The sequence below is a fragment of the Platalea leucorodia genome (genome assembly GCF_965183815.1).
Source record: "Platalea leucorodia genome assembly, chromosome: 24".
Lineage (NCBI taxonomy): Eukaryota > Metazoa > Chordata > Aves > Pelecaniformes > Threskiornithidae > Platalea > Platalea leucorodia.
Window position 1 is genome coordinate 952169 of NC_138846.1, and position 64537 is coordinate 1016705.

A 64537-nucleotide genomic window follows, 5' to 3' on the forward strand; every position below is an offset into this window, starting at 1 on the left:
GGGGGATAAAATCCGGCCCTTTGGGAAAGCTCGCGCCCGCGGTTCCCCGCGGCGGGGCCGATGCCGGGGCCGATGCGGGTGGAGGGTGCCGCGGCCGGAGCTCTGCTACGCCGGGACGGAGCCGGTGGTTGGAGGCGGCCGTCCCAGCCCAGATCTGCGAAAGCAAACAGGAAGGCGAGGAGGGAGCAGCCCACCCTATTTACTTGGGTGTTGGGGATGTTATTTATTGTGGTTCCTCTGAGGTTGGTACCGGGGTTTTTTAACACCTTCCTGCTCGGTGCTGTTTCCTTTCAGCCAGGGCTGGGTGCCCGGCACAGTGGGAGTTTGTGGCTCGCGCAGGGAGCTGAGCCGGGTACCGCGCACCTCTCCACGCCGCATCCAGCGACGGCAGGAGCATCGCGCCGGGGCTCTCCCTCCTGTTCCTTCTCCTCCCTTAACTATTTCATAAATTTTCGGTTTGCTCTGGAGACCAGCCCGGCCGGTCCCGCATGAGGGACGGCTGCGGTGGGGCTGGGACCGGCACTGGGCTTGGCTCATCCCAGCAAAAGCTTTTTCCATCTTGATTTGGTTTTTTTGGGGTTTTTTTTTGCGCTGTTACTTCTTTGGGGCCGGGACTGCCCAGATCCTGCCTGGGGTTAGAATTAATAATGCTGATAAACTTAATATCCACTTCAGTGAAAATTAAGGTGGAAAACCCATAGGAAGGAGGACGGCATCCTTCAGAAGTGCTTTTAGTGTTTCCCTCCCGAGGCACCGCTCGCGTGCGCTGCCCTGGCTCCGATGCTCGTAGACGGCTTGAACGCAACCGGGGCTGGAAGATAAACGTCACTCTTTGGGTTAAACCCAAGCCTTGAACCATCGCTGGGGGTGGGCGAAGCGGGTTCTCCGCTCTGCTCGACTCAGGGGACCCCGTCGCAGCGGCGTCGGCCCCCTCCGGGGACAGGGTTTGGGGCCGCGGGTCTCATCCCCGCTGCACGGTCCCGGGTTTCTGCTTTCAAAACCGAACGGCTGCCCGCGGTACTGCCCTGGGCAACAACGGCTGCAAAGCCCTTCTCCTCCTCCTCCTCCTCCTCCTCCTCCTCCTCCTCCTCCTCCTCCTCCTCCTCCTCCTCCTCCACCTCTTTTGGGCAAACAATCAATTTGGGCAGCTATTTATTTATATTTATTTATTCTTACATCCCCACCCTGCAGCCAAAAATTATGACTGAAATATTTTCATTTCTACCTGCAAACTCGTGCCTTCTGAAAGCCACGCTTTCTCTCTCGTCCCCTTTGCAAGTCTGCAGAAAAAAGTGCCTTATTTGGTTTTTTTCCCAATATTTTCCCTTTTCCAAGAGGAATCGTGACTGGTGTTTATATGTGACACACCTGATGGCTCCCGAGCTCTCGCCTGCCCTCAGGGTCCATCTCCTCTGTGCCGCACGAGCATCCCAGCGGCTTCCCTGCCATCTCTTCGGAAACCCGGGCTGGGACCCACAACCGAGCCCTTGGCTTCAACCGCACCGGCGTGCTGGCGGTGCTCCGGCACGGGAGCTTGGAGGGTGCCGGACCCGGGGTGTAGCGGCACCTCTGGAAAGTGCCACATTTTGGCAGTTCCCGCAGCAGCTGGGCACCCCCGTCGCTCTCCTGAGCATCGCCCCTGCGGTCTGCTGGGATGCCCGAGGTGGGCACGTGGGCAGCATCCGCACCCCCAAAACCCCGGCTGGCTGAAATCGCCGCCCCTCCGGCACGGGGCTTTCGGCACAGCCGTGGAGAAGGGCTCGGCCGGTTGGGGACCGTGGCAGGGGACTCCCCCCGCCCCACCTAACTCCTCCCTGCTAAAACACAAGCTTTGGGTGGGTTAAAAAAAACCCCTTTTAAACCAGAATAATTTTCCCCGCTATTCCTGGAGGATGCATCCCCGAACAGGCTCTGGATGAGGCCGCCTCTCCCTGCTGATGGGAACCATCACCCAGCGGGTCCAGCCGGAGCTGCCAGCGAAGGCCATCGGTGCGGGCAGACCGTGGCTTGGCTTCGGTGGCCCAGCCGGGCCGGTGCTGGGGAGCGGTGAGGACAGGATTTGTGCGCCTGTGTCTAGAATGTGCGTCTTGTGAGTGAGCGGCAACAGCTGAGAACCAGCTGTCTCGCTGTATTTCGGCCGCCTGACGAGCCGGGGCCGGATCCTCACCCACCCGCCTTGCTGGCTCGCGGCTTGGGAACGCGGGGTGAGGATCCGGCCCCGTCCTCCGTCAGCCTTTTGCCTACAGATGCATGTGCGTGCAAGCTGCTGATGAGCCGGGGGAGCGGGGCCGTATCTCATCCCGGCAGACGGCAAAGCCTTTGTGGCGCGGCAGGCACCCTCCTGTCCCAGCAGCCATGAGTCACGCCGGGGACGAGGGACCTTGAGCTGGTTTGTCCCCCCACTGCCCTGGATTTGGCTGCAGCACGGTGCGCCGCGGTCCCTGGGCTGCTCCAGCGGCGCCGTGCCCGGGCTCCGGATCGGCGGGTCCCCGGAGCGCCGGTGCCAGCGGCAGATGCGGCGGCTGATGCAATGTTATTTGGGTGCTGGGTTGGAGCCGCCGTGTTTTCAAGGCAGTGTAGGGGAAGAGGAAGTTAAACCCGTTTTTGCTGCGTGGCATCTTGTCCTGGTTCCTCCCGTTCGCTTAGAGCGAGTTCGGTTTGGGTTTGGTATCGGCCAGACCCCGGTCCGTGCCTCTCGGTGGGCTTCGGTGGCTCCTTCTCCTCTCACGGCACTCGGGCCGTAGCTCTCGGGGCCAAGGGATGGCTCTTTCTGCTCGGTTCCTTGGGGCCTTGGGCTCTGCTTGCAAATTGTGCTGCTGCTCTAGTCCCAAATAATTAATGCTGCTTGTGGACTTCGTTTGCTTTATTAGAAACAATAGCAGTGTCCAGTGGTAAGCTTCCAGCTGTTAGATGGCAGCAGGCTCCGAGCGTGAGCCTGTGGCTACAGAACAAAGTCGTGTTTTGGGGTGGAAATGGTGGGGACGTGTACAGATGGATGGGCAGGTCCACCTCCGAGAAAAGCAGCTGGCCAGGACGCCAGTTTTTGTGGTTTTGTTTCCAGGTTGGGAGTGCCAGGGGCTGGTCAGAGCTGCAATGGTTGAGTCTGAGCGCTGGGATGGAGGCAGGAGCCTGGTCCTGCCCGGTCCTGGTGGCGTTGGCCGGATCTTTCCCATCCATCTCTCCCAGGGACTCTCTGGCGAGCTCTGCTCTGGTGTCACCCTCCCAGTATTCCGCATCGCCGTATCAGTGGCAAATTAAGCTCATTTGCTTCTTATCCTTCTTCTCATGGTCAAGTGGAGCTGGTGACCACCATCCACTTCCCAACGATGGGAAGCTCCCAGCTTCACCAGCTTCACCAGCTCCTCCACACCCCAGATACGTGCAGGACCCTGCAGCCCCTAGGGAGCCCGGTGCTCCCCGCCTGGGAGCTTAGGACGTGTAAACCCTGACCGAGAGTGTGGGATGAGGCAATGCAGGAGCAACATCTGCGTCTACATTGCCTTCGTGTCTTTGGACCTGACGGGTGTGATGGCTGCTTTGGGTCTGGATGCTGTTAGCAGTTGGTAGATGCAAATAAAACCAGCAGCCCCGTGACTTTTGGCATTGCTGCTATTACTCACCAGTGCTTGGGGGTGAGAAAAAAAAAAGAAGTGGTTTTGGGAGGCCGGTTTGAAAGATCTTGGTGGCCCTTGGGGAAGGGCTGAGCCTTTGGGAATGGCGCTGCTGGGGTTGTGCGCTGGGAGGGCGGATCGTGCTCCAGGGCTGAGCTCCGGGATGGCACTGGGGATCTCCGGACAGCCCCAGCTCCCAGGCGGAGCCCGCGCTGTGCTTTGGGTACTGGAGGGCCTGCAAAGCTGCTCTTGGGTGTCCCTTCTTGGGTGTCCCTTGGGTGTGGGGTCCCCGGCCGTGTTGCTGAGGTGGGGATGGAGATTTGTGCCACGCTGCCCTTGGGCGAAGGGAAGGTGACTGCAGGGTGCCCTGGGCTGGCTGCGGAGGATGCATCCCCAATCCCATCCCGGTGACGCCGGGGGGAAGAGGAGTGTTTTCCCCGGCGCGGTTTCGCTCTCCACCATGTCCCACGGGGCTGCCGTGGGTTTCCATCGCTCTCACGGATGGCTCGGAGCAGCAGTCGGGTCTCATGGAGTTTCCCCTGGGTAAAACCCACCGCGGGGAGAGAGTTGTCCCCTCTGCTGCTGGGGGAAATCCCGTCCCCTTGCATGGAGAGCCCCTAAATTCCCTGCAGAGGGGGTTTCGCCCTCCTCACGCTGCTGAGCCGCCCCTGGGGACCCCGTTCCCGTGTCCCGGTGGTGGGATCCTGCCCCCCATGCGGGAGCTGAAGGCAGCGGTTGTCCCCCTTTGGCGTGTTGTGTTTTGGGACTTGCAAGTCATTGACACCCTTGCGATGACCGTAGCGAGGTCGTCGGCAGCGGGGACCTTGCTGGGCTGCACGGGGCACAGGAGCACCCTGGGGTGCACCCTTGGGATGGGGGGTGATGTTGGGGCTGGTGCTGGTGATGCAGGGAGCCTCGGTTTCCCCCACCCCAGGTTTGCATCTTGCCGTACAGATTCCCATTCGAGAAGAAGAAAAAAAACCCTCAAAGTGAAGCATCGCTGCCGTCGGGCGCCGAGGCTTTGAGGCTTTTCCTGGGCTCGAATCCCCCCGCCCCGGGGGTGGGCGGCAGCTCGGTGGGGAGCAGGGCTGGGCGGCCCCAAAACTGCAGCCGCGTCTTCCCCCTCCATCCCCTCTTTTTCCTCCCTGTGGCCTCAGCACCGGCGAAAGTCCTCACCGTGGGTCTGGTTTGGGGTCGAGAGCTGCTTCTGCTCCCCACCGGCATGGGGACGACTTTGACAGCCTCCTGATTTACGAGTGCAGGATCCGACCCCGAATTCAGCTCTCTCTCCTTCTCGCTCTTATTTTTTTTTTTTAATGAGTCAACCTCTCATCTGTCATATTAAACCTCCTCATTACCAGGTATCTAAATTTTGCTCTGACAATAGTGACAGGGGAAGCTGCGATATCATTGCCACGGCGCGAGGCTACGGGGAGCTGGCAGGTGGTTATTTCATGCCCTGCAGGGAGCCGTGGGGGTGGGCGACGGAGCCGGATAATGGGCTCTCGCTTCCCTTCTTTTAGAAAACCCTACTTAGTGCAGAGGGGAAAATTACCCCCGGTCTCCAGCTCTGGAGCTGGTGATGGATAGAGGACAGGAGGGAAGGGGAACGGCTTTGCGTGGTCCAGCTGCTCCTCCGTGGGGATGGAGGGCGGATGGGGATGGAGGTGGCGTAGGGCTGCCTGGTGCAGGCGGTTGGTCCCGGCTGGGAAAGGGGATGCTGTGCCCATAGCGGGGTGCTGGGTCCCCAGCCTCAGCGTGCGCGCCCGGGGAAGCCGCTGAGCCGCCCAGGGGACCGCAGCCTGGCGCGGGGTGATGGGTGACCCCCGCTGCGAGGATGCCACCGCCAAGGTCGTTGCTCAAGGTCGCGGGGCTTTTCCAGCGCCTGCATCAGCCTTTGCGCGTCGCCGTTCCCGGGAGCGCTTTAAAGGTCGCTTAAGCAAGGGGCCATCCGACCCCTCCGGTTTAATGCCGTGCCGTGCGGTGGCTCGTCCCTGCCCGTCCCTCCCTGCGGCATCTCCCTCCAGGAGAGAGGACCGGCTGCCGCCCTGGGATGCCGCTTACCCTGGTCCCGCGGGTTTTTCCTCCCGGAGGCTGTGTCCTCGCCTTGGCATGGGGTGATGACGGTTCCCTGGTTGGCTTTTGGCCACCGCTGAGCGAGGCCATGGGCTTGCTGGTGACCTTGCCCGGGGCTCCTGCCCAGCCTCCCTTCTCCTGCCAGCTGCCCCGTGTCCCCTCCAGCCTCTGCTGGCTCTGGCCACGCTGGCGACGTGGGGAAGGTCACCGGCTGTGCCCGCCGTCACCCAGCCTCTGCAGCACCCATCCCCAGCCCGGGACACGCTCCCGGGGTGCTGGGTGTGATGGCATCCCTGACTAGCCGCAGCGTGGGATGAAACGGTGCGATTTGGGGTGCAGGGGACCTGGGGGTCTGGTTTGGGTGCTGCCACGGTGTGGCAGTCCTTGTGCCAATGTCGGGGCTGTCACCCTTGTTTGGTGGGTGTTGTCTGGGTCCACACTGGTGCAAACGGGTGCACGAGTTGCAGGGGAAGAGAAAATCAACCCCGGTTTAATAATGTCCCCCAAATCCTTTCTTTCACCCCCCTCCTTGCACAGGCAAATGCCAGTTCTCCAGCATCATTTAAGGGCTGTGCTTTTCTTCCCCCCCCGACTCTGCCGGTCTTGGCACGGCGCGTGGTTTTGTTACAGCTCAGCAGAGCTGGCTGCGCGGTTGGCATCTGCTTTTCTCCAGAGAGCGCCTGAATCTGGGTCAGGAATATGTGTGTCTTTTTCAAATTCCTCGGGGGCCGGATTGAATCCAGCCTCGCTTCTGCTCTCCTGAGCCTCCCGAGGTTTGTACCTGCAGCCGGCGGGACGGATCCTGCGCAGGCAGGAGGACCCGAGCCGCTGGTTTTGCTCCCGATCCTGGGGAAATCGGGGCCTCTCCCGGTCCCGCCGGCATCAGGTGCGCGGGAGGGATTGCAGCTCGACGCTGGATTTGCACCTGCTGGGCGAGCAGGATTCGGCCCCGGGGATGGCTTGGCCGAGCAGGGCCCTGCAGCTGCATTTCCGAGCGGGAGGTTTGCTCCGGAGCCGCGTTTCGGCCGCCTTCCTCTCCCCTCCCCCTGCCTGCATCTGGAGGCTCGACACAGGAACCCAGATAGCATCATCCTGAAACCAGAATAGAAGCTTTGGAGGGGACTTTAGCATGTTTGTGTGGTTTTGATCTCGGTTTGTAGATAAAGAGGTGCTAAACAATGCTAAGCGGGCGAGTTGGAGTCCTTCACGCGTACGTGCAGCGGGGCTGGGGAAGCGCGGGCACCTGCCCTCGCTGCCCGCTGCGATGCCAGGGACGTCCCTGCGGGGACGCGGCTCCCCTTTGCTGCATCGCCCCGGGGAGCCGGCGCTGCTCCTGCCGGCGCTGCCCCCCATCCTGCGGCAAAGCCGGCTCGCTCCAGCGGCGGTCACTCGCTGGTGGGATGACGGCAAGCAGCACGCCGGTGGCTTTGCAGGATAGGAAGAGCACCGTTAACACGAATACAGGTGGTGGATTTTAGGGAAGGGGGCTTTTCCCCCCTCTGCAGAGGAGAAGGAAGCCGGTCCTGCAGATCCAGAAACCACCAAGAAGGAAACTAAAAGTCCTTGGTGTCAGCATGGAGGATATGTTAAAAAAAACAACAATTAAGTCACAAAAGGCAGGCCCGGCCGTCAGCGAGAAAGGAAACAGGAAGGCAAGAACTGCAGTTAAACAGTCGGGTTCAAGAGGTGACTTTGAGCTAAATCCATATCCTTAAGGGATGGAAGTCCAGCCCGTCCGCGGGCGGGGAAGCGGCTCTTTCGGATTGTGCCGGGAGCCCCAGGCCGAGGCTTGGACACCTCGGCTGCGGGTTTGCTCTTTGATTTGCAATTGCTTTTAAGGCTCTTTTGCAGCGGGTGGAGAGTCCGAGCGTTGCGTGGGTGCTGCCGGACTGCTTCTCGCGGCAGCGCGGCCGCGTCGCGCCTTGACTCAATTGCTTTTCTCGGTAAAAGCTGCAAGTTTGCAGCAGGGAGCGGTGCAGCAGGGCGTGGGGCTGCTCTCGCCACCTCCAAAGCATCATCGCCGCCTCCGGAGCATCATCGCTCCTTCTCTCCGCTCAGCCCGTTCCCCCCACACCCCTACCCCAGCACGAGGAAGGGCTCGGCAAGCGGCTCGGTGCACCGTCGGCGCGGCGGGTGTAAACCACTTCCCATGGCAGGCTGAGCTCGCAGGCTGGTTTGCAGCACAGCAGCATTTCCCCGGTACGGGCGCTCTCCTGCCGTGGGCAGACAGACAGGACAAAAACCCTGCACCTTGTAACCCACGTACCCATCGGTTGTGGGCTGAAGCTCTCTTGCAATGGCCTGCCTCGCCCGCAGATGCTCCGAGACACGGGAAGGTGTTGTTGCGGTCGTTTCTGTATGCAGATGAACCCTGAGCCCCCCCCAAATGTTGGTCCTGCTGGGCCAATTTGGTGAATTCGGTCCCGTCGGGTGCGCTGTTCCCCGGGGGAGGATGCCCGGCGGGGAGGACCCCTCATCCCGCTGCGTTCGGACCCGTTACGCCGAGCCGGCCCCTTGGCTTGATGAAGCCAAGTAAGGATAAACCCATCTTTGGGAGAATTCCCGCAAATCCTGGGTAGAGGATGGGGTTGTCCTGCGGAGAGAGCGTTCGGGGCCTGGGCAGAGCGGGCTGCTGGGCCGGGCTGTGCTCCTCCGTAGCCGTCACCTGCTTTTCTCCCTTCAATTTGGGACTTTCTATGCCGTTATCAGACATCCTCCCATTCGTCTCCTCCGTAAGACGAGCCGCGTCGGTCCTTTCGGCATTTTCACAGGAGAGCGTTTTTCTTCTTGTCCCTTTTCCCAGCCTCCAACTGTCCTTCGAAGCTGCTTTTGCAGGTTTCCCCGCAGCCAAGGACGTCCCCGTGGTGCTGGCCCCGGTTTGGGGGATGGAGATGGGGTCCCTTGAACCGGTGCCGCGATGAACCCATCCGAATTTTGCCGTCGCTCGTAACGCTGGCTCTACCGCGTGTTTCTGCCCGAGTGGATTGGGGAGCGCGGTGCCGCACATGAGCGGGAAAAGCGAGGCCATGCAGAGCTCGAAAGGAAAATACATTTTTGGAAAGGATGCGTTTATTTGCCTTTATTTATCTTCCAAAGGCTTTTGGATTCATCTTTTTGATCTTTCCTTCGCAGCCGCGCAGCCAACGTTTGGTTTATTTAAGCTGACATCGTGCTGAGAGCACAAGGCTTTACAAGGTGGGGTTTTAAGGAAGGACGGCTTAATATCATCGCCTTTGAGAGGAGCGGCCGTGTCACGGCTAACTTTAGTAAGGAGGCAACTAAAAAGGGATGCAATAAAAGTATATTGGAAATAGCAAATGGCCATAGAAAGTGGATGTGAGCCTCTAAGTGCTCCTGCTCGCACAGAGAGAAATATGGGGCTATTTAGCAGAAATGGAAAAGGGACAAATTACAGAGTGGTGCAAAGAACCCTGCTGCTCGTGCAATGCCAAGGTGAAACCATTTAGAAAGAGGTAAAAGAGATGGGAAATATGTGTAGTCGGTAAAAAATCCAGAAATAAAGACTTGGAAGAGATAGCGGCTCTCCTGCCTCCCCAGCTCTCGGAGCCGTTGGATTCAGCACCCCCAAATTCCTTGTTTTGTAAAAACATCTCCCAGCTGAGATTCCTCTTTGCTTTTTCTTTCTTCCCCCATTTGCAAAATGCCAACTCTGCTCCCTCACCCGTCTCTCCAATTTAAAGCAATTTACTTGGAGCCGGGTATGAATTACTCAGCACAGAGTTAACCAGCACCTGCTTGTAGCTAATTGGCATGTGTGTTAATTGCCGTGATAGTCATACTCGTGCGAGCGCGCGAGGGGGTGTAGGGCAGGAGGGAGGGATGCGGGCGCTAACGGGCTGCCTCCGTCCCCGCGCTTCTCCCCGCTTCCCCGGGGCGATGCCGAATTTCCCTTTTCCTGATCCTTGCCGAGGTTTCCGGGTGCTGAACAGGGATGAGATGACTTTTTGCCGGCGCCGTTCGCTCGCCGCGACGCCCGTGGTTTGCTTTACAGCAGGTTTGTAGGTCCCTTTCGATGCCCTCGGACCCCCGCGCCGCGGCGGTTCCTCCTGGCGGGGTGTAGCGGCTGAGATGCTCGGTGGTTGCGTGGAGATGGTCACCATGGAGACGGGTACCACCGGGGATGGCGGCATCGTGGCTGCGGGTGCCCGGGGTGGCCCCGAGCCCAGCCCCGCTCCGGCCCGGCCGCACCTCGTGATGTTTGAGCTGGCCCAAACCCGGTTTAGAACGGCGCTGGGTCACATTTTGGGCAAGCCGGTCTGCCTGCCAGGGCTGCCGAGATTCTCCAGTGTCTCGTAAGGGCTGGGCTTAACCCATCTGCCAGCGTTCGTGCGACTCGCTGGGGTGTCGCGGCTTGGGGATGCTGGTGCCTCATCCCAAATGGGATGGAAAGGTCCCGTGGGCTCGGACGCTGGGCGGGGTGGGTGCCTTCTCATCCCGCATGCACCACGGGATGGCGTGAGCCTCCTTTCCTGGGAAAACCAGGCTCAGGAGAAAGAAGCTGCTGTCTCAGAAGGAAGAAAAGCTGATTTAATGACCGGGGATATTATATTGGATAAAACCATCCAAGACCCCAAATGTTATTTAGGAGTTTAACTCCTTTTAAAAGCCCTGCGCTCTGGATGCTTGGCTATATATATGTTTATGTGCTTAAATTCCACCTGATGACGGAGGAGGGTCACGGGTGATCCCGATGCCTCGGGGTGGGCAATTAGGGAGCCGGAGCAATTTGCTGGTGGAGGAAAGGGAGCTCCAGAGGCGCCCGGCTCGGTGCGCGGTGCAGAGCGGGTGCTTCGGGCTCGGGTCCGAGCAGGCAGCGGCAGCGCCGGCGCGGTGGGCCGGAGGCAGGGAGTCTCTCCAGGTTTCTTACGCTTGCAGATGCTGATCAGAAACTCGAGCCTGTGGTCGGACTTTCTGAAACGGCCACCTGGGCAGGAAACGTGAAAATACCTGGGTTTAAAAATATGTTGGGAAAAAACCCCAACCTAACACCAAATAAACCCACCCCAAAACCCCAGCTCCAACACCGGGAACATGAAGAGAAAAGGGAGGAGTTTTCAGTCCTCTCCGTCGGATGAGTTTGGAGGGCAGCACGCAGTGCCGTGCTTTTCTCCATCCCTCCTCTTGATCCCATCCGAGGACCGCACTCACCGTGGGGTGTTTTCCTTCCCGTGCAGGGGGGAAGGATCAAGAGCATCACAGCTCCTTTTCTCCCCATGGTGACAAGCAAAAAAAGTGTCGTTAAGTCACCTTTTTCCTTCGGGGGACTTTATCAAGCGGCATGAGCGAGCCCGGAGGCTGGGACGATGGTCCCCATCCAGCTGGGGTGCCGAGGACCCAGGAGCTGGGATTTGAGAGCAGCGGGAGGAACGTGGTCTGGTAGTTGAAAAAGGTGATTTGTATCAAAACACCTGGGTTTTATTTGGGGCACAGGGAGGGGAACGTGATTTGAACGCCGCCGCTCCCATGCAAGAAGCACCGGCGTGTGCGAAGCTCGGGGCAGGGATGAGCAGCGCCGGGGTTTTCTTCTCGTCCCTACAAACATCGCATCTCTTTTTCAAACGCCGCAGAGCTTTTGGCCACGATAGCATCCTGTGAAGAAGTCCCACAGCCGAATTGTGTTAAAATATGTTTCCTTTCACTCAGTTTAAATTTACTGCCCGTTGTTCTCCAGTGTTTATTGTTGCTTCTGGAGAGTTCCTCTCTGGTTTGGACAGTAAATCCGCCGTCTTTTCAGAGGGTTTCTCTGTCCAAGAGCTGCAGCACAAGGAAAGAATTAGCATCTTGCCCTGGGTCCGGATGCGGAGCTGTTGCTACTTCACGCTGCTGCTGGTGGTTTTGAAGATGGTGAAGGTGAATATTTTTCAGCCAGTTTAAAGAAATGGCAACTCCGAAGGGAAAAGCTGCAAAGCAAACTCGGTGGAAAGTTCCTCCTCTGCCAAATTTTCTCTGCGCGTGTGAAATCCTCGCCTCGGCCCCCGGCCTCGGGGCTGTGGACTTTCTCCTGCGTGGGCTTGCGGTGGTGGAAATGCTGAGCGGACAGCCCCGGTGGATGAAATGAAAATCCTTGTTTTTCTTTTGGCTCTTCCCGTACCACCGGCCTTTGAGGGATGCTCTCGTGGCAGCCTGGCGCCTGCATCCCCTGCTCACCGGTGCCAGCCTGACCGGCGATGCTCTGGGACCGGCGATGCTCTGGGATGCGGGCGGTCCATCGCTCTGGGACCGGCGATGCTCTGGGATGCGGGCGGTCCATCGCTCTGGGACCGGCGATGCTCTGGGATGCGGGCGGTCCATCGCTCTGGGACCGGCGATGCTCTGGGATGCGGACGGTCCATCGCTCTGGGACTGGCAATGCTCTGGGACTGGTGATGCCCTGGGACTGCCCGCAGAGGGATGTGGAGCAGCAGCCGAAGGGCGTCCCCCCGGCACCGGCTCGGCATCCTCACGGCGTCGGTGCTGCTCGCAGCCGGACGATCCCTCCCGTTTGCTGCTGGGAAGGGAAACAGGCACCAATGTGGGGAAATAATGATTCAAGCAGCAAATGCCATCCCTGTATGGTTTGTCCTTGCAAGGAGTCTTCCTGGTGGGATTTATGAGAAAAAAAAGGGATTTTTGCTGCCCTTCGTCTCTCCAGTCTCCTGCCAACGGCCTTTCCTGGGCTCCCCACTGCTTGTCTTCCCTGGAGAGCAAATTGTGGATGTCGGGGGGGGAAATTCTCCCCATTCCCCTCTCGGCTGCTCAAACCAGCACTGAAACCACAGCACGATGCGCGATGAATAATTTTACTCAAAAAAAAAAAAAAAAAAGGCAGCAAAAAAGCTTAAGTGACTCACATGACTCAATGAACCCCAAAAAACAAGTGTGGGAGTGAGACCGTCAGGGCTTGTTTGTTGTTGGAGCGTGGTCTGAGGAGGAGGCGAAGGACGGGGCCAAGGTCGCTGGGGGGCTTCGGCGGGGCCCGGGGGGGCTCTGGGGTGGGAGAGGGGCAGGAGGAGCGCTCGGGGCTGGCTGCGGACGCTGCGGGGGAATTTGGGATGATGGGAAGGGAGAAAAAGCTGCTTTTTTTTTTTTTTCCGTGCTTTTTGTAACAAGACCGAGGGCTGGGGGCTGCCAAGTCGAGGCAGATAGGAAGCTATTTTGGGACTGGCTTTTCCCTCTGCCCGGATCTTGGCATGGGGCACCCTCGCCTTAAATGCAGTGTTATTGCTGCTCTTATCTGGCCGCTCGGGGAGAGAACCAGGAGAAAAACATACCTGCGGGCAAGCGAACTGGCCTGCTTTCCCTCTTTATCCTCGCTGAAAAAAAGGGGTGACCTGGGGCTGGGGGGGCTGTGTCGGTTTGTGCCCTGGTGCATCCAGACGCAGCCTCCGGCATCGGGGACGCGGGTGCCCGGAGGGGGCCGAGTCCCTGCCCCGTTATCCGGAGCGGGGTGACGGAGCGAGGCCGGGAAAGGAGCCGTGCGGGTCCCCGGGACCCGCAGCGCTCGTCCCTTTGGGGAGAGAGGTGTAGAGCAGAAGATACCCCCCGAGTCGATGCGCACACCCCCCAGATGGATGGAAACAACCGGCGTCCGACTGTTGTTGAGCCCGCTTGAACCCCGGGCTGCCTCGGCTTCCTTCGGAGGCCTTCTTCCCCTCGCCCATAAGAATTAGGTTTCTGTGCCTGATTATAGGGTTTTTTAAGTAATCAAATAAAGACATTTTAAAATTCCAAATTGAAGATTAATGCAGAAATTGGAGATGGATTTAAATTGCCCAAGCTAATCACCAGCCACTCGACTGCTTATGACTTTATTAAGAGAAAAAAAAAAAAGTCTGGAGTGTCACGGAGGAATAATGATTCACAGGCTCGTTGCTGCCGTCTCCTCCTCCTCGACGAGCATCGCCGTGCCCGGCCCACACGTGTCCTGCGGCGCGGGCGTTTTTGGGCTCCATCCTTGGGGTTTTTTGAGCCCAGGTTGGATAAATCCCTCTGCAACCCTCCTGGCCCCGGCGCTGAGCGGGAGGATGGAGCAGAGACCTCCCGTGGGCTGGGGGGGCAGGAGCCGTGCCGGCGGTGGGAAGGGTGCCGGGAGGGTGCCGGATTCGGGATGGGGTTTGGGAAGAGCCGGTCTCACTCCTGTCTCCCTCCTTACGCAGGTTTCTGAGCAGCCGCTGACGGCTCAGCCCCGCTGGATCCGGCCACGCAGGAGGATACCATGAACTGAGCAAGGAGCGCCGCTAAACTCTTTTTTTTTTTTTTTTTTTTTTTTTTTGGGTTTGGCTTTTTTTGGTTTGTTTTTCATCCGGGGGGGGGAAAAAAAAAAAGCCCCCCAAGCTCTTTAATGAAAGCGTTTTAAAAGGGGGTTACTTTTCCCCACCCCTGAACCGAAGTCGTCCCCGGTGCGGCGAGGATTTCCGGAGAAGATGGGGAGAAAAAAGATCCAGATCCAGCGGATCACGGACGAGCGCAATCGGCAGGTCGGTGCTTTCCCTTCGGCTCTCCGCTCCCTCCTCGCCCGCCTTCCTCCCGTCGGGTATTTTAAGGGTTCTGCTTCAAAATGACCCATTTCCATCCCATTTTGGGCCAACTGGTCCTTTTTTTTTTTTTTCCCAACCCATAAAATAAGCAGATGGGCGAAACCCGGCACCGGGGCCGGATTCAGGCGGATGCCCAGAACCAGGCAAACGGCCCCGTTTTGCCGTGGCGAGGAGCCGCGGCCCCCACCCGGGCGTTGCTCCTCGTCTTGGAGCTCCTCGCGCCGTTTCCATCTAAACGCTTTTCCAGAAGAACCTATCTTCTCCAGTTAGTTCCCTTTTTTTTTTTTTTTGGTCTTGCAGAAAATATATTTCAGTTGACATTTTCCGTGAGGTTTTTCCAATAAAAAACAGCCACAACAAGTATCCATTTTTCTGAACGCAAACAACCCAAATTATTCTCTTTTTTTTTCAATTGAAAACTTATATGGGGCCAGGGTTTTTTCCCTTGTGCTCTGTTGAAGCCAAGCCCTAGACACGCACGCACGTGCACGTGTGTAGGAATACACGCGCCTATCTCAGAGGGAAGCAAAAACCACTGGATTTTTCCCGAATTTACGTGTTCTTTGAGTCGGACCGGGTGAGCGGCAGCGCTTTGCCGGACCAGCTTTGCTCTGTGATGACTCCATCGATGCGTTTCTCCGGAATCACAAGGCTTTCGGGCAGGTCCCTTCGCTCCGTGCCTTCCCGCGATCCTTGAGTTTGGCTCAAGCAGATCCAAGGCTCTGCCTTTAGTCCGGCCACCGCTGCGGATGCCGCAGCGGGGCCTGCCACGCTTCTTTTCTACCGCTTTTATTCCAGAAAAAAAGGAAAAAAAAAAAAAAAAGCATGTGTCTATATTCCTAATGCTTAAAAAGTGGCAAATAACTGAATTGGATGTACTGGTTTATTGCTTCACAGCAAAACAATAGAAAATTGCAGGTTTTCTTCATTACAGCTTTATTTGGTGGCTGGGGGATGGGCATAAAATGTTTTTTGATAATGTCCCAGTTGCTCATGGCACTGTTTATTTCCATAATTAGCAGGAAACGGGGCGTTAGGGGTTATTAAAGGAGCTGGAGTGTATTTTATGGGGCAGCGCTGCTGAACGTTGCATAGGGGAGAGAGGGATTTGCAGCTATTGGAGCCCCATTCGGAGTTCAAATGAACGGAAAATATTTGGTAATGCTGGCGGTTGATGGCACAGCCAGCCCTGTTGTATAAGCCTTCAGGAAAGGAAAGAGGTGTTTCTCTGCCAAAGGCAGAAGCCAAGGTGGTGGGAGGCGTTTTTGGGGGTGCTGAGCTGCTCCTTGGTGCTGGGCTTGGCCGAGGGGATGCAGACCCTTGCCGAGGTCTCCCCGGCTAAGCCAAGCCCAGGTGGGTTTTAGCAGCGGGAGTCGCTCAGCGCGGCCGGGTGCCCTGGTTTTAGCACGTCTCAGGTGTCAGGTTGTGTCCCCAAAGCCCAGCTCCGGGGGCCCGGGGCCGCTGGTTTTCCCTTCACAGCAGCTGCGTCCCCGGACGGGCCGGTTTTTCCAAACCCAGCATTGCTCCCCACGCGAGCGCGGCACGTAGCGCTTTGCTTTTCCGAAAACCCAGCCCTGTTTAAGTCGGGTGTCAGCAAAGCGGCAGCTGTTTAATTGGTCATCAGCACAGGCTTTGCAATCAATTATTTTCGCTGCTCCCTTTCTTTGGGAAACAAGGACGCACCAAGAAGAGAGGACATTTCGTGACGAACGCCTGCTCCAGGCAGCGGGTTGCTGATCCGCTCCATCCACTGCAGTGGGAGCTGCGTGGGGCTGGGGCATCTTTCACCTCTGCAAAGGGGGTGATAACGTATGTGTGCAATGCCGGGATCCGGTCTCTGGGCTCAGAAATGTCCCATCTTGCTTCATCTCATTCCCCTTCCCTTCCTCCCCTGCTGTTGTTGCAGACCAGAGGTGAGAAGCGTCCGTGCACGTGCGGCCGCCGTGGCTGCGGGCTCAGCTGGCTTAAACCCGGGGGCTGGGAGCACCCTCAGCCCATCGCTGCCTCCACGGCAGCCCCGCCGTGGGGCTCGGTGCGGGGGGCACGGCTCGGCTCTCCCGTGCGGCACCCCGGGAGCTGAGCAGCCCGGCACTGCTGAATTATGCATGGGGTTTCATGCCGCGGCGCTGCTGCTGGCAATGTAGGTCTTGCAGCTCCAACCGCGGCGGGCAAGCGTGCACCGTCCTCGGCGTGTGCCGGCGCCCGGATGGCTCCCGCGGCACCTGTGGGTGTCGGGAGAGAGCGGGATGGGGAATGGGAATAGCGCGTGGATGTGCTGGAGAAGGAAGGATTCACTGGTGGTCGGGCAAGGAGGTGGAGGCAGAGCCGCTCTCGATGCCTGCGTTTCCGCTTGCTCTGCACGTGAAGTCCATCGATAGTGGTGGTTCGGGGCCGCCGAGGCATCGTGAAGCTCGGGAAGAGCTAGGGTTGGACGGGGGCTCTCCAAAGCCCTCGCTGCACGGTGAAGCTCTTCCCATGCGTCTCGCACCCAACCTACAGCATCAGTGAGTGCCACCCTGCTCGCGCCCCGGGTCTGGCCTCCCATGGGTGCACGGACCACGAGCCTGCGCGGAGGAGGCCAGAATTACAGCAGAAGCCAAAACCCGGGGAGGAGAGCAAGTAAGAGTCACTAATGTCATTAGAGGAATTACTGGAGAGGATTTGCCATAACAGATCAGACCATCAGTCCTTCAGGGCCAGCCTGCTGGCTCTGGCAACGGCCAATATGGTCTGCATCAGGGGAAGGGCAAAAATCCCCCGCTAGTGTGGGGCAATAATTCCTTCCTGACCCCTTCGGTGATCGGCTTATGCCCTGAAGCATGAGATTTGATTACCCTCTTAGACTTATAAGGTTAATTCTTCTAGCTGAGGCTCGTGCACGGCGGTAGGGGAAGGTTTGGGGTTTCTGTCCCGGGTCCCGGGTAGATGCACAGGGCGGTGTTAGCCGATGCTTTTGTGCGACGGGGCTGGCTGAACGGAAAATCTTTGCTTTTCTCTGCAAGAAGCAGGGGTGCCAAGACAGAGGGATGCTCCTCCACCCTGTCTGCAGAGCGAATATCCGTAGCGAGGTGATTTGGTGCTTTGGGTTCTGCTCGGCTCTGCTCAGGTTGTTGGTTGATTTTGGGCAGGTAACCGCATGCTCTCCTCCGTTGCTCAAGGGCAATACCCAAACCGTGCTTGTTTCTACTCTTCACAGCCAAGAGCTGCCCCCTTGCTCGCGTGCCTTGGCCTCACCCCGTTGCCTCCGATCTCGGTGGCCAAGTGGGCTCGTAGCGCCCAGCAAGGTGGTTTTTGGTGAGGTGTCTCCAGCGCCGGTGGCTGCAGAAACAACCGCCCTCGGCTGTTCCCTCTGTCGTGGCGGAGAGGCCATGTGTTTTCCTCTTGAGGGTTCCTCGGGCTGCTTCGACCGTGAGTCAGAGCAGCGGGGCCGTCCCGGCGGGGGACAGCGAGGGACGCCGTACCGGGCCGCGGCTGCTGCCGGAGCTGCGGTGGAGCAGCCAGTCTCTAGTGGGGACGTGAGACCAGAAACGCTGCTGGCGTGGCGCCGGGGAGGCCGGGTTGGTTTTAGTGCCTGTCCTGCTGCAGGAGCAAAGCCGCAGCTGGGTCCCACCTGAAGCCATACGGTGCGGCAGCGGCTGCGGTGTGGTGCTGCCGGCTCCGTCTCTGGGAGCCGCCAGGGCGAGCGCTTGGCAGCAGTGATTTTGGGTGGCCGAGAGGTCTGGGATGCCACCGGGGAGGGGGAATTGCCAATGACACCGGCGTTGGCCCTCAAGTAATTTAATTTGTGTCACGGCGCGCCGGAGCTGGGGCGGACGCTGGCAACGTGAGCGCTGGTGCTCGCAGCTTGACCGCGGTGGGAGCGGGCACACGTGGCGGGGAGCAGCGGCGCGGGGTGCCAGCCCTGCACTTTCCAGGGGATGAGGCGATTAGAGCCGAATCTCGTTACTGCTTAATCATCTCTGGGAGATGGCGGGGAGGGACGGGCAGCTGCCTGTGCCGTGCGTGCCGAGGGCTGCCCCTGCTCTGCCGTCCCGCTGCACGGAGGGATGTGGCTGCATCTCAAGGGGTGCTCGGCGCTGGCTGCAGGACCCCAGTGGGTGCGTGCTGGGTGCTGCTGGTGGCGTCGCGGCGGCAATGCTCATCACCACCAGCGTGGACGGGGAAGCTCCAGCTTAAGCTCTTTGAACCGCGACTGTAACGCCACTAACTCGAGTTGAGCGAAGGCAACGGCCTCGTTCACTCTCCTCCCTCAGCACTGCAAATTAAAGCCGTTCAGCTGCAAAATCGATGCCGTGGTGGAGGCCCTAAGTGGGGTCAAGCCCTCCCGTGCACACGCGCGGCGAGGGGGCAGCTCTCGGCACCCAAGGGCATCTCGGCTCATCTCCAGCCCTTCCCCGGGCTGCTGCTTCGCCCCTGAGAGCAAAGCTTAAAGCAAAGCAGTGACCTCCCTGCTTTTTACTTTCCTTTTTTTTCTTCTTTTTTTATTTGCTGAGAGGGCATTGGCCAAGCATCGCGCCTTTCCCCGGCAGCGTGCCGCTGGTTGCAGGGGGGGTGAGGGGCCGTCAGCGGCTGTCTGCGCTGCAGCCGGGACGGAGAGCCCCAAACCAGCTCCCTCCCCACCAGCTGGGTCCTGTTAGCAGCGTCGCGGCGAGAGCCGAGCGTGGGCTGGGAAATGCAGCCCAACGTCTGCCCGGCATCTGGAACGGGTTTTGGAGCCCAGCTCCGTCCCCCAGCCAGCTCGCAAGGATCAGTCCTGCGAAAGATGCCTCGATAGCTGACAGCTCTAACGACAGCTTCTTTCAAGGCAGGGCAGGTTGGGAGGACAGGGGACGCAGTCATGAGCGCGGTGACCCGGGGTGGGCAGGCGATGCGGAAAAATGCCCCCAAAAGGTTATGGGGGCAGCAAGAGGGAGGCAGCAGCCGGCCGGGCACCCGGTGCGGGGGGCTCGGGGTGCCTTTGGGGACGTGGAGCCTCCCAGGAGAAGTGGGTGCTGGGAAGCAGGAGAGCGGGTCAGGGATGGGGTGGGCGAGCGGTGTGGAGCGGCACCCCGACCTGCGTCGGGGCGGCCGAGCCCCCCGGCTCGGCGGCTTCCAGGGTCGGGTGCTCGCAGCGCTGCTGCAGCGAGCGAGGATCAGATCTCCACTGCTTGAATATTCAACTTTAAAAAAAACCCAAACCCAACAACCCGCAGCCCCCGGACAGATGGTAGCTCTGCTGGGGATTTTGCTGAAATGTATTTTCTCTTGATTTGGCAATATGTGATTTCCAACGCTGATAATCATCTTTGTGCTTGTGAAGTGTCTGCCTTTGGAGGATCCCAAAATAGGCAGCGATATGAACCGGTTGGAAGAGGGAGGTGAGAGAGGAGAGCTTGGGGTGGTTGTCCAGTTGGGGAAACTGAGGACAGAAGATTCCCTCTGCCCTCCCCTTCCTTTTGCTCTTCCTCCAGTGGTCATCCCAGTTTTCTCTGGGAGGTGTCGGGTACGTGGCAGCGCGGGCACGGCTTCTGACCGCGGCTCTCCTTGCTTCCAGGTGACCTTCACCAAGCGCAAGTTCGGCTTGATGAAGAAGGCCTACGAGCTCAGCGTCCTGTGCGACTGCGAGATTGCCCTGATCATCTTCAACCACTCCAACAAGCTGTTCCAGTACGCCAGCACCGACATGGACAAGGTGCTGCTCAAGTACACCGAGTACAACGAGCCCCACGAGAGCCGGACCAACGCGGACATCATCGAGGTGAGGCCGCCCGTCCTCTCCCCGGCTTTGCCGTTGTGGTGGAGCCAGGGCCGGGTCTGGCACCGCAGCCGGATGCGGGAGCTCCGTGCAGGGTGGGGATGGGAGCGAGCAGATCTCCGGCACTCGGTGCCAGCCTGATTTTGCATCTTTTTGGTCCAGCCTATGAAAATACTCAGTTCTGGGTGGTAGAGTTTGAAGCTGTCTCGAGTTATGTGTTGATCTACTGCTGTAAAATTGAGGTACAGGTTTGCTTTGTGGGACTTTCCTGTGGTCCAGGGAAACCAGGGGATGGTTTTGGAGGCATCTCCCGGGGCTGCGGCACTGGGGTGCCTTGGTGCAACTGGTGACGTTGCCTGTCCGTTGTTTCAGACAGGCATGGTGGGGTTGTAGGAGGGCACCGGCGGCTGAATCGCAGAGTAATTCAGGTTGGGAGGAACCTTTGGGTGCCTCTGGTCCAGCCCCTGCTCAAAGCATGGCCAACCTCACGGGTAGGTGGGGTTGCTCCAGGCTTGTCCGGCTGCCTTTTGTGGGTCTCCAAGGACGACGAGTCCAGTCCAACCCCAGCACTGCCAAGGGCACCACGTCCAAACCTCACTGACGCCAAGGCCGCACTCCTCCTCCAGCTGCCAGCGTCGCAGGAGATGCTTGGCCACCATTTGCTGGTGGTGACCCTGCGCTGGCCCTCCCCACCGCTTTGTCCTCGTCCTTGGCGCTGGCAGAGCATCGTCGGCCTCGAGCACGGGGCGTTTGGCTCGCAGGAGGGTGCCAGCGGCGTCTCGGCCATCGGTTGCATCCTCTTCCCTCCGCCCGCGAAGATGGGAGCTGCTCGGCTGTCGCTTTTCAGCGTGTGGGCAGCTGCCTTTACGCCTGGGCAAACGAAAGGCTTGGCTGGGTAATTACTGACGTTACAGGAGGGCGTAAATGAACACCCGCAGAGCCGTCGGTGACTGAGCGGAGCGGCACGGCCCCGCGGAGGGCCCTGGGTGGATCGGAGGCAGCGGCTCCGCTCGGACCTCGCGCGGCACGAGGCTTCGCCTCTTCAAAGCGCCGCTGGAGGAATCGGCTTCTCCTGCCGCTCGGGCTGCGCCGCTTTTGCCTTTGAACCCCTTTGGTGCATCTTGGGCAGCGCGCTGGGGCTTTGATTTCATGAAGGAGAAGGAAAAAACCCAACCTACCTCCTAAATCTTGCCTTTTTATGCTTTTTTTTTCTCCGTGAAACGTGTCTTTTTGAGAGGTTTGGATTGAGGTTTTCACTTCGGTGTCCACCCAGTTCCCCCTGACGTCCCGCCGCAGCAGAAGTGGGTTGAGCCACGGCCAAGCAACCGGCAGCACCTGCCTGCCCTGGCCGGGCTTTGGAGACTGTTCTGCCAGCTCACGGTTGTGTACAGCCTTAGAAATGGTTCAAAAACGTCCTTTTTGGCCCGTTTGAGCCAAGTAGTGTCCGTCCACCGTGAAAACGCCGGGGTTTTGCAGGCGCGGTTCCCCGCCGTGCGAGTCAGCGCAGCCTCACCCAGCCTCTCCGGGATGCTCAGACTGCGGCGCTCGCAGCGTCGAACAGATTTGTCTTGGCCTAAAAATACCGTAAACATTTTGGGCAGCGTTCTCTGTTCCCTTATGGTCCAAGATGCAAACACTCCCAAGCCGACAAGTTACACACAGTCCTTGGCACCCAAAGAAATACTGTGTTTGCACCACATGAAAAGCTGGATCTGCATCCAAAGCCAAGGAGAGGAACATCGGGAGCGGAAGGATATTGGTAGATGGCAAGAAAAAGAGCCGGAACGTGCCGGGCTCGGCACGTTTTGCCGGCAGAGCTGCCTCGGAGCGAAAGCCGCTGGGGTGCAGGCAGGTTTTGAGGTTCTTGAGCATCCCTTCCCATCCTTGTCTCATCTTGGAGCAGGGTTAGGGCTGCTTTAAGTTTTTTACTGTTTTCTCTCCCAAATCCCCACCCCCGGGAGACCATTCCTGCTCCTGGTGCAGATTTCCGTCTCCCTGCTTGCCATCTCCCCTCGCCCAGGACAGGTCCCACCGGCCCGGCTTCGTCCCCACCGGACACAGACCCAGTTTATCTCACATTTCTTGGTGGCTCCCAGTTGAACTTGACTCCTCCAAGAGCATCTTCGCATCCTCGAAGCTCCCCCAGCATCAAGCATTTATAGAACCGTGAAGGCACAGGCTGTGAATTTGCTACCAAATAGGATTTTAAGTGGATTTTAAGGCATCGCTGCATGCGTCTGCCTTCCCTGTAACGCCTGTGGCCCCTTTCTACCAGAGGGCTGCAACCCTGAACGAGTCTGGCAGCATCTCAGAAAGGCCGAGGAGCAATGGGGACCTGGGTGGATCGAGGCAGAAGCCTCTTGATTTCATTTTCCTGGCAGAGGGGGAGCAAGCGGTGGCTCCGGAGGCTTGGCCCAGCCAGGGTCTCCTCTCCCGGCCGGGCTGGGGGGCTCCTGGGGCCAAAGGCGCTGGTACCACCAACTCCGGGCGGTACAAGTTGGTCTGTTCAAATTATGTTTTAAAACAACGCTAAACATGAGATTCCCCTTTTTTTTTTTGGCTTGGGGAGGTGCAGTCCGCGGCGGGCACTGGGGCTACCCCATCACATGCTGCACGGGGATGCCCTTGAGGGGTTTATCCCCTTGGATATTTAGCGAGAGGCAGAGCTGCTCCGGGATGAGTGTACCCAGTGCTCAAGAGGGGTTCAGCACCCCGGCTGCCCTTCGGGGAGCATCCCCTGTGGGGGCACCTCCGTCTTTCAGCCGTGCCAGGGATCGACAGCGGCTGCCGGGAGTGCGATTCAGCCACGCAGCCCCTGCGGCGCTCTCTGTGCCCGGCAAAGTCCTGGCCATCGCAAGCTTTTAAGTCTGAGAAAATCTCTCTTAATGCAGGGAGGGGGGTTTCCTTAATCAGGCGGGGGACAGCTGAGGCCCCCAGACAGGCACGCTGGGTGCCACGTGCGCGCCCGGGCTGGGATCACGCCGGCTTTGCTCCTCGCTGTCGCTTCTCGTTTCCGCGCAGCCCGCCTGACGTGCCAGTTTCTGATAAGGGACTTGGACGAGAGCGGGGCACGGGGATGCTCCGGAGCCAAAGTCGCGCAGCGATTGCTTTCCTTTCCTTGCCTGAATATCCCGGGGAGGGGCTGATTTTTCCCTAATTCCCCTTGGGGTTGTTTTTCCCCGGGGTGCGTAAAACCAGGCATTTTGCAGGATGCTGGGGAGGCGGCGAAGTGCAGAGGCAGCTGCCGGTGCCGCGTCTTCATCCTCATTCCCATCCTTGCCCTCAGCCTCAGCCAGACTTCCCCCCAGCCGGGGCGGTTGAGTCTCCCTCCCCTAAGGGAAGTCGACCACATCCTGGTCGAGCATCGTTTCCTCTCACATGTTCTGCCTTTCCTGCTGCTCTCTTACCCTTTTCGGGTTGGAAATCTGCTCCCGTATGAGCTAGGATCGTTTTCTTTCCAGCATCGCCTGGAAGAGCGGGACCTGCAGCGGGTCCCGCCATGGGGGGACTCCCGATGACTGGGGGGGACCCGGGGGCGGCAGGGAGATGGGCTGATGATGAGCGTTTCTTTTGTTTGGTGTTATTTTTTCCATGTGAAGTTCTCACCCTGCTTTTCTCCTTTGAAAATTTTCTGCTGTGAAGGAATTGAATTTAAATCTACTTTAGGTGAAAAACAGTCGTGCTCCACTGGATGCAACCCAGTGACAAAAAAGTTTCGTGCCTCTCTGCATCTTCTGGTTTTCCCCCGGAGAAGGAGGAACGAGAAGGAAAACTCATTTCTAAAAGACCTTGCAGAGATCCTGAAAACGGGAATCTTTGGGTTTCATTCTCGCTCCAGCAGGATTGTTTTCCTTTTACAGCATCTTGTCAAAAAGCAGAAATTTTGTCAAAAAAAAAAGGCAAAACCCAGCAGCCGACGCTCGTGTGGCTGGAAATGGCATTTTGTTGTCCCAGCTCTCTTTTTGAGCAGCAGATTGCTGCGAGCCGCGCTGCTTTGGCTCGTGTCCCGCTGCGACTCGGGCCCCGGTCACCCACCGCCGCCGGTGCTTCCCGTCCCGCTGCGCCGCAGATCGTCCCCGTCCTCCGCCGTGCCAGCTCTGGAGCCCGTCCCCGTCCCCTTCCTCCCCTCCCTGCCCGCAGCTCCGGCAGCCCCGCGCCGTGGCCAGGGTTATAATCCAATCTCACGCTGCAGGCAGCTGCCTGCGGCGCCCGGGAAGGGTTTTCCCTGCCGTGCACAACGGGCTCGATGCTTCCCAGGGCTGCTGGCGAGTTTCCTACGGGAGCGGGGAGCCCTTACAGCTCGGGATGCTGCGAACCGAACGCGGCAGGGAGATGTGGGTCTCAAAGACAATTAAGTTATGACTAATTTTATGAAGTTCGTGGCCAGGGAGAGGGAAGAGAGCAAGGCAACGGCTGCTGTCTAAGCTGAAGCTGTATTAGACACCAAATATATTGGAGCCACAGAGGGGGAAGACCTTGGGAACTGCAGAGCGGGGCGATGCTATGAGCTGCTCGGAGGGGGGTTTCTGGGTCTGGGCGAACAGAACTGCCTTCACCCCGTTGCTCCGCTTTCCTCGATGGAGTCGTTGCGGGAACAACCCTTGGGATGATTTCATGCGGGCTTAGGAACGGCAAAAGGCCGCGGCCGGCGGCGTCGGCCCGTTGCTCTTCCCTGCGCTTTCTTTGGGCGGTAAATATGGGGCAGAGCTGGGGGAACTGGAAGCTGCTTAAAACCTCCTGGGCCGTTTCATTGCTGCAGATTTTAGAAAGGAGAAGGATGTTGTTGCTCGGCTGAAACCTCTTGAAAATTCGGTTGTGCGGTTCCCATCTTCGAGGGTCCCCGGGGGTGGAGGTTGCTTGTCCGACCCTTCGACTCCTGAACCCGCTGGCAGCCTTGGGCGGAGGAGGAGAGCTCCCAGGGATGCGAGGGATTACCTTCATGATTCCCAGCCAGGGATGGGAGGGCAGAGGCGAGAGATCCAGTTACTGTCCCTGCAAAGAGAACCGCTGCGAGGTGAGCACAGCCCCCTATGAGACACCGGAGAGTCTCCCCAGCTGGCACCCTTCGCGTGCGCCCGAAGGAAACCCGGCTTCATCCCTTCCACTGCTCATGGAACGACTTTTTCCATTTTGCTTCTGAAAGAGAAAGAGGAAAAAAACCTTTTTCTTTTTTTTAATAAAGAAAGGCTCAACTTTCCGTCTTCGGGCTGCATCGGCGAAACAAAAGGTTTCAGAAAAAAAGAAAAAATCCGCAAAAAGCAGTTTCCAAAAAAGCAAAAAAAAAAAAAAAAAGGCAAAGCCATTCCTTCCCCACCGGCAGCACCCGTTCCTTTTTTTGGCCCATTCTAAAAACAAACGAGGACACATACAAAAATAGAAAAATAATAGGGAAAAATCCTCGGGAACCTGCAGAAAAAAGCTCTGGGAACCTCCCCTTCATGCCAGTGACTCAGATTCCCACCACCCTTCTCTAAAAAGAGACAATAAATAACACAAATTAGGGATACCAGGAATTATTATTAGGTAATTAGGTAGTAATTATTAGGTAGCAGGAATTATTGGTAACACCAAACAGGGCTTCAGGTGCCGCCATGGGCAGGAGGGAGCCAGATCCTTCGCTGGCGGAGCTGGACGTGGATGAGGACTTTTCCCCTCTGCAGATGAAATCTAAGTACCGAGCGTTAAAATTACGACCGCGAAGGAGTAATTTTAATTGAAAATATTGTGAAAAGCTTCGGCTGGATGGAAACCAGGCTGGGGGCTGGGTTTGGTGCCTGTTGCTTGGCCGTTGCCACCCGGTGCAAGCGTCCACCAAGCGAGAGCTGCGGGAAGAGGCCGGGCTGTGCCGTACCGATGCCGAGCCAAACCTGCCCGCGGCCTTTCCAGCCCTTCTGGAGACGTCGCCGGCTTTTATCCGCTCCGGTAAAAATTCCCCTACAAGCTCCGTGTTTCCCGGAGCTCGCAGGTAGATGAAGAGCCACTCCAGGATACGTTTTGGCCTCAAAATAGAGATGTTTATTACTGTTTAGGAAGACAGAGGAGAATTGTCAAGGCTCTTTTTTTTCCCCCCCTGCTGAATTTGGCATGAAAAGAGATCAAGACTTCCAGGAAATTCTGTAGCTTTGACTTCTAAAAAAAATAAATTGGCAAGTGATGGTTCCATAATAACGCCTAATTGCTTTTGGTATTTTGAAAATAGAATGATTAAATGTGCGTGCGTAACGCAATCTGCAAACTGGCTACTGAGCACGAACGAGGAGCTTTTGGGGGTTTCGCTCTCCCCTGCGCCTAGCCCGGACGCGCGACTACCGGGCTCCCGTTAACGACGGTGCCTCGTTAGCTCTCTGCAGCAGCGCCCGGGGCCTTGGCTGCTCCTGCAGCCGGGTCTTGGCATGGGGTTTGCTGCCCGGGCGTTGTCACCGTCACCCCCCGTGTCACCGCCGTCTCCGGCGCCGGCGGGCTATCGCCGGGCCGCGTGCCCTCTCCTGCCACGCTCTCGCTGGGGTGCAACCTTTGCATTTGGTAAATGCCACCCACCTGTTTTTGCCGGGGGCAAGCCGCTTTGTGCTTCTTATTTTGGTTTTTATTTTCCTACGGGTAAGAAGGTTTTCCCTATTTTTAGCAGGAGAGCAGATATCATTAAGGTTTATTTCCCCTCCTTGTCGTTGTTGTAATTGTAGGTGACGAATGCGTCTGAGCTGGTACGGGGCCAAATTCGGCTCCGGTGTAAACAGATCCTTTGAAAGCAAAGAAGTTTCTCTCCATCCATCCCCGCGTTGTAATTCCTTAATTAGAGACACCCCAGCGTCGCAACCCGAGGGCCGGATCCTGACTCTTTAACCCCATTCAGGTCAACGCCATCTTGGGGCGCAGGCGTTAACGCGAGTCCTCGTCTTTATGGGCCGGGGGATGTTTTGGGGGGGACCTGCCCGTCTCAGGCAGCTGCCCATGTTCCCCATCCCCACTCCCAGATCTCAAACTGTCCCGATTGTGTTTTCAGACGTTAAGAAAGAAAGGTTTTAACGGCTGTGACAGCCCGGAGCCCGACGGCGATGACTCGATAGACCAGAGCCCCTTGATGGAGGATAAATACCGTAAAGGCAACGAGGATCTGGATATCCTGTTCAAGCGATACGGTGTAAGTACCTGCCCCTTGGCCGGAAAACCTTCATTATATGTTCTTTTTTGTTTTGTTTTTTCTTCTGTTCGATTTCCCTCCAACCTCGTCCCCCCGATCCCTCCCCGACACCCCCACCCCCCCCCGTGTCGCCCTCCCCAAACGTAACAGGCGCTGAACAAGAAGCACAGGGAGTGCGAGAGCCCGGAAGGGGATGAAGTGTTTGCGTTGACCCCGCAGACGGAGGAGAAATATAAAAAGATTGATGAGGAGTTTGATAAAATGATGCAGAGTTACCGGCTCGCAGTGAGTAGCTGGTGGTCTGCAGCCCCCCCTTTCCCCTCCCCGGTTGCCTCCAGGTGCCGGGGGGGCTGGATTTTGCATGGCTTTGCTTTGGAGCCGTGCTCTGCCTTGGGAGCCGATGCGCGCAGCCCCCCGCAGCCCCGAATGCACCCCGGCTCTGATGGGTGGGACGCACGAGGGGCCTCGAGGGTCCCTCCTGTTTCCCACCCGGAGAAGCGGGGACAACCCTTGGGAAAGCCGTTCCCATTAGCTCCGGCATTCCTGAGCCTCCTTGGCTCCGGCCGGGCAGCGCAGGAGGATATTCCTCTTCTCCCCTCCTTTCCTGCAAATACAGGACTAAGGCCTCCTTTTTTGCCCCTTTTTTCCCCCAAAAAGGGTTTTTTGCCTGGGTTACGACCCCAGCATCCGTGCGAGCTGGCGCTGGCTGCCGGCCCCTCACATCCCTGCGAGGCTCAGCCTGGTTTGGGCTATTCCGCATTAATTCCCCCCAAATCCACCGAGCCCTCGGGGCAGCTGGTGGCCGCGGCAGAAATCCAGGGAGGTTTTAGCCTGTGATCCCGGAGCCGTCACCGGGGTGGCATCAGGACAGCGCTGAAAGGGATTTGTGTCAGGAGACGGGAGGAGGAGGGGGACACGTTTCAAATTAGTTGTTAGTTCAAGGGAGCAGAGACTATTGATGCAGGCAAGGCTTCTTCAGAGGGATTAACCCCGAGTCGCTGCAGCCATAATTAATGCTGCCAGGAGCAGAAAGGAGGCTCGTTTTCAAGGGCTGGATGCAGCACTGCAAAAATTACACCCCCCCCCAAAAAAATAATCTGTCCTTCTGTGCTTTGCAAGCTCCCACAAATTAAAATTCTGGCTTTTCTTGGGATTTGGATCTTGTGAAATCCACGGCTCTTTTTTTGCTGACTCAGCAGGTGAGCGCTGCGTCGCTCCGGGAGCCTCCCAAGCACCCCAAAATCTTCATCTCCATCCCCTGCATCTCGGGGAGGGGTGGCTGCCCCAAGCCCTGGGAGAGCTGGGGAGGTGAAGCCAAACGGGGTGCAGGCGGTGATGCTTGCTCGCAGCTCGGCTGTGACAGCAAGCCCAGCCCTCCGGGGTGGGTTTAGTGCAGGCTTAGCTCTGCAAGGCTTGGCTCTGCCTCATCCTCCCGGAGGTTTCCACCCTGCCAAGGCTCGTGTGGGGTGGGGGTACGGACGTGCACCCCACCAGTGCCTTGCACGAGCCCTGCTGCCGGTGCAAAATCGGTCGAAAAGGCAGCAGAGCTTTATCCTTGGTGCAAAACGAGCTCAGAAAGCAGGGACTGCTTAGCATCTGTATTTTTCTGCTGCAAAGGGAGGGCTCCAAGCAGGCTCCCATCACCGGAGGCAGCATCCAGACGTGCCGTAAGGGAACGGTCCGTGCCCTAAAGTCATTTTGGCTGGTGGCATTCAGGTGCTGGGCGCTTCGTAGTCAGGGCGTAGCATCTGGCTCCCCCACTAAACCTCCCTGGGCAGCCAGGGACTGAGTGATGCAGGTGGAGCGTGTGCGGTTGAAGAAGATGCTTTTCCTTTTTAACCAGCTGGGTTGGTTTTGTGTGTGATGAGAACTAACCAGGCTCGGCAGCCGGGGAAGCTTAACAACAGCCTTGTTCGCTAAAGAGAGGCCTCGGCGCGGCTTCTGCATTTGGTGTTTGTAATCGCTTTTAGTGAAAACAGAAATTGTTGAGGTTTGGCTGATGTGTGCATCTTCTCCCCCAGATTTTGGACTGATGTGCGAGCCGCCTTCCCTAGTTGTGTCCTCCCTGGGGTGGGGGGGACCTGGGACCACTTGGCTGGTGGCCTGGGTGTGCATCGCGCTGCACGCCGGGGCGGCGTCGGCCTGACGCTTGTTTGAAGGTGCGATGGGATAGATACGGATTAAAAGCCGAACTCCGCTCTCGGGTTGGCGTATCAACCTCCTGGCTTTATCACGGCGTCGCTTAAGATGCGATGCACGGGGGTTAGCTTTTCCTTTCCTTTCCCGGGAACGTGCACGCACGCAGCCGCGTTTGCAGTGATTTATTACACAACGCTGCTTCGGTGCTCACGCAGCGCCCAAGAAATCTTCCCCCTCCCGGTTTTGCAGCCGTGCAGAATAAGCTCCCGGGGCCGAGCAGAGGGAGGGCTCTGCGTTACAGCTCACCCCGGCAGCGTGTAAAGGTCTGGGAAACGCCGCGGCCGGTCCCTCGGAACGGCGGGCTGGCGGCCCTCGGAGCGGTACCGCAGCGCAGGCTCAGAGCCGCCGTCCTCTGAGCTTGGCTGCAGCCACGGGATATCTCTGAAGGACGGGATGCCCTTGAGAGGCTGGCGGGGAGGGTTTTCGGCAGCGAGGCGTGGGTGAGCACCGTCCCACTCCTTCCTCCCGTCCTCCCCTCTACCCCAAAAGAAAATCACCCATCTAGGAGCAGATTTCTGGAGGGGAGGGGGCCGCAGGGCAGCAGCCCCCACCCAGCAATGGGGGGGATGCTCGGCTCCCCCTGCCCTCGCCGCTGCGGCCTGCGGGGTCCCAGCTCCGGCCCCGCGATGGTCCCATCCGGCGCTGGGCTGCTCTCCCTCTCCAGCCCTGAACAAATTAAAAGTGGGACTTTAGCAAAGCCCCCGCTAAAGCCTCTAAGCAGGTGCCTGCTCCTGTTAACGAAGAGCAAATCAGTGACATAAGACAGACGGCTAGGATAATCACGGCGAGCCTGGCTCCAGCGGGGACGCTGGTAGGTGAAGCTGGTCCTCGACCCGCAGCCAAGGATAGGGCTTTAGTGATGCTCCTGCTTCCCTGGGGACAGCTCCTCCTCCTTCCCAGCAGCTCCCGGAGGTGCCAGGATGGATCCCAGTGTCACCCGGGGGCTGTGCAGAGCAAAACGAGCCTTTCCCAGATGCTCGGCCACCGGCAGCAGTGCCAACCCAAACCGGTGATCTGCTGCCAGCTCTTTGGGAGGGCTCTTCCCATCCCACCGGATGAAGAACGGCCTCGTAAAATCCCTGCGGGCTGCTCGGCCTCTGCGGTGGGATGAAGGGCAGCGCCGAGCTCGGCCGCTCTCGGCGCTGGCAGGGGCAGACCACCCTGCTGCTGCCCGCCTCGATGCTTTGGGGTGTTTCCAGCCACCTCTCCGCAGGCTGCCCTGAAAATACTGGGGGTAAATAAATACGGCCTGAAAACGAGAGCGAAGCAACCGGTTGCAAAGCTTTGACGTGTCCGAGTGGAGAGCCGATTGCTCTTCCCGGCCTTCCCTGGTGGGATCCGGGCTCCGGTGCATCCCTTCGAGATGCCAGCATGGGCAGGGTGCAAGCACAGCAGTGAAATGGGGGCTTGGGGGGCCCCGGACCGTCCCCCCTTTTTCAGCAGTGGGGTGTTGCTGCTGCTGTGATGCAGGATCAGGCCCGCTCTTGCTCAGAGCCTGCAAAGCCAGGAACTTCACCCCTTCTCCTCGCCCGGCGGCGCCTGCTCCCCTTTACCCCCTGCTCTCTGTTCAGTCCGCAGTGCCCGCTCCGAACTTCGCCATGCCCGTGACGGTGCCGGTGACCAACCAAAACACCCTGCAGTTCAGCAACCCGGGCAGCTCGCTGGTGACCCAGTCCCTGGTGACCTCCTCGCTGACGGACCCCCGGCTCCTCTCGCCGCAGCAGCCGGCGCTGCAGAGAAACACCGTGTCCCCGGGGCTGCCGCAGAGGCCGGCCAGCGCAGGTGAGCCATGCCGTGACCCTTCGCAGCCCCTACTCCTCATCCTCTCTGCGAGAGCCTCGCTGGGCGTGCGGCACCGAGCACGGGGCATCCCGGGAGGCAGGGGACCCCCCTCCTGCCTCCATCCCCTGCCCGGGCACCCGTGGGTGGCAGGAGCAGCCTGGAAGGGTTGTTGCCCATGCTCCTGCCCTCCTGTCAGAGGTTGATACCCCCAGTTTGTGCCTTGGCCTCAAACTGGGGGTGACCCCCCCTCGCCTTACCAAGGTCTTTTCGAGAGCCAGATCCCTGCAGGGATCTGTTTTGAGGTTGGGCAGCGCAAGGAGATGAGTCACCCGGCGCCGTTCCCAGGCTTGGGGGTGGCTGCCGGCATCCCGCTCGCCGGTGGCACTCCGGTGACACGGGACTGCTGCCTAAAAAGGGCTTTTCTGAGTCGGGCTGTGCTGGTTGCAGTTGGTCGCCGAGCGATTACTCATGCGGATCTGCTGACAGATCGGAGGGAGCAGTCGTTTCCAGCGGGGACCGGCGATGGGTGGCGGAGGGCAGGTTAGGGGAGAGGAGCTCATCACCCGCGTCCCCTGCAGCGGCGAGGGGGGGGACGACGACGTGTGACCACGGCCCGGCTCTCCCGCAGTGCGATCATAAATAATAATAGCGTGCAGAAAGCCCCTGCCTGCTATTTTGGTTGTCACAGATGGTCTGTAAAAATCGCACGGGCTGCAAATGGCAGAGCCGGTGAGGGTGACCGCCCGGACATCTGGGCGGTGGGCACTTGGCTGCGGGCCCCGGGGCTGTGAGAGCTCAGGGGGGACTTTGCAAAGGGGCTGGAGGGGTGGGAGAAGGGCTGGAGGGGTGGGAGAAGGGCTGGGGGGTGCCTCCAGAAGCAGGTTGGGTGGCTGGGTGGGAGCGAGCAGAAAGAGGTGCCTGGGCTGGGATGCAGCAGGAGCCGTGGTTCGAAGCCAGCTTGTTTGCTTACTGCTCTCTCTGCACGGTCTCGGGGATGGCTGGAAGCGCTCGGATACCAGGATGAGGCCCCCAGACCTCAGGGAGAGGGGTCTTTCTGCTCTAGGACCGGTCCCAAAGAGCAACATCTCACTCCAGGCTGGGCGGCAGAGCCCTCCTTGGGCAGGGACGGCCGTAGCTCCGGCGGCAGGGATCTCCCCTGCCCTCTCGCAGGCCCCTCTGCCGAAAGAAAAGGGAGGCTTCGTTGTAACGCAGAATCCGCTGGAGGCTCGCCGTTTCCATCTCGCTCGCCGTTCGTTTGAAGGGGGATAATTTCGCGGTTGCGAGCGCAGAGGTGTTCCAAGTCCGGCCATCTGCGTCTCATTCACTCGCTGCCTGGGACACGGAAGAAATCCTGTTTATAGGAGCCAGGCCCTTGCATGTTAGAAGAACTTTTTTTTTTCCTTACATTTTTTTAGCAAGGCACTCGAGCAGAGCGCTGCGGCGTTGTTTCCAAAGCAAATGCGCAGCAGAGCGCTGAGTTGGTATCTCGGCGCTGGCCGACGCCGTCTGCTCGGGGACGGCGCGGGAGAAGGGCGGCCGAGGGGGTTTATGGGGCTGGGGACGGGGTCGGCATCGCTCACCCAAGGGGATGAGCCCGCTTCAGCAGCGCGGGTGCCGAGGTCTGGGGTGCAAGTGGGGTCCCGCAGCAGGGGACAGCCCCCAAATCCTGGTGGGGTCCCTCCTCCAGGACTTCGCATCCCTGTCCCTTGAAGGAAGGACGCTGCAGTGCCGTGACTGCCACATTTTGGGGGTCACCTCGCCCTTTCTCAAGCTGTAAAATATTTTTGGGACCACCGCCATCCCCGATCACGCTCCCACGTGGGGACCAAATGCGCTTTCCTGCACGGCAGCGGCTCAGCCTCTCGCTGCAAGCCCGGACCCGAGAGCCGGGGGCTGGAAAAAAGGTTTCCATCTCGCGTTTCCCCCTCTGGGGTGAGAAGGGTTGGGCGGTGGCTGGAGGTGGGGTTTGGGATCAGAGGCTCCTCATTCCCCTGCCCAGGGCTCTGGGATGACTGCGGTCGCAGCTCCAGAGCCTCCGTGCCGGCTGTTGGCCGAAATCACCGCCCGTGGCATGGCCAGGCTGTGAATAGGTGGCTTTCAGCAATAACTCAATAACAAGGCAGAAAAAAATGAAATCTTCTTGCAGGCGAGGCAAAACGTTCAGTTTACTGGGGATAAAAAGGCCTCTGGTACGGTTTTTCCCGGCACGGCGGGGAGCGGCAGCGCTTTCCAAGCGTTGGGACCGTGGGAGGCCGAATCGTAGCAGCGTCCTGGCAGCGCTCGGGGATGGTTTCCATTCGGTGCGAACATTACAGGGGAGATAGTGTTTCACGTCTTGCTGCTGGGGCTCTCTTCCCCGGCAGCACTGGCCCCGTGTCCCCCAAAGCGGGGCTTGGAATAAAATAGCCGCAGTGTTTTCCAAGCCGCCTCCTTTGGAGCGGGCTCCTGTGCTGCCTGGCTCCTGCCCAAAGGAAACGGATCTGCCTGGATAATGTTTCCCAACCTGATCACCAGGAATGCTGCTCATTTTGCCCAGGACTTTCTCCCCGGGAAGGCACCACCGCTCATTTTCCTCTGCCTTCCTCCCTCGTGCTCCCCCTCTTCCTCCCCCGCCAAAGGAGGGATGCTCACCCTGTTTCCGAGCGGACGGTGACCCCGTGTTTCCCATTGCTTTGCAGGGGCGATGCTCGGGGGAGACCTGAACAACACGAACGGAGCCTGCCCAAGCCCCGTGGGTAAGTGAGGAGCCGTTGCCTTTCGGCAAGCGGTGTGGGCGCCGGGACCTGCGCCCTCGGCTCTGTTTGCCACTCCGTGCCTCGCTTTCCCCACACGTAACGTAGGATTTTGCTTTGCTGTTCAGCGCCGTTGGTCGATGGAGAAGCGGTAGGGAGGATTATGCCGCTGTTGGCAGCGGGAGGGTTTGGCACATGGAGCTCCAGACCAGCGCCTTTGCTGGGGGCTGCTGGTTTCGGTGGGGACCCCAGAGACCGAAGGAGGAGCGGGGTGCGCATCCTGGGGGCTGGCATCTCCCCGGGGTCTTTGGGAGAGCTGCAAATCAAGGGGACGACTGAGATGGCCACTGAGGAGCATGGTTTGGGCAGCTCTGGGCTTAGCTCCCCGCGCTGCAACCAGTTCCTCCCCTGACCTCGGGTGAGTCACTTAACACCTGATTCCTCGTTGCGCTTGGGCCCTATAAAGGAACTTTACTGCAAGGAAAAAAGCTCATTAAGGTCCCTTTCCACTGCGAGAGCCTCAGTGCTAACGAGGCTCAGACCTTGTGGCTTAGCTCCCCAGCTATAAAATGCGCTAATAATACCTCCTTCCCCGCAGTCTGCCTCCGCTGTCTGCAGGGTGAGGTCTTTGGGGCCGGCGCTTGCGTAGGTACAACCCAAAAGCCAGCGATGGCCCCCGCGTCCCGCTGGGAAGCAGCTGCCGCTACCGGCACTGCTGCTGCGGGCTGGGGCGGGACGGGCCGCGGTCCAGGGCTTAGCGGGGTGGATGCCGTCCATCCCCGGGCGAGGCGGAGCGGGGAAGGCGGCCTTGCACTGGGAGCCTGGCTCGTCACCCGCTCGGGGGCTTTTCGCGATGGGGCTCCAGCCGACAGCACAGAGGAGGAGCGTGGAATTCGGTGTTGCCCCAATTAAAACCAAATTGGAGCTCGGGTTCCGCCGGTTGCACGGACGGGGCTGGTCCAGACGCGGTTCTGCAGCACCGTGGCCGCCCATCCCCATCCCCTGCACCGCGGCCGCTGCCAGGAATAACCTTTTCCCTGTGCCAGGCAGCAGCCATGCCAGTGCCGGGGGAATTTCTCCCCGGCTGTGCCTCCAGAGCGAACCCTGCCAGGGCCGTTCGTGGGGCTGGCGTCTCCCCGGCGCCCTTGCAGTGCCCAGGATGGAGCTTCACTGCTCCTTCGAAGGCAGAGGGAAGGGGCCATCGTGCCGCGGTCCCCAGCCACCTTCGCGGCCCCTTTTCCCCCCCGAGGCCGCCCCCACGTCAGCTGTTGGGAGCAGCCGCGGCGGCGCGGAGCTTGGCAGGGCCTGTGAATGTCAGCATTGACGTCACCGGAGCATTCCCTGCGTTCCTGCCGCCGCTCCAGGAAACGGGCGTGAGGAGCAGGGACAACCCGGCCGCGGCCAGCCCCGCACCCCCTGCCGTCCCCGGACCCCTGCCATCCCCAGGGCTTCCCGCGCCGGCTGCAGGAGGGGAGCACGGCTCCGGCGCCGTGCTTGCGGTTTTCGGGTACCTGGGACATCTCTTCCTCCTCCTTCTCCTCCTCCCTTGCAATCTCTGCGGCACCGAGCGATCACCTGCTGCCTCTGAGTCATCAGCCGCCGGGTGCCTCTGGCCCGATCCTGCAGCGATGCGGGCTGCGTCCCCGCGTCCCGCCTGCCCGCCACGGCGTGCACCGTCCTTGGTGCCTCTGCGGGTGGGAAGCACCTTGCCCACCCTGCTTGATGCTGTGCCCTGGCCGTCCCCGGCTTCGCGAGGGCACGGGGCGCTGCCAGGCTCAAATTCACACCAGGGTGGTGCAAAGGCAGCCCGGGGGCTTCGCTTTGGGACCCCTTGGCATCAGGGTTATCCCAAAATCCCAGCGGGAGCGCAGTCCTTCTCTCTCCAGCTCGGATCCAGGCTGGGGGGACTCCTCCGATGGCAGCGCCCGAGATCCCCTGCCAGGGAAGCCCCTTCGGGGGTGAGCGGCGGCGCTGGGACCCGAACCTGCTCCCCTCCAGCACCGGGGCCACCGCGAGCCCCAGCTGGCGCGCACGATACCGTGGCGTACCTCAAAGTGGCAGCTGCCGTGAGAGCCGCGTGTGCATCCGCGTCCGTGCCACCTTGGGAAGGAGAATATCGAGGGGTTTAACATGTATTTTGGCTTTGCCTCCGTCGGCTTTTGCCGGCACTGTGGGTAGCGAAGGTCACCCGAGGAATTTTATGCATATTTGTTGTTAATAAATATAAAAGCCGGTGGCCTTGCAAGCGAAATGCGAGTAGTTCACGGTGCACAGAGGTACCCGGGACCCGAGGCACCGGGCACGTGCCTTATGCACGGCTGCTGACGGTGATTCAGGACTGGGAGGACACCTCGCTGGGGACGGGAAAGCCGGTCCCCTCCCTCGGGCAGGGACACGGATACAGGGATGCCACCACGGGCATCCGACGGGCAGCTCCCGGGCATCCAACGGGCAGCTCCCAGGCACCCGGTGGGGCAGCATCTCTCGTCCCCGGCGGCATCGGTGGGATCAGACCCGTGGCTCCCAGGGCGCGTGGCCGTCCCCCGTGCCCAGTTTACCCCATCACCGATGTGTCCGGCCCTGGGACAGCTCTGGGAGAGGCAGCGGCTGGCGCTTGGCCCCCGATGAGCACGCGCCACGGCTGCGGCGTCACTGCCACCAGCCGCCTGCTGAAATGCAGATGTAGCGCAATGGTGGATGTGATTAATAATGCAATCAGCGACCTATTTTTCCCGGTCTAACGTGCAATGAATATGAGGGCTGAATCCTGGTGATTGCTAAACGCCTTTCTATCTTTGGGGCCTATTCATAAAAAAAAAAAAAACCCTCATCAGAACAGTAATCTGATCCAATTTATTCCTTTCCTGATGTTCATCAAATCTTTTCCTTTTTAAATTTTTTTCTTCCTTTCCTTTCTTCTCCCCCCCCACCCCCTTGCACATAAAATCCTTAAGTGGGGCAGCAGGAGGAGGAGGAGGGAACCTCAGATCTTCAAAGGGGCAGTGGGATGAGCGAACCGAGTCCTCGCTCTGCCACGGCCCCTTTTCTCTGCTCCGGTACCATAAAGAGACCTTAAAAGTGAACGTAACAGTAATTATCCCCCCTTGCTAGGGCCCCAGTACCCTGCCAGAGCAGCATAAAGAGGCCTTGCTGCAAATCAGGCCTGTAATATTTATTGGTTGTTATTGCAGTAATGATCGTGGGTTCCTGCAGGTTGAGGAGCTGCCCCGGGCGCTGGGAGCTCGGGGCCGGCTGCCTGCCCTGCCCCTGCCCCTGCCCCTGCCCCTGCCCCGCCCCTGCCCCTGCCCCTGCCCCTGCCTGGCCCGGGGCAGGTTTGCCTGGTCTCGGTGGGGAGGACGCACCCGCCGCAGGCATTGGAGTGGCTGCCGGTGCCGCCGAGCTTGCTCGGGGCTGCAGATGAGCTGCCTGGTGTGCAGGAGGGTTTTGGGGAGCCTGGGGGGACGCGGTGCTGCTCTCCCGAGGAGGAGCAGCCGTGGAGCCCCACTGCGGCACCGCTCGCCGTGCATGCATTTACCACCGCCGTGCATTCACCGTCGCCGTGCCTTCACCGCCGTGCATTCACCTCCTTCCTCTCTGTCACCCACTTTCCTGCAGGAAACGGCTACGTGAGTGCCAGAGCCTCTCCAGGTCTCCTTCCCGTCTCCAACGGCAGCAGCTTGGGCAAGATCATCCCTGCCAAGTCCCCGCCACCGCCCTCCCACAGCACGCAGCTCCCCACCAACAGCCGCAAGCCGGATTTACGCGTGATCACCTCGCAGAGCGGGAAGGGGTTGATGCACCATTTGGTGAGTGCCCGGCAGAGGTCTGCAAGGAGATGGGGTGGGAGCGTGTCCCCTGCCAGCAGACTGGTTGCAGGGTGGACTTTGCGCTGGAGCAGATGCGGTGCGGACACCTAATCCATGCCGTAGCGGTGGGAGCTGGCCGGGGCCGTGCCGGCGGGGAGACCCGAGGAGGAAGGCTTGGATTCCTGTTTGCACCATGCTGGATGCAAACATCACGGTGCAAAGCCTGTGCCTGCAACCAGCACAGTGCAGAGCCCTGCTCCGGGCACAAGCGTAACCCGTACAAGCGTAACCGTACGTGCCCCGCGGTAGGCGAGGGCGCGGTGCCGGCGAGCGTGGCGGCGCGGCGGTTGGCGGGGCTGTGGAGTTAACGGTGCCTCTCGGTTTTCTCTCTGTTCTCCCGCGGGCAGACGGAGGACCACTTGGCTCTGGTGAGTTCCCCGCTGAGCGCGCGTGGCGGCGGGGTGGGACGTGGGCCGCTTGTCCCGTTGGTCCCCGCACCCTGCCCTGGCTCGGCAAAGGCACGGCGGGACGCGGGTGCCAGCGCAAATGTCACATCCAGTCCTGCCACAGAAAATCAATCCCGAGAAAAACGCCCTTTTAGGAAAATCAGGTTCCCTATGGAAAAGGAGGAGCTGACAGGAGCTGTACAGCGCCTGTTTCTCCAGCGAGGCCAAAAAAGCTGTGCTGGTTTCCCTGGGGGGGCTCAGCCCGGGTCCCTTTTGGGCTGCGCGGAGCCAGCCTGGGCACCGCCGCTGCCCGGGCCCCTGCCCGTGGGCTTCGCTGGAGCCACCGCAGTTTACAGCACGGGAAGACCTGGCCCACTGCCACCGCATGAGAGATAGGGAGTAAATCAGGCGCTTCCCATATTAAGGATATTATTTAAAGCCTGTGTAAATCCACTGGCTGGCTAGTGCACTCCCTAAACCTTCTTTGTGCACAGGGGCTGTTTTCTGTGTTATTTTTACGGCTTTTTTTCTTTTTTTTTTTTCCCCCCTGCCAGCAAAGTGAACACCACCTTGTTTGTGGCAATGATTCACCCTGTTCTGTTGCTATTCTGGTGCAGGGCAGATGGGCGACAGGTCAGCGCAGCGAGGAAAGGGCGAGAGCCGCTGTAGGATGCAGCTAACGCAGCCAGGGAAAAGCTCTCCAAAAACACAGGAGTAAGCCAATACCTCTCGCAGCCTGCAAGGAGACACTCTTGGCCAGGGGAAGGATTGGCCAGGGCTTTGGCAGACTTCAATTCTGCCGCTCTCCATGCTCCAAAACCCTTCTTGCTTAATGGCCCCCCTCCCAGCAGCTCCGTGCCTCAGTTTCCCCATCTGCAGAGTGAAAACAGTCACCACCCGCCTCCCCATCTGCTCATCACCGTTCCCGCTGCCAGAGGGCATTGCCTGTCTCCGAGCTGGAGGAGCAGCTTGCTTTAGGCAAAAATCAGCCGGGTTGGCATGAACAGTTTTAATTGTTAGTCTGAGCTAACCCGGCTGATTTTTGCCTGAAGTGAAGAACAGCCCTCGCCCAAGCTGAGCTGGCAGCGGGGAGGTGGAGGGTGACGAAACCCAGGAGTGGGGGACAGGGACCTCGGCACAGCTGGATCGGGAAGGGGAAAGCAGAGCGTTGCCTCGGCTGCTCCGCGGATTCATCCCGCCTGGTGCAGATGCCCCCCCCCCGCTCTGCTAACCTTCTCCCCAGATTTGTTCCTTCCATATTGCTCAACCTACACACCAGATCTTCTCTCTAAATGGCAACTCCCACCTCTTTACACACAGGCAGCGGGATGAGTCAGCTGCCCCTCTGCTGAGACCTGCCCCGCTGCCCTTAACCCTTTGCCCGCAGTTCTCAGCCCCCGCCAACCTCGTGGGTTTGCTCCTGACAGCGTTAGGCTCCGAGCGCGGTCTGCTCTTTTAGTGGGTTCAGAGAGGCGTCCCCCCCATTTCTCTTACACGCTCCTAATCCGAAGGGTAGAGCAGGATCCAACCACCGAGCCTACGGCGACAAGCGATCTCACCGGGAGCATGCCTGCATGGTTTTGTAACTTTGCAACCGGGAGCGTTTTGCAAGGTGCACGGCGGTGTGAGTGGCGCGGGGCGGGGGGCAGCTTGCACACCTCTGCACCTCCTACCTGCATGAATCGGGATGAAAACTTGGGGGCTTCCTCCGGCGCGGCCGGGTCTGACATCCCCGCGCTCGCCTCGTGGTGTAACGGGGATGGCTGCTGCCCCGTTGCCGGGGCCGATACGCCAGCGTCCCACCGCCCCAGCCCTCTGTCGCAGCCGGATTCGTCCCCGTGCCGGCGCTCTCCCCGGAAAGCCGCAGATCCCCGGTGCAAGGCTACCAGGGCGCGGAGGGGATGGAGCTGCGGGTCGCATCCTGCTGGGCTGGCTCAGGGTCCGGTGCAGGCAGGAGAGGGACGGGGCTGAATCCTGCCCACCGTGAAGGCATTTCTCTGCAGCGCCCTTAACGCGTGGGCAGTGGGCACGGCCGAGGATGGTTGCCAGCAGGATTTGGGCCAGGAAAACCTGCTCCTACAGCCCCAGGGCTTTAGCAATTAGAGCCCTGGTGATCGCCTTCCCTGGGTGCCTGGGCGGCATCTGGGTGCAGGGTGCCGCAAATCCAGCACGCCGGGGTGCTGTCACCCTCCGGAGGTGGCAAGGGCAGGGCTTTTAGCCTCCAGCCTTATCCCAGGAGAGCCCTGCGTGGCCGTGAACCATCGCAGGGTCCCATGCCCAACCCTAAAAGGCCCTGGGCGCCCTCGGCGCCTCGCGGCGAGCCGGGAGGAAGGCTCCCCGCCGCGTCCCCGGGGACGCAGCCAGCCTCGTGCCAGGCGTGATTTAAGCTGGGCGCTGCCCCAGTCTTCACGGGGTGACGTGCGCCAGGGTGCTTCAGATTAAAGTCAAGCCTCTTGAGTCTGATTTAAATCAGATCAGCAGAGACAGCCCAGATTATCTGCCTTGTAAACAGGGCTGAATCCGACCCGTAGATCCACCCACATAAGTGCCTGGAAGACCACGGCGGGAGGCTGGCATGCACTGGTCCAAGGGCAGAATTTTTCCACAGTGGACCTGCTAATGCCCAAGTCACCCAAACCCCATGAGGGCATCAAGCCGGCAGGTTGCTGAGCACCGGATTTTAGGTTTAAGGATGCCAGCGTGCCTTTAAAGTGCTGAGACTGGTGCTTAGCATCTCCAGCTTGCCTTAGAGGCACGCTCGTGGACATGGGTGCTGCAGGGAGGAGGACGTGTCGGCTCTGCGCCGCGTTAGCTGGTCCCGGTTTTGTTCGGTACCTGTCTCGCTCCCTGAGGAGCACAGTGCATCCTCTGGAAAACAGCGATTTTTTTTCACATCGGAGGGAATACAGACTGAGGCATCCCACTGCTATCCCCCCTCCATGCTCGCAGGAATGTTGCTGGTCCTTGCGGGGGAAGCCCAGCCCTGGGCAGAAAGGTGACGCGAGGCCGATGCCGAGTGACCTGCACGTGAATGTCACAAGGGTCCGAAATCTCTGTCCCCGGTGTGGTTTGCCCTTGGCTTTGTTGCCATGCGGAGTGGCCGGAGGATCAATCCTGCTCAGTCCCACGGGCTCTGTCATCGGCCTCGGCTGCTTGGAAAAGGCTGGTGCATGCCCAGGGGGGCAGCTGCAGCCCGAGGTTTTGGGGGGGCCACAACCCACAAGGACGACAGAGTAAAATACACCTGGGTTGTAACTCCCTCTCCGTTTGCTTCCCCAGCAGAATACGCAGCGGTTAGGTGTCTCCCAAGCAACTCACTCTTTAACCACGCCGGTTGTTTCTGTGGCTACTCCGAGTTTGCTGACGCAGGGGCTGCCCTTCTCTGCCATGCCCACGGCGTACAACACAGGTAAGAGCGCGCGGCCTGGGGAAGAGCTTGTTCTGTTCGGCAGTGATAGGTTAACGGTTGGACTCGATGATCTTAAGGGTCTTTTCCAACCTTAACGATTCCGTGATTCTATGGATAATTTAATAGGAGAGGGAAACGTGCCGCTGGAAGCACGTGCCTGGCTCTCCCCGCGCAGCTGCAGCATCACTCGTGGAACTCGCTGCCGCAAGACGTGGTCGAGCCCAAGAGTTTCACGGGATTAAAATCAAGGGGAAACTCCTATAAATAACGAGAAGTCGCTGTCGTATCCAGAGGGTCTGCGAGGGCCCGATCCTGTCACGCTATAGCCCATTGCGCTGCGCCGGCAGCGTGAAGGTGCTTTTAAGTGGATGCTAATTACAGCTACACCCATCTCCAGGTTCTTGAGAGCTCCGGGTGATGTTGTAACAGGAGCTTAATGAAAATAAGCGTCAGGTCCCCAAAAGTTTGGGAGGAATGCAAACCGGCCTGCTCGTAGGCCCATCAGATTTGGGCTGGTGGGGTTCGAACCGGCCCGAGGCGATGGTTACGGCGCACTTGCCCGAGCGAAGGGTTGGTTCTGCGACCTGTCAAACGAAGACTTTAAGGACTTGCTGGTTTCCTGCGTAATTCATTTTGGCATTTGCTCAGAGAAAAGTTTGCAAAAATGTCAAAAGCTGCTTGTCTGGAAGAACCCAGAATAGGCGTGGTGGGAACTCCCTCTCCTAATTAGTAGGTGTAGGCCAGAAGATGCCTGGCTGTGCGTGACGAGCAGGCTCCTCTCCCCGCGTGGAAGTCATCGTCGGCCGTGTGGTCCGGCAGCCGGGCTGCGTACAGCCGACGGCCCCAAAATAGGTTTTAATTGAGCCCTGCGCTGCTACCGCTCCGGGCGGAGGGGGGGGCTGAATTTCAGCTTTCGGTATTTATTTTTCTTTTGCAGATGACCGCAGGCAGAGAAGCGTTCCCACCCGGGCGCCGTCGGTGCCTGTGGCTGGGACGTTTGCTAGCGATAACTGCAGCAGGGGTTATCGCCGCGTAGATCGGCTGTAGGGTGCAGGTGTCCTCTGCAAACTCCTGGGCTGTTGCCGCCTGGTCTTTCCAGGGCTAACCTATTAACGGGGTGGGAATTGTCCCGATTTCAGGCCGGTGAGGTTGTGTTGAGCTTCCCGCTGGCCAGGATTGCGTGCCCTTTCCCGTGCCGGCTCTGCAGCCTGATTAAGTCAAACCCAACCATTTGCAGCTTCGAGATACGGGATGGCTCCAGTTCAAGCTCTTGGCGTTAGCTGCGGAGGCGGCTGTCGTAACCAGTGGGTGTCAGGAGCTCCTAAACCAGAATGGCTGGTGCTGGGGGTAAAGCAGCGTGCAGGGTGAAGAGCCCGGTGCTGGGATTTTCTGTAGGGTGTGCCTCCGATCAGCCCGGCGGCTTTGGCAGCGGTTCAGCGCCTTTGCAGCCACCTCTTTGTGTTCTGCCGCTGCCGGCAAGTTTGGCCCCGCTGGGGTGGGGAAGGCTGAAACCACAAGACGCCCAAAACGACAGGGGAAAAAAGGGAGCAAAGGGAGCGGGAGCGGGCTCGGGGAGGGAGGGCGAGCGCTCGATAAACGCTCGGGATCTGCAGCAGATGCAGAGGGGTGGGGGGAAGCGGCTGGCCAAGGGTTTGAGCATCTCCTGGAAGAGCAGTTGCTTTCCCCCCGTGTTGTGTTGCCGCAGGATTTGCCACGCTTTGTAAAATCCACCCCCCGCCCCGGTTTTGGGGTGCTGGGCTGGGTTTGGGGATGCTGGGCTGGGGTTTGGGATGCTGGGTTAGGTTTTGGGATGCTGGGCTGGGTTTTAGGATGCTGGGGTGGGGTTTGGGGATGCTGGGCTGGGTTTTGGGGTGCTGGGTTAGGTTTTAGGATGCTGGGCTGGGGTTTGGGGATGCTGGGCTGGGTTTTGGGGATGCTGGGCTGGTTTGGGGATGCTGGGCTAGGTTTTGGGGTGCTGGGGTGGGTTTTGGGATGCTGGGCTGGGTTTTGGGGATGCTGGGGTGAGTTTTGGGATGCTGGGCTGGGTTTTGGGGATGCTGGGGTGGGGTTTGGGGATGCTGGGCTGGGGTTTGGGGATGCTGGGCTGGGGTTTTGGGATGCTGGGCTGGGTTTTGCGGATGCTGGGCTGATTTGCGGATGCTGGGCTAGGTTTTGGGGTGCTGGGGTGGGTTTGGGGATGCTGGGCTGGGTTTTGGGGATGCTGGGGTGGGGCTTGGGGTGCTGGGGTGGGATTGGGGTTTTGGGGATGCTGGGCAGGGGTTTGGGATGCTCCCGGAGTCGTGCGTGGGAAGGAGCATCTCCCTCCCCTCCCCGTGCGTGGCCCGGCCGTGGGCGGGGAGCGCCCCCTGCTGCCGCGCGGGGACGGAGCACCCACGGGGGACCGAGCACCCACGGGGGGACGGAGCACCCATGGGGGGGATGGAGCACCCACAGAGGGACGGAGCACCCACAGAGGGACGGAGCACCCACGGGGGGCAGAGCACCCACGGGGGACAGAGCACCCACGGGGGGATGGAGCACCCACGGGGGGGATAGAGCACCCACGGGGGGACGGAGCACCCATGGGGGGGATGGAGCACCCACGGGGGACAGAGCACCCACGGGGGGACGGAGCACCCACGGGGGGGATAGAGCACCCACGGGGGGACGGAGCACCCATGGGGGGGATGGAGCACCCATGGGGGGACGGAGCACCCACAGAGGGACGGAGCACCCATAGGGGAATGGAGCACCCACGGGGGGGACGGAGCACCCATGGGGGGGATGGAGCACCCATGGGGGGACGGAGCACCCGCGGGGGACAGAGCACCCATAGGGGAATGGAGCACCCACGGGGGATGGAGCACCCACGGGGGCAGAACACCCACAGGGGACGGAGCACCCACAGGGGGACGGAGCACCCACGGGGGGTTGGAGCACTCATGGGGGACAGAGCACCCACGGGGGGATGGAGCACCCACGGCGGGGATGGAGCACCCACGGGGGACAGAGCACCCATGGTGGGGACGGAGCACCCACGGGGGATGGAGCACCCACGGGGGGGACGGAGCTCTCATGGGGGACAGAGCACCCACGGGGGGGACGGAGCACCCACGGGGGGGACGGAGCACCCATGGGGGAGGGAGCACCCACAGGGTACGGAGCACCCACGGGGGGACAGAGCACCCTTAGGGGAATGGAGCACCCACGGCGGGGGTCAGCAGCTACCGGGGTTTTACTGCCCCGGGGGCCGGAGGAAAGGTGTGTCCTCCGCCGGAGAGGCGTCCGTGGGGGTTTGCCACGCGCCGCGGGCCGTCCTGAGTGGCATCGGTGCGGGCGCGGGGCTGCGTTTGCCCTTGCTGCGCTTTGGGGGGGCAGCAGTAACCAGTGGGCGTTGGATGGTGTGGAAGCGGGGGCCCTGTAGTGGCTCGTACCTTGACGCTCGATTCGGGCTAGGTCTAAGGAAGACATTTGTTGCGCTGAGGGCGGTGAGACACCGGCACGGGTTGCCCAGAGCAGGGTGGATGCCCCATCCCTGGAAATGTTCAAGGTCAAGTTCGGGCTCTGAGCAACCTGATCTGGTTGAAGATGTCCCAGCCCATGGCAGGGGGGTCGGAGTAGGTGACCTTTAGAGGTCCCTTCCCACCCAAACCAGGCCATGATTCTGAGACGCGTCCTATGGCCAGCATCCCCGTGCAGCTCACAGCGGTAGCTGATATTCTGTACGTTGGGGCTCTTTTGCGTCTCTCGAGCCGGTCTCCATCTTCTTGCAGGGCTCGGGACTCTGTCGGAGTAGGTTTGACATTGAAATGACTGAAGGGCTCCTTCCTTTCCAGATTATCAGCTGACGAGCGCCGAGTTGTCTTCGCTGCCAGCATTCAGCTCACCTGGTGGGCTGTCCCTTGGCAACATCTCTGCCTGGCAGCAGCAGCAGCAGCAACAGCAACAGCAGCAACAACAGCAGCAACAGCAGCAGCAGCAGCAACAACAGCAGCAGCAGCAGCAACAGCAGCAGCAGCAGCAACAGCAGCAGCCGCAGCAGCAGCAGCACCTGGTTCCTGTATCGCTAGGAAATTTAATGTAAGTGAAATGGGTACCAGGGGCCACGGAGCTGATGTTGGGAAAGGAAAGAGGGAAACGGGGAATTCCTCCAAGGTGCCAAACCTGCAGAACCTGAGCCGTGACTCCTCTGCCGGGTTATCGTCAGCCTCCCGCCGCAGGGCCCCGGCAATCACAGCGGGTTGCCACCATGCTTCGAGGAGGCAGGAGCAGACGTGCCCGCAGCGGCTGGAGGAGCCGGAGCAGCCGGTTCATGAAGTTTGGGGAATCCCGTCCCTGCCACTGTCGTAGGAGTGACCCTGGAGTCCCCAGATGAGATCAGGGCGGCGGGGTGCTGGGTGATGCTCTCTGAGAGCTGCTTCTTGCTGTCTGGCCGCAGCGGGAGGGTGGTCCTCACCCCACGTCGGGGGAGCTGAGGTCCAGCAAGAGGCAGAGCTAAATGGAGTGGTCGCTGCAGAGGAGGGTGTCTGGAAATAGTGGTCCTGCTAGTGCAGAAAGAGGGTAGCTTTTAAAGTTGGAAATGAATTGCTTTACTCCAAGGAAAAAGATACAGGCACTTCTATATTGAAGCAGGTTTTCTGAAGTGGATCCGCTTTAAGTCTGGAATAAAGCGTCCACACGCAGAGCTTTTTCAGAGTATCTTAGTCAAAATAAAGATTTAAGCAACTTGCCCGTGATCACGCTAAGACCGTGGGACAAAAGGAGGCAGGAATTGAGGAATTCAGTGACTTTGCCCCAAAGCCAGCTTAGGATTGAGCTCTGACAGCCCGGCATGACGTGCCAGGGGATGTATGGATGTGTCAGGCTTTTGCGCAGCGACTTCAGCGCGTTTCTCCGCTGCCTGGAGGACGTTTTCCAGGCAGCAGCTTCCCCAGCGGCTGCCGTCCTGCACCGGCAGGGCTGCGGGACGGAATTTCGGGTTGTAGTAAAGAGGCTGAAGCGGTTCCCGGCCCGTCCGAGCGCTCCGCCGGATTTGGGCAGCCCACGGGGGCTGCTGGGGCAGAGCCGGGGGGTGCCGGGGGTGCCGCAGCCGGTCCCTCTCCTCCGCGTGTTTGGGTCGCTGCTGCGGGGACGGCGGCTGGGATGGGGCTGGGTCGCGGGGTGCTGGCGGAGGGGGGATGCTGCCCGCGGGGTTGTGCGGGGTCCCATCCTGGCTCGGCAGCGATGCGTCGTGGTGAGTGTGCCGATTATGAATTCTGGAGTCCTGATAATTCATAATTCTGATGATGAATCCAGATTTGTAATCTAATCCAGATTAATTATCTAATCCAGATTCATAATTCTGGATTCATTCAGACGCAGGGTATGCGGGTGATGAGTTCTGTGGATTGGAGGGTAAAAGGCCACTGAAAAGATGAATAATGAGAGACTTCCCGTTATCTCCTCCTCCGTCTGTTTCTCCCCCTTCCTCCCCTCCTGCTCTCCTCCTCCTCCTCCTCTCCCAACCTCGTCCCCCTGCCATCCGGATGCCCAGACAAGGGAGTCACTTGTCCCACACCACCACTTTGACTGTCAACACCAACCCCAACATCAGCATCAAGTCGGAGCCCGTCTCGCCCAACCGGGAAAGAAACACTGCCACCCCGCTCAGCACCTTCCCCCACCAGCCCCGGCACGAGCCCACCGGCCGCTCGCCCGTCGACAGCCTCAGCAGCAACACCAGCTCCTACGAAGGCAGCAGCGAGCGGGACGATCCCGCCCGCCCCGATTTCGGCTCATCCCTGGGCCTCCTGCGACCCACCAGCGAGCCCGAGGGGGAGAGCCCCTCCGTAAAGCGCATGCGGTTGGATACCTGGGTCACATAACGGGTCCCCGTCGTCCCTGGGAGCGCCGCCGGCTCGCAGCGGGGCCGCGGGGAGGGGGCGGGAGGGGTGGGGTGGGGGGGCGCGGGGGCGAAACGGGTTATGGGGATGGGATGGGGTGGGGGGAAATTATCATAAACTGCCTGAGAAATAGCTTTAGGATTTTGTAGGCATTCATTCTAGCACAGCAGGCGACGCACGCAGTACATACGGCGCTCCTCGGCCGGGGGCCGCTGGCTCGGGAATAGCCGGGCGCGTGGGGAATTGGGGGACGGAAATCAAATAGCTGCGTCCTCGCCGAAAAAAGGCAGACCCTGGCGACGCTCATCCCCGCGAGCCGGGCGGACCAGGCGGCAGTCGGTGCCCGCTGACCAGCGAGACCCCGGGGACCTTGGTCCCCCCCGGGAGGTCGGCCCGTATCCCTAGGGAAGAGCGCCTGCGGCAGGACGGGCTCCGAGGGGAGACGGGGCACGGAGCATCCCCGAAACGCGCTCTCGAGCAGCGCCTGGGCTCTCCTAGGGCCATGCGCAGCGAGGGGCGGTTCGGACACGATCCAGCTCTCAGAAAGGTCGAAGGGCTTTGGCAGGCGCCGGTTTTCCTAAAAAAAAAAAAAAAAGATTTTCCTAAAAAAGGCTTTTCCTAAAAAAAGGCTTTTCCTAAACCGGCTGGGAAGGCAGGCTGGCATCGGCCGAGGGCGGCCCGGAGAGCCCGGCTTCAATATTAAATGCGATGCAGACGCATCTGCAGCCTGCGTGTGCTGCCCGGGTCCCGTAAAGGTGTGTTGGGGGAAGAAGAGGCAGATTTTTTAAGGCTTAATCCTGTTTGCATGAAAAACAGATGCAGACAGCGTCCTTTCCAGCAGAAACGGGAACTCCGCTCTTTCTGGCCATGGTGATTTTAGAAGTGCGGTTAACCTTGCCCAAATGCAGAGGGGAAAGTCTTGCCCCTGCCTGGGCGAAGCGTCTTTGAGGAGGAAGGATGCATTCTTGCTGCTTTTAAAGAAAATTGCGGGTTTTACCAACCAAAATCTGTAAATGCATTTTAAAAATGCATTCCCATTCCACATGGGCCAAAGCTTTAAATTAGAAAAATAGGAATAAATGGGTTTTATTGAAGGATGCAACTGAAATAATTATCCTTTGGGATTTTGCCTGAAGGTTCCTAGGCCTCAAAAGGTGAGGGTGAGCTGTGTGGAAAATCTGCTGATGGGGTGATTTAGTGGAAGGAAAAAGGAGGAAAAACCAAGGCATTTCGTTGTGCTACCGGTTGCTCCGGTGGTTTCCCAGGGGCAGGCATCAGCGCCCTGACCCCAGAACGCAGCAGCCAGCTCAGGGCTTGAGGGTTTGGAGGAGAAAAGGCCGTTCCTGGCTGGGCTAGGATTTGGGGATGGCTTTCTCCCCGCAGGCGCTCTTCTCCGGGATGCCGGTCCCTCGTCCCCGTCCCAGCCTGCCGCCTCGTCACCCTTGTACCGCCTGCGCGGGGACGGCCCCGGCCCCGCTCACCCCTGGGGTCACGGTCGCAAACCGGCACAAAACCTGCCCGGATGCCACCTTTGCCAAACGGCTCCGTCGGCATCCGGAGCCTGGACGGGCTCTGGAGGCTGCGGAGGAGCCGGGAGCTGCTTTGGGGCCGGCTTCCCCCCACGCCGGTGCAAAGAGAGAGGAGCAAAAAGTCACGGTAGGATTTATCCCCCTCCTAGAGCCTCCGCCGGGCATCCAGTGTCCAGCTCAGCCCGCTGAAATGAGTCCTATTGCATAAAAACGTATTGGGACGATGGCAAACCAGAAGCAAATTTATGAGGTTTTTTATAAACTTTTCCCAAGCAAGCGTTTTTCCCCAAGTTTCTAATTGGAAAAGCAAGACAAAAAAGTTGATGATTATTAGGAAATGAAAAGGGGCAACTTAAAGTGAGTGGTTGGAGGAGGAGAGATACTCCAAAAATTGGGTGAAAATTAATAGCTGTGAGAAACGATGGCCAAAGAGGGAAAACGTGGCCGCACCCTGCCCGGTCGGGCACCGCGGTGCGCGAGCTGCTGCTAGAAACGGCGTTGCAGAAAGGCTGCCGGCACGTCCCTTCTGAGCCCACGTCTACCCTGACTTTTCCTCTTCTCCCCGGCGATGGAATCGGTTCGGGTGCGGAGACCCGGCAGAGGGACCGGGGTGGCCGATGCTCAGCCCGGGGCTGAGCTGCCGGAGCCGCCGATGAGCCGATGCGCTGCGGTGCCGGCGAGCGCCGAGCCTTGCCCGGGTACCGGCATCTCACCGAAGCCCAGGGTGAGCACCTTGCCCCGAAATCCCTGCCTGCGGGAGCGAGGCCCCGAGAGATGGGCCGGCTAAAATTTCCCCATGAAAACCTTTGAAATATCAAATTTCTGCCACAATTTTTCCAAATGATGATGATTTTCTTTTTTTGATGATAAATTTTTAATTCCCTCTCCTGTTCCCACGCTCCGGAGGGCCTCGGGCGGGCGATGGGAGCCCCGCGACGCCGGGGAGGGCTCCCGGCAGGTTTTGTGCGGTTAAACCCCCCCGTCTCCCTCTCCCTGAGCCGGTACCGCCGTGCGCCGGGGAGACGCTCGGACCTCACCTCCAAAATGCCGGCGCGGCATCGGCGACAGAAGCGGATCTCCCTCCCTCCGCCTCCGTTTGTCCATCCGGGAAGCGGGAGAGACGCTGCGGACCGTGGTCCTCCTCGCCCTCGCCGGCCCCCCTGACCCGGCGATGCCGGGCGCACCGGACACGCACCTGAGCTCTTTGCACGGCCTTGCTTCGGAAATTAGGCGGGATTAACGACGTCTCATTGGTCTCATTTTCTATATATATTTTTTTTTTTTTTTTTTCTTCACAAAAAGAAAATAAACCCAACCAAGCGGTTTCTCCCCCGCTGGGGAGCGGTGCGGCAGGAGGTGCCGGCAGAGCAGCTCGCTCCAGAGACACCGGCGGGGAGGAGGCGGTGAAGACCCCCCCCGGCACTCGACGCCGTCCGCGCCGCCGGAGCATCGGTGCAGAGCAACCCCGAGGGGGGCAAAAAAACCCACAAAAACAAAACAAACCAAAAAAACATTTTTGCTCATTAACTTCATACCCTGACTCCCGAGTTCGCACTTCTACCTTGAAGCCGAGAGCCTGGAAAAAACAAAAACCGAGACGTAAAAACGCTCTGGGTTACGTAGAGATGCAGGTTTAGATCTACCTGGAAGGGAGAGCGCGAGCGGTTTGGCGCCGTGCCGCGCCGCGCCGCGCCGGAGCGGATCCCCAGCAGCGCGGCGGCGGGACTCGACGATCCCCTGGGCTGGTGCCACGGGCAAGTACGGCTCGTGGGAAAAGCGGGAATGCCCCGGGTCGGATACGGCATTAGCTTCACCGTCGCGGTGAAACGGTTTTGGGGGTTGGTTTGTCGGGGGTCTTTATTTTGTCGGGGGCTTGGGGTTATTTTATTATTATATTATATTTTTTTTTGGTCCGGGCCATTATTCTTTATTTCCCCCCAGACTGTAGTATCCAGTAAACTCTTCCTTATTTTCGAAAGGTAACAAGAATGACAATCTAAACAGCACCCTCCTTTGTGCTTCTATAAATATGTTTCTGATCTAATTTTATTTCTTGTGCTCATCTGTACTGTTGACAGTTACAATTGTGTATAGTTTTTTGTTTTTGTTTTTTTTTTTTTTTTTAATTTGGAATTTTTGCGTTGTATAGGGTTTAGTTTTAAAATATATATATGTTTTTTCCATTTTTTAAAAAGGGGTGTTGCAAAACAAAAAGTTGCACGATTTAAATGACAATAGTTAAAATGCTGCAGTTTTTAGAGATGTGGAAGCAAAATGGAGCTTATTTATTCTCAAAGGCTATAAAGGTGTACAATGCATGAAGAAAAAAAGAAAAACATTTACAAAAAAAAAAAAAGACAAAAAAAGTGTAACCTGAACAAAGTGTAGCGTTAAAAATTTTAAAGGATGACGACGACAACAAGAAAAAAAAAAAAAAAACACAAAAAAACCCAAAAAAACAGCTAATATATTGTGTTTGGGCTAGTTTGCTTTTGTTTTTAATTGTTCCTTTTTTGGAGAATGAAATACAATTGTGTATATTTTCATATAAGAAGTATGCACTGATATGTTTCAAAAATGATATATTACTTTCTAAAAGTGTGGTTACTTACCAAAGTCTGTTTCTGATCTTTACCTTCTTGAAATCTCTGTGGATCCCTCGAACGCGCGCACGCCGGGGCTCGACGCCGCGGGCCGGAGCCAGAGGTAAGCCGGGGTGGTTCGCACTCCGGGGCCGGCCGCCGAGCGCTGCGGACCCCCCCTCTCCGCCGGCATCGGCCCCCTCCTCTCCCTGCGGCCGCGCCGGGGCTCCCCCGCTCCCTGCGGGGCGCCGGGGGATGCGGGAGCCTGGCGCCGGCGGCGGCTGCTTTTGGGGGGCGCGGGGCTGGTGGATGCGGCCGTGATGCCGGCGGCGCGGGGCGGCTGTCACCCCCCGTCCCGGGAAGGCTGGTCTTTCCCAGGGTTTGGCAGAGCCGAGGCCGGTTAGGTTTTGGGGTGTTTGTGCCGGCGGCGGTGGGGACGGGGTTGGCCGGGTGCGCGGTGTCCCTCGGTGGGACGATGCCGGGGAGAGCAGCGTTTTGGGGGGCAAATGTAGAATAAAGGGTACGTCCGTGTGCCGGGGGACACGGGGAGCGGGCGAGGTCTCTGCCGCCGGCGTGCGCCGGGATAACCGGGGTTTTTGCCCCTGGCTGGTGCAGAGAGGAGGAGGATGGAAGGAGGTCGCGGTGTCTGGCGCGGGTGATGCTGCTGCCGGCAGCCGTAGCAGCAGGATGGGGTGGGAAGTCGCCTGCCCGCCCCGGGAGGAGATTTGGGGATGGAGCAGGACCCTAAATGATGCCTCGAACCTAAAATATCGGGGTGGGCTGCTGGGGTGCATCAGGCGGGCGTGGAGGATGGTGATGGCTGGATGGGGACGGTCTCGCCCGCTCCGGCGGGGCTGCGGAGGTGATGGGCCGGGTGCGAGGGGACGGGGTGACCCCGTGCTAACGGGGCGCTTTTGGGGGATGGCAAAGAGCCCGGCTGCATCAGAGGCTTGGATGAGGGCTGCTGGTGCTGAGGGGGTGGTGCTGGGGGGGGGGGGGGCTGTGCAAGGGGCACCCCCGAGCCCCGCGGTCGTGGCGGGGAGACCCTCGGGGACGGGGTTTGTCGCCGTCGCGGGTATGGGGCCGGAGGGCAGGTGGAGGCGTTCAAACCAGAGCTGGTCGCAAAGGGCCGCGCGCGGTCCCGGCGGGGAAAGCGAGGAGAAAGAAAAACGGTTCCTTTTCTTCCCCGCCTTCTTCACTTTCCTCTCCCCCCCAAAAAACATCTCAGCAAACCAGGGAAAAAGCAAATTTACAAAAAAACCCCCACATTTTCCTTGAAAAATTCCACCCGCTGCACTTTTTGCCCCCCTTGCGTTGCTCGGCTGGGAAACCCCCCCCAACCTTTTTGATGGGAATTGCAAAGTTTGTCACCAGCTCTGGGGAAAACGCTGCAAACTGCCGCCGCCTGCGCGGGACTCGGAGAGGGGCCGCGGGGCCCGGGGTGCTGCCGGCCATCCCCGCCGCGCCGCCGCCTTCCCGGCAGGAGCGAGCAGGGCGAGCGGCCCGTTGCGACGGGGAAGGGGTTTGCGGCGTCTTCCCGGCCATGCCTTGCCCGTGCCATCCCCGGTGCCCCCTCCTGCCTTCCCCTCCCATCCCTCCGGCTGAGGGCACCATTTGGGATGTTTCGGGGATTTTTGAACACCCAAAGTGGCAAAAATTCATCCCTGTCCGCCTCTCCCGGGGCCGCGGGCGAGTCCGTGACCGTGGCCTTCAGCTGAAGGCTCGCTCCTGTTTGCCTTTCCCATTTTCCCTTCATTTTCCCTTCTACCCCTCTCGCTTCCCTTTTTTTTTCCTTTTTTTCTTTTCTTTTCTTCTTTTTTCCAACAAAAATCCCCAGCCAGACCCATAAACAGAGTATTATGTTTTCGCTACCTCCATCACCCTTCCCTGTCCGAAGCCAGAAGCCATGCTCGGGATGGACGAGGGCCTTTCCCCCTTTAGCTTTTCCTTTTCTCCAGAGATTTTGTCCCCCCGTCTGTCCTTCTCCCCGCTCCTCCTCTCTCTCTGATCTTTCACTCGTAGTATTTTACCTGGCTACTGTAACTGTAAATAGCGCGTTTCGATATGTTAGCAATGGTAACAGTACAGAAAACTGTTTTTTGGTTTGTTTTTTTCGGTTGTATTGATATGAAATGAGATTATATTTTTGTCAGAGTATATTGTAATAATACTGACTTTGGACATGGCCGAATTGTACAGCTATTTCTTGTTTAACCCTCTTGGCTCTTCCCGTGCCCCCCTCTCCCCATCCCTCCCCGCTCCCCGATTTTCCGCGTCCCAGACCCGGACCCCGCCAGGCTCCCGGCCGGGAGCACCGGGGATGTTTTTCCGCAGAGGGTCCCCAAAGCGGTGCCGTCTCACCCGTGGGTCCGGAGAGGTCACCGGCACCCAGAAATATCTTTGAGCGGGTCGTGGATATAGGGAGGTCCCCGGTGCGCCGGGATGCTCCGGCTCTCTGCTACGCTCCCGGCGGGAACAGGGGGCCTCGGAGGAGCGGACGGGATCGTCCCAGCTCCCCTCTCCTCCCCAACGGGTGGAAAACCCCTTTATTTTCCAGTTTATTTTTCCTCTCGAGCTCCGTTCTCTCAGAGCGATGCCTTTTTTTTTTTGAAATATGCTTTCTTTAAGCCAGAAGAGGGTGGTGTGGCTCTGGGAGCTGCATCTTCGGAGCAGGCTGGGATGGTTTTCCAGGACCTGGGGATTTTCTGACATCCCCAGCCTGATGCCACGGGGAGAGGCAGAGAAGGCCAAGACGTCGCTGGGCCGGGGTCGGCTGCTGCCCCCCTGCATTTTACCGCAGGGCAGCTTCGTGGTGGGGGAAAAGAAGGGATTTTTTTTTCACTTCGGCTGGGTTTGCAGATGGGGATTTTCCTCCCGGTGCCGCTCCCGTCACCAAGGCGTAGAGACCGGCACGCTTCCTCGCTCTCCGGGCTTGAGCGTGCCGCGGAGCCGTACGGGACATCCTTTCCCCGGCTGCAAACGCGCCATCGCAGGACGAATGCCGGGACGTCCCCGCGGGCTCCCGGCGTCTCCCTGCCAGGCCGAGGGCCGAAGCAGCCCTGCCCCGTCCCAGCGCGGGCCACGACTCCCCTCCTCCCCACGGCTCTTTCCAAGCAGTTTGCAGGCAAATATGATGCTGAACCGGGGAGGGGGGGACACCATCGCGGCTGTGCCGCTGTCCCCCCTTGGCAAAGGGGTCCCCCCCGATGGCCGCTGGGCCGGGTCCTGGTTCGTACCCCATCCCCTCCGCTGCCCCCGGCTCCCCGGAGCTCAGGCAAAGCAGGTAGGTGTTAGCGTACGCTGGGGTGCCTGCAACAACCTGTGTAAAATAGAATCGATCCTTTAAATGATGCACTAAAAGGAAAAAAATATATATATACCTGACCCCCTGCTCAGCGGCTCCGTGCCGGTGAGTTGGATCTCCTCCGCAGCTCAGCCCGCCCGGCTCGCCGCAGGCAGCGCTCCTCTCCCCCAGGACGCTGCACAGGTAGAAACAAAACAGACCGTGCACTTCCCCCGAGTAGTTTTATTTATTGTTTCGAGAAGCAATTTAAAAGAAAAAAGAAAAAAAAAAAGATAAACTGTGTATCTATAAATATATATATATATATATTTTTAACCTCTTTTTTTTTCCCGATGCTCCTCCACACGTGTGCGTGTGTGTGTGCGTGCGTGCGTGTGCGCGTCAAGGGATGCCGCGCCCGCCGGGGACCGCGGCGGGACGGTCCCGCTCATCCCGCAGACGGGACGCGGGGACCGGGGTGGCCTCTCCGCCGTATCCCGCTCCTCGGGTGCCACGCGGCGAGAGCCTTGGGCGGGGAGGGAGGGTTTCTGCCAAGCGCTATGGAAAGTTTTAACCGGGATCTTTGACTAATTCCATCTTTTTCTTGAGTATTTTGCGACCTCGGGGTCTGGCCTGGCCGACCGAGCCCTGGGGACGCCGTCGCCCCCGTCCCCTCCCGTCCCTGCACCCTTGACAATCAGTGGCTCCTTCCCAGGGACTGCAGCACGTGGTTGAGACGTCCGGTTCGTTTTTTCAATATTCCTTTTTCTGTGCTGTATGGTGATGCGTTATTGTATATTCCACAATAAGAAAAAAAAAAAAGAGATAAAAAAATGACGATAATAATAATAATTACCATGAAAAATTCTTATGAGTTTTGTTTGGAAACTCTTTCACTATATTTGTTGTAAAGAGGTTTACTATTAAAAAGAAAAAAAATACACGTTTCTGATAACTTTCGGTGCCTCTGGCTCTTTTTTTCCCACCCTCCTCAGCCCCCGCGTTGTGGGGCGCAGCGGGGGTCGTGCCGGGTGCGGGGTTCGGGCTCCTGCCAGGGGTCCGGCCGCGGCGGGGATGCTCCCTGTGTCGCCTGGTCCCGGCGGCTGGGGGTGACGCTGCTGCCCCGGCTCCCGCCGGGAACGTCGGCACGAGCTCGCCCGACGCAGCCGGGCGGTGGGACGCGGCTGGGGCAGCCGCAGGGGTGCCGGAGCAGGGGGTTACCCCGCTTTCCGACTCATGTGTCCCCAGTTTCCCATCCCTGTCCCATCTCCATGAGGGATCCAACCGGTCCGAGGACCCGTGGACACCCCTTGCTTGGCGGCGAGCCCCCTCCCCGCAGGCAGCCCTGGCGCGGGGCGATGGCCACCCTGGGGTGCTCCTGGAGACGGCGGTTCCCGGTGCGGGGCAATGGCCACCCTGGGGTGCTCCTGGAGACGGCGGTTCCCGGTGCGGGGCAATGGCCACCCTGGGGTGCTCCTGGAGACGGCGGTTCCCGGTGCGGGGCAATGGCCACCCTGGGGTGCTCGTGGAGACGGCGGTTCCCGGCACGGGGCGATGGCCACCCTGGGGTGCTCGTGGAGACGGCGGTTCCCGGCACGGGGCGATGGCCACCCTGGGGTGCGCCTGGAGACGGCGGTTCCCGGCGCGGGGCGATGGCCACCCTGGGGTGCTCGTGGAGACGGCGGTTCCCGGCACGGGGCGATGGCCACCCTGGGGTGCGCCTGGAGACGGCGGTTCCCGGCGCGGGGCGATGGCCACCCTGGGGTGCTCCTGGAGACGGCGGTTCCCGGCGCGGGGCGATGGCCACCCTGGGGTGCTCGTGGAGACGGCGGTTCCCGGCACGGGGCGATGGCCACCCTGGGGTGCGCCTGGAGACGGCGGTTCCCGGCGCGGGGCGATGGCCACCCTGGGGTGCTCGTGGAGACGGCGGTTCCTGGCGCGGGGCGATGGCCACCCTGGGGTGCTCGTGGAGACGGCGGTTCCCGGCGCGGGGCGATGGCCACCCTGGGGTGCTCCTGGAGACGGCGGTTCCCACCGCAGAGCTGGTGCCTCCCTGCGGACGGCGCGGTCCCGGGCCGCTCGCTCGCTCGGCCGGGATGGACGCCCCGAGACGCCCCGTGCTGCGGCTCCCGCGGACCCTCGCGGCCTCCTTACGGCTCAGGCGCCGCGTTCCCTACCCAAAGCTTTTCCCGGTGGGTGTCGGAGCATCTCCCGATCCCCCGATCCCTCATGGGATCCACATGGGCTTGAAATCAGAACGGGGCCTCCCTCCACCTGCAGGTGGGATTTCTGTCGGGCTTCCAGCGAGGCTGCCGGGTAAGCGGGACCTCCTGCGGGCCGCCTGCGGGCTGGGGTCCCCCTCGCACACCCCGGCTCTGCCGGCTGTCGTTGGGGTCACGATATTCCCTGGGGATGCCGTGGGGCTGGTGCCGGCAGGGAGGGCAGCGGTGCCTGGCTCCTGGCTGGGGGGGAACTGGGGGGAACTGGTGCGAGCAGCAGATGGGGGTGCAGGGCAGAGCCCGCGCCCCATCGCCTCCCTCCACCGCCCGCAGCGGGGCTCTGGTTTTAGGGGCGATGGGGCTGGCCCGGGGCAGGATCGGGCCCCTGTAGGGCAGCCCCCCCCCCAGCCGGCCCGGATTGCCGCTGATTTCAGCTAAACCAAGAGCTGCCGCCCAGCAAAAATCACCTTTCCACCCCAAAACTAACGGGGGGATCCCCCCCCCCCCGCAGCCTCCCCGGGGGGGCTCGGACCCCGCGGCGGGGCAGAGCCGGCGCCTCCGTCCATTAATGCTCAAAAAGCAAATAATTTATTAAATTCTTACCGATTAAATTGGGGGGGGGCTGCACGATCGCGTCTCGCCGCGAGGTGGCGGCAGAGCGCGGGGCGCCGCGGCGTTGATTGACAGCTGTCACTCAAGGGCGGCCGCGCGGGCTGTGGGGCAGCGGGCGATGAGGGCTTTGAGTGGGTGCGTGGCTGTGGGCCAGCCCGGGGCTACCGGCGCGCGGTGTCGGTGGCCCCAGCGTGGCTAGTTCCACGTTACGCCGTCCGGCGCGTGGCCGGGGAGCTCCTGGCTTTGGTGTGAATTCCCGGAAAAGCGGGAAAACCACAGAAGCGGGCGCGCGGGCCGCGGCGGCCGGCGCGAGCGGCCGGAGCTATGGGCGGCCTGCGAGCCGCGCGACCCGTGCGGCGGAGGCAGGGACCCCGGCATCGCCTGCCTTTCAGCCCCCTCGGGCTGCCGAAGCCGCATTTGGAGGTGCCGAAGCCGGATTTGGAGGTGCCGAAGCCGGATTTGGAGGTGCCGAAGCCGGATTTGGAGGTGCCGACGGGTGCCCGGTGCCCCCGGAGCTGCGTTTCCCCACGCCGGGAAGATGCTTCGAAGGGCGGGTTCCAAGTTATCCGCCACGGAGAGGCTTCTCCTTGCAGGGCGGGAGGGCCTTGCTGCTGCTTTGCTACCGACGCCTGCGGTCGGGGCTGAATGCAGGCGGCTGGCCCCAAAATACCCAACAAAAAAACGTTAGAAAACGCTCTTTTATCAGATTTGCGTTTTTTCCCAGGAGGGGGTGTGCGCCGCGGGAGCCGCTCCCCGCCACGCAAAGCTCTCGCTCTTGCCGAGCCGATGGGAGCTGGGGGTTTATGGAAAGGCGCTTTGAGGAACGGAGCGCGACCGGCGCCTGCGGCGCGGCTCCCTTCTGGGCCGCGGGTGCTTTCTGCAGGGGCGGGCGCGGCAGCGGCTCTGCCCGCCGGGGAGCCGGCAGCCGGGGCAGAGAGAGGGAAGAAAGGGAAAATCCTTGGCCCTGAACCATTCAGCCGGCAGCCTGGGAAGGACGCGGAGCTTTCCTCTCCCGTATTTCCAAGTTTCGGTGAAGGAGGAGGCTGGAAGGTGAAGTTTGGTTCCTCCCTGGTCACCCGTGGTTAAAGCATCGTCCAGCTCCAGGCCTCAGTTTCCCCACATGAGATAATCACTCCCGGCAGCCAGAAACTATTCTTTTTGTGGCCAAAGAATGGTCAAAGATGGTCAAAGAATGGTCAAAGATGGTCAAAGAATGGTCAAAGAATAGTAAAGGAGTAGTAAAGGAATGGTAAAGGAGTAGTAAAGGAATGGTAAAGGAGTAGTAAAGGAATGATAAAGGAATGGTAAAGGAGTAGTAAAGGAATGGTAAAGGAGTAGTAAAGGAATGGTAAAGGAATGGTAAAGGAATGGTAAAGGAGTGGTAAAGGAATGGTAAAGGAATGGTAAAGGAATAAAGCACAAGTTTAGCGGTTATTCCTTGATTTTTGAGGTGTGGGCGTAGCTCAGGAGAGGGAATTGGGGACCAGTAACGTGCGATCACAGAGGTCATTTACCGCCCCAGTTTGGCTGCGTTTGGCGTTAGAGGGACGCCGAGGACAGCGCCTTTCCAGCAAGGCCATGCAAAGTTTGCCGCCCCGAAACGCCGGGCCGTCGAGCTCGGCCGTGCACGCACGCACCCCGAAGGCCGTCCGCAAGCTCCTGCCCGTTTATTTTCCAGACCCCGCTACTCAAACTTTGAAGTAGATTTAAACAACAGCAACAAAATCCTATGCCCGCTATAAATCTTTAATCAGAACATGTTTTTTTCCCCCCTCAGAGCCTGCGCCGCTGTGTACAATCAGAACGCAAATCAAAAGAAAGCAGAGTAAATTATTCATTGGGAATCTATTTCTGCTTTCCCTACAGGGGCGATTCGGAGGCAGGGTTCGGGGGCGAGCGGCTGTCTCGGGGCTGTTAATATGCACTCCGATAAGTTGAGCTGCGGCCACAGCGCCGAGGAGACGGGCAAATCGCCGGTAATTTCGGCTTTTGCTTCGTGCGGCTCCCGCTTCTGCTCGCCCGTGGCGGGGCAAAGCGCTGGGATGACCCATGGGTGCGAGCCGCGCCGGCGCGGGGTCCGGCCCCTCCGTGCGGGACGGCGGGTGCTGGGTGCCGGTACGTCTCCCACCCAGCCCGTGGGAAGATGCTCCGCGTGGCCGCAGCTCCATCCCCACCCCCAGATTTACCCTGCCCGGGGATCGGGCCTCGGAGGCAACCCGGCGCCGCTCGCCGCCTCTTCCCGCGCCTCCCTGCACCACCTACGCGCGTTATTTATACCGGCGCGGTGCCGGCGCGGTGCCGCACCTGCCCGCGGAGCCTCGCGTTGCGGGGCTCCTCCTGTGTTTTGCTGGCGCGACACAGAGGCGGCGGAGGGATCTAAACATTTAGGCAGAGTTGCCAAAGCTGTTTGGAGAATAGCGCAGGGTGTGCTTTTGGAGGGGGGAGTATTAGTATTATCCTCATTATTATCATCATTATAATTATTATTATTATTGTCATAATCGGTATTATTATCTGAGGAATGCTCGGGCCTATATATTGATAAACGTCTGACACGGCGCATTGTTCTCAGTCGTCAGTGGAAGGAAAAACCTTTTTCTTGTTCTTTTTTTTTTTTATTTTATTTTATTTCAGAGTCACGCTCCACGGCACAAACTGTAAAAATACATCTGAAAACCGGCAAAAAACAGACAGGTCGAGACCTTTCTGTTAACAATCCTCCACCCCATCCTCGAAACCTAAAGCAGTGAAGGATTTTGCAGAAAATAATGGATCATTTTCCCATTTACCCATGATTCAAGGATTAATAACTAATCCCATCAAAGGACATCTGCTTAGATTGTTCCTTGTCAGTGAAAGTAAATAGAGCCTTTTAGTCTTTAGACCTAAACTCCTCTGAGGTTATTATGCCGAGGGAACCTCCTACAAGCGCTTGCTTTCTCTTTCGCCCCCGCTGTGACTAACCCTGGAGGGAGAAAGCAAACTTTGCTGGTCCCTGGACATAAAGGTTATTTGCTAGAATGGAGGAGACTTTTATGAGAGGCCGGGTAAGCTGAGACCCTCACCCTCCCCTGAGGCTCGGCTCTGGCAGGGGGCTGCGGCCCGCCGAGCCCTTTCAGCCGCATTGTCCTGCCTCTACGGCACATTTCCCCCTTTCAGGTCGGGGATGCCGCGGCGTCGCTCCCCCGAAAGCTTCTCCCCTGTCGACGTGGGGCTTCGGTTGGGCTCCTTTGGGGGTTAAACGGGAGAATGAGAAATTGTTGGGGTGCGGGTGCGAAATCGCTCGGGTGGGGAGAAAAAGTCGCGGGGGGAAGGCGGGCGCGGCGGGGGATGGATGGGGCCGGGGGCCGCGGCGGCACGCGGGGTGGCGGGGGTACGGCACGCCGCCGCGGCCGCGCGGGAAACGGGCAGGGGGATGACAGGCGTCTGGAGGGCGAGAGGCCTGGGAAACGGCCAACTTCTGGTTAAACAACGGGCCGTCGTCGCGCGCGTTGGGGTTTCGTCAGCGGGGCTCCCAGCGCTTCACAAAAAGCTGCTTTTTGGGGGACGGAGGCTTTCCGAAGGGAGCTCTGGCCAGGAGGGGCTAAGCCAAAACGTGAGCGAATTGCCCCAAGGAGAGGAGCCTCTCCCTCTGCCCCGGCCCGGGCAAGGCCAACCAGCAGACCCCCGGAGGCGACGTCCCACGGGGTCACCCGGGGGGAGCCCGGCCGCGGCGGGGCCGAGCCCTCCCTTCCTCTCCTTGTGCTGGGGTGGACATAACCGCCCGGCGCCCGTGCCAGGCAGTTGGAAGGATGCACGGTGTAAGCATTTCAGAACAGCTAAAATTAGATTTTTTATTTTTTCCACCCCCACCCCCCCACCAGAACCCGGCTGAGTGGCTCATCCATGAACACCAGCTGTGGATTTTTTTGCTCTCGCTTTGGAAAAAGCTTCCTCAGAGATAGGGACAAAAAAGAAACGCTGCTCCGCCCTCTCCCTGGCGCACACAAAATACGAGAGTAATTACAAACTGGGGCCGTGGGCCCCAAAGCCAGACCCCGCTCTGCCCTATTGAGGGAAAGCTTTCCAAATCCGAATGGAAACCAGCCCCGGCGGCCTTTTGCCGTGCGGGGAAGCCGGTCCCGCTGTGCTCGCCCTCCCAGCCCTCCGGCCCCGCAGACCCGCCGCCTCTCTAATCTAGACTCGGCTTCCAGCTCCGGCTAAGGGAACAATTGCAGGCGAAGCCAGTGGGAGTTCAAAAGGAGCAATAGTGAATTAAACGAGAGCAATTTCCCTTATTTTCTGCCGCTTAAAGGTGCACGCTGGGAATGTTTAAATATCCTTGTTATCCTCTTCAATACCTAGCGAACGTTTTTTTAACGAGCAGGGCTGTAATCAGGCCGCGTCCGTGCCAGGCGTCTCTCGCTAACAAACGCCGTTCTCCAAAAGAGCTGTCCCGGTCCCATCCAGGGCCCTTTGAAGCAGAAGAAAAGGCACCTGCTGGCCCGAGCGCGGCGGGCAGCTGGGCGAGCCGGGCGAGGTGCCGGGGGGACGCTTCACCCAGTTTGACCGAGACAAAACAGCGCTCCCCTCCACTACGGGAAGAGGGAATTTTTCTGTTTGGGTTGGGGTTTTAGGGGTTTTTTTTACCGTTTTTTTTTTTTTTTTTTTTTTTTTTGCTACCGGTTTGGGGATGAGCTGAAGCTGGGGCTGACACCCCAGCTCGGGCCAAGACGATCTGATAGAAATGAATTTGCTTGTTTTCAGGCGCCAGCCCCTTTCCGCTCTGAAGCTCCCAGGTTATGCGGGCTTTTTGGGTCAACTCTTAAAAAATCCCCACCTGAGGTAGGAAATACTTGCAGGGGAGAGGCAGGAGGAAGGCACGAGGCTTTCCAGCCCGGAGCTGGCTCGGGGGAGCAGGGTTTGGCTCTCCATCTCTTGCTTAAGGACGGAGCAACGGGTGCGGGTGCCCGGGACGGAGGCTGCGGGCACAGCGGGTGCCTGTACGCGGCTGGCACAGCCCCACGGGCCCGGGGACGGCTCCGGAGCTTCTCTGCTACCGTCCTTCAGCGCGCAACCGCTTGCTTCAAAATGCAGCTTTTGTTGCAATTTTCTTTGTCTGGGGAGGTGCCGAAGCGGTGGCACCGCGCGGCCCAGGCGGCAGCGAGAAATGCCCGGCGAACGCAGCCGCTTGCGGAAAAGCGCAGTACGCAGGGTCGGTGCTTTTGAGCACGGAGACAAAGACATTTATTTAGAAATCAGCCGGCTCCAGGCCTCTCTCCCACCCCCAAATCTGAGCCACAAACCTGCGCAGACAGCCGGACCCCAAATTTTGACGGCACTGGGGCTGCGAGGAGAATTTCAAACAAAACCCCTGTATCTGGAGGGCACGGCCATACTCGCTTTGAGAGGCAGCGGTGGTCGCGTGGCCGTGGTTTATCGAAAATGAGCACACGCGGTTTTGTCTGGAGTCACGCGGGTTTGTGCGCACCTCGGTGCAAATGCTTAAAAAGCCCAAAACCTTCTTTGAGCCGTCCGTGGCGTTTCTTACAGAGCTCAGACATCTCCCGAGTGGAGCATCTCTGAGCTGGCAGGCAAAAAAATGAGGGAATTTCCCTTAAAAATCCCCCCAGGGAAGATGCAGGCTGCTCCGTGCCGGGGCCCTGCAGGTTCTCCGCACCCTGCAAAGCCCTCGCGGCCTCCGAGGTGCTCGCTGGTGCCCAGCACCCACTCGTGAGCAAAGGGCTCACCCATTTTTCCCCCCCCCGGGCAGGGAAAGGCTGCGGGCAGAGCGTTTCACGGTGGGTATTTTGTCCTGCGTGGAGGGAGCCTGGAGCTCCTTGGGTGGACGGAGCCGGTGCGTGCACGTGTGCAGCTGTATGTAAATCAAACCACGCACCCATCCTGCCCGCGCGTCGCACGCTCGCGGCCGGCGCGGTACGCGCGCCCCGCACGCACGCCGGCGCGCGATGAGTACACGCGCGGGCGGGCGCACGCGGGTAGGGTGCACGCCCGCCCCGGGGGTGTCGGAGCGGTTTTTGGGGGGTGCTGCTGGGGAATGAGCACCCCTCTTTGGCAGCAGCATCCCCCATTTTGCAGCTCCCCGATGTGCGTGGCCTCTCCCGCGTCCGACCCGGGCCGGGGGCTGCGGGTGGGGAAGGGGCTGGGGGTCGGGGGGGGGGGGGCAGAGCCTGGGCCCCGCAGGGCTGCAGAACCCCGCAAAACCTCATTGAAATAAAATCGGGGGGTGCAGAGCGGCCCCGGGGGGGGTCCCCAGGGTGGGGGGGCCACCTCCCCCCCCCCCCCCCAGTGCCTTGTGCTCTGCAAATGGGCGCGTTTCTGGGCAGAATTAGGGGTTTGGGGGGGGGGTTGCATTATCTCAATGCGTATTTTTTACTCGAGGCGGGGGGGCGCAAATACCGCGGGGCTGGCGGCCGGGTCCCCCCGCCTCCCCCGGGACAAACCGCCGAAAATCCCGCTTTTCCCAGGTGAAAAATCCTCCTGGATCATCTGGGATTAACCAACCCCCCCCCTCCCCGCAGCCCGGAATTTGCCTTCCATCAGGAGGTTGCTTATAAAAGGGAGTCGCAGCCGCCCGTGTGCCCGCAATAACGCGCCTTTGGCAGGGAGCGAGGCTGGAAAAAAATAACCGGGAGATGGGATGGGTACAAAATTCCCGGCTTGAGGCAAAGGCTCCGCGCCTTCGGCTGGAGGAGCCAGCATTTCCTCGGTGAATCCCGAGGGAATCCCGAAAAATCGGGAGGAATTCCTCGCCCCCCACCCCCTCCTCTTTAAAGTTCCGTAGAAAAGAAAATAAAGCCGAGCTTTGCGACTTAAAAATCCCGAAGGTGCGGGGGGTCCGCGCACCCATCGCCGGCTCCCGAGCCTCCTCCGAAGGCAAAAATCGCCACTTTAATTCCTGCTTTGGGGTAAGGAGGGGGGGAAAAAAAATTAATTCACTTTTTTAGCATCATCTGGCCC

The 64537-nt window shown here is 59.6% G+C and overlaps 1 protein-coding gene across 6 annotated transcripts; it reads left to right on the forward strand.

The window, feature by feature from the left end:
• Nucleotides 1-13982: 13982 nt before the first annotated feature.
• Nucleotides 13983-47367, forward strand: MEF2D (myocyte enhancer factor 2D). 6 transcript variants are annotated; one of them, XM_082332725.1, is made up of 11 exons: nt 13983-14164; nt 19758-19961; nt 26959-27096; nt 27247-27381; nt 30867-31077; nt 33756-33812; nt 37425-37615; nt 38023-38043; nt 41341-41470; nt 45307-45550; nt 47004-47367. In XM_082332725.1, exons 1-11 carry the CDS (start codon nt 14111-14113, stop codon nt 47332-47334), a joined length of 1716 nt encoding a protein of 571 aa, XP_082188851.1. In that variant the 5' UTR covers nt 13983-14110; the 3' UTR covers nt 47335-47367. The 6 variants fall into 6 exon arrangements, with proteins under 6 accessions (XP_082188851.1, XP_082188852.1, XP_082188853.1 ...); XM_082332726.1 differs by having other exon boundaries at nt 41344-41470; XM_082332727.1 differs by lacking the exon at nt 38023-38043 and having other exon boundaries at nt 41344-41470.
• The last annotated feature ends 17170 nt before the right edge of the window (nt 47368-64537 follow it).

Coding starts and splice junctions, on each gene's coding strand:
- MEF2D (XM_082332725.1), top strand. CDS start 14,111: ATGGGGAGAAAAAAGATCCAGATCCAGCGGATCACGGACGAGCGCAAT. Junction 33,813..37,424: donor AGCCTGCCCAAGCCCCGTGG/GTAAGTGAGGAG, acceptor ACTTTCCTGCAG/GAAACGGCTACGTGAGTGCC. Junction 45,551..47,003: donor GTATCGCTAGGAAATTTAAT/GTAAGTGAAATG, acceptor CCGGATGCCCAG/ACAAGGGAGTCACTTGTCCC.